This window comes from Choloepus didactylus, chromosome 15, assembly GCF_015220235.1.
Source record: "Choloepus didactylus isolate mChoDid1 chromosome 15, mChoDid1.pri, whole genome shotgun sequence".
Lineage (NCBI taxonomy): Eukaryota > Metazoa > Chordata > Mammalia > Pilosa > Megalonychidae > Choloepus > Choloepus didactylus.
Genome location: NC_051321.1, coordinates 73,111,921 through 73,184,009, shown reverse-complemented (window position 1 = coordinate 73,184,009; position 72,089 = coordinate 73,111,921).

The window sequence follows — 72,089 nt, the reverse complement described above, 5'->3', positions numbered from 1 at the left end:
GTCTCTTTGTTATTGTATTATAAAGGTTCATTATATATTCTGAATATTAAACCCTTATCTGATATAAAGTTTGTAACTCTTTTCTCCCCTCTGTAAGTTATCTCTTCCTTTGCTGATAAAACATCTCTGCACAAAAGTTTAATTTTGATGAAATCCAATTTATCTGTTTTTTTTTGTTGTTGCTTATACTTTTGGTGTCATATCTAAGCATCCATTATCAAATCCCAGATCATGAAGATTTGACCCTAGCTTATCTTCTAAGAGTCCTATAATTTTATCTCTTATATTTAGGTCCTTGATTGAGTGTGAGTTAATTTTGTCTATGGTATGAGACAGTGGTCTAACCTAATTTTTTTGCGTACCGATACCCAGTTTTCCCAGTATCATTTGTTGAAGAGAAATTCTCCATTGCCTGTACTTAGCACCACTGCTGAAAGTCAATTGGCATTGGATGTGTGGACTTTCAAGTCTGTTCTATAGGTCTATATTGTCTATCTTTATTCCAGTACCTCATTATTTTGATTACTGTAGCTTTTGTAGTACAATTTGAAATTGGGAAATGTGAGTCCGTCAACTTTGTTCTTCTTAAAAATTATGTTTTGATTATTTGGGGCCCCTTGCAGTTTCATGTGAATTTCAGGCATGGCTTTTCCAATTCTGCACAAAAATGCTGCTGAAATTTTGACAAGGATTGCACTGAGTTTATAGATACCTTTGGGTAATATTGACATCTTGACACTACTGAGTTTTCCAATCCATGAACATAGTATGTCTTGCCATTTATATAGGTTGTCTCTAATTTCTTTCAGCAATTTTTTTGTAGGATGTCATGTACAAGTCTCTTATATTCTTGGTTAAGTTTATTCCTAGATATTTTATTCTTTCAGATGCTATTGTAAATGGTAATGAACACGATTGATTTTTGTGCATTGATTTTGTACTCTGCCACATTGCTGAAGTCATTTGTTAGCTCTAGTAATTTTCTTGCCTATTCCTTTGGATTTTCTATATATAGGATCATGTCATCTGCAAATAGTGATAATTTTACTTCTTCCATTCCAATTCAGAAACCTTGTGTTTTTGTTGCTGTTCTAGTTTGCTAATGCTGCCAGAATGCAAAACACCAGAGATAGATTGGCTTTTATAAAAGGGGGTTTATTTGGTTACACAGTTACAGTATTAAGGCCATAAGGTGTCCAAGGTAACACATCAGCAATTGGGTACCTTCACTGGAGGATGGCCAGTGGTGTCCAGAAAAATTCTGTTAGCTGGGAAGGTATGTGGCTGGTGTCTGCTCCAAAGTTCTGGTTTCAAAATGGCTTTCTCCCAGGACGTTCCTCTCTAGGCTGCAGTTCCTCAAAATGTCACTCTTAGTTGCACTTGGGATATTTGTCCTCTCTCAGCTTCTCTGGAGCAAAAGTCTGCTTTCAATGGCCATCTTGAAACTGTCTCTCAGCTGCAGCTACTCTCTCAGCTCCTGTGCTTCCTTCAAAGTGTCCCTCTTGGCTGTAGCAGCTTGTTCTTCTGTCTGATCTTATATGGTGCTCCAGTAATTTAATTCAGACCCACCCAATGGGTGGGCCAACACCTCCATGGAAATTATCCAATCAGAGTCATCACCCACAGCTGGGTGGGGCACATCTCCACAGAAACACTCAAAGAATTACAATCTAATCAGCACTGATAGGTCTGCCCATACAAGATTACATCAAAGATAATGGCATTTGGGGGACATAATACATTCAAACTAGCACAGTTGCCTAATTACTCTGGCTGTAACTCTTAATACAGTATTGAATAGCAGTGGTAGAAGCAGGCATACTTGTCTTGTTCCTGATCTTAAGGGGATGATTTTCAGTTTTTCATCATTAAGTGTAGGTTAACAGTGGGTTTTTCATAAATGGCCTTTATCATTTTGAGAAAGTTCCCTTCTTTTCCTAATTGGCTGAGTGTATTTATCAAGACAAACAATGCTGGAATTTGTCAAATGCCTTTTCATCATCAATTGAGATAATCATGGTATTTATGCATTTTTCTATTTATGTGATGTATTACATTGATTAATTTTTTAATGATGAGCCACACTTGCATTCCTGGAAGAAATCCCACTTGGCTGTAGAGAACAATCTTTTTAATATGACATTATATTCAATTTTCTAGTATTTTGTTACACATTTTTGCATTTGTATTAATAAAAGAAAGTGGTCTGTAATCTTCTTTTGATATCTCTATCAGGCATTAGTACTAGTGTAACGCTAGCCTCATAGAATGAATTAGGATGTGTTCACTTCTATTGAAGTCTTTAGAAGAGTTTGCGAAGGATTGGTGTTAATTCTTCTCTGAATGCTTGGTAGAGTTTGCCAGTGACCCATTTTGTCCTGGACTTTTCTTTGGAAGGTTCTGGTAGGTTTTTGTTTGTTTTGGTTTTTCCAGTATTATTGAGATATATTCACACACCATAAAATTCATCCAAAACTTACAATCAGTGGCTCACAGTATCATCATAGTTGTTCATTTATCACAACAATCAGTTTTAGAATGTTTTCATAACTCAAAAAAAAAAAAAATTCCCATACCCTTTATCCCCGCCTGTAACTGACCCCTAGCATTGATGTGGTATATCTGTTACTGGTGATAAAAAAAAAAAATAATAAAATGTTTCTGTTAACTATTGTCCATAGTTTGCAACAGGTGTATTTTCCCCATATACCACTCTATTATTAACACCTTGTAATAGTGACATACATTTGTTAATGGAAGAACATTTTTATATTTGTGCCTTTAATCACAGTCATCGTCCACCAGAGGGTTCTCTGTGTAATACAGTCTCATGTTTTAATCTCTAGCTTCCCTTCTAGTGACTAGTTGGACTAGACTTTAAGTTTCACCTTTCAACCACAGTCACACACATAATTCAGTGTTATTTACACTCACCATAATGTGCTACCATCACGTCTATCCAATTCCAAACATTTAAATTCAACCTAGTTAAATATTATGCTCATGTGAAGCATCTGCTCTGCATTCTCTACCCTCATTCTGTTTCCTGGTAACCCATATTCTGGATTTTATCTCTGAATTCACATATTATTAGTCATACTAGCAAGATCATATAACATTTGTCCTTTTGTGTGTGACTTATTTCACTCTACATAATGTCCTCAAGGTCCATCCATGTTGTGTGCTTCAGGACTTAATTCTTTCTTACTGCTGAAAAATATTCCTTCATATGTATATGCCACATTTTATTTATCCATTCATCTGTTGATGGACACCTGAGTTGCTTCCATCTTTTGGCAGTTGTGAATAATGTCACTATGCACATCAGTGTGCAAATATTCATTCACATCCCTGCTTTCAATTCTCCTGGGTATATATACCTAGTAGCAGGATTGGCAAATTGTATGACAGTTCTATACTTAGCTCCTGAGGGACTGCCATGCCATCTTCCACAGTGGTTGTACCATTTTACATTCCTACCAGCAATGAATAAGTGTTCCTATTTCTCCACATCCTCTTTAACACTGGAAATTTATTGTTTGTTCAAGAGTGGCCATTCTAGTACATGTGAAATGATAACTCATTATGGTCTTGATTTGCATTTCTCCAATAGTTATTGTAGTTGTGCATCTTTCCCTGTGCTTTTTAGTCATTTGTATTTCCTCTTTGGAAAAATGTCTACATGTCTTTTGCCCATTTTTTTAATTGGGTTGTCTTTTTATTGTTGAGTTGTAGGATTTCTTCATATATTCTAGATATTAAATCATTATCAGATACACGGTTTTCAAATATTTTCTCCCATGGAGTCAATTGTCTTTTCATGCTTTTGACAAAGTCCTTTGAAGCAAGAAGTATTTAATTTTGAGAGGGCCCATTTATCTATTTTTTTTTTTTTTTTTTTTTTTTGCCTTGCATTGCTTATGCTTTGGGTGTAAGGTCTAAGAAACCACCGCCTATCACTAGATCTTGAAGATGCTCCCATACATTTTCTTCTAGGAGTTCTATGGTCCTGGCTCTTATATTTATGTCTTTGATTCATTTTGAGTTAATTTTTGTGTAGAGATATGCACTCTCTTTCATTCTTTTGGAAATGGATATCCAGTTCTCCCAACACAATTTATTGAAAAGACTATACTGTCCCAGTTGAGTGGACTTGGGAGCCTCATAAAAAAAATCAATGAGGGTCTATTTATGAATTTTCAATTCACTTTCTTTGACCAATGTGTTTATCTTTATGCCAGTACCATGCTGTTTTGACCAATGTAGCTTTGTAATATGCTTTAAGGTCAGGAAGCATGAATCCTCCCACTTTGTTTTTCTGTTTCAAGATGTTTTTGACAATTCAAGGCCCCTTACCCTTCCAAATTTGACAACTAGCTTTACCCTTTCTGCAAAGTAGGCTGTTGGAATTTTGATTGGTGTTGCATTTTGATTGGTGTTGCATTGAATCTGTAGCTCAGTCAGGGTAGAATTGACATCTTAATGACATTTAGCCTTCCAATACATGTATATGGAATGTCTCCATTTATTTAGGCTTTATTTTATTTCTTTTAGCAGTGTTTTGCAGTTTTCTGAAAAGAGACCCTTTCTACCCTTGGTTAAGTTTATTCCTAGATATTAGATTCTTTTATTGCTATTGGGAATGAAATTTTTTTCTTGATTCCTTCCTGAGATGCTCATTACTAGTTAATGGAAACACGACCGATTTTTGTGTGTTGATCTTGTGTTCCACCAATTTGGTAACTCATTTACTAGCTCTAGTAGCTTTGTCATAGTTTTTTCAGGACTTTCTAAATATGAGAGCATGTCATCTGCAAATACTGAAAGTTTTACTTCCTTTCCAAATTGGATGCCTTTTATTTCTTTGTCTTGCCTCACTGTTGTAGCTAGAACTTCTAGCAAAATGTTGAAAAACAGTGGTGACAGGGAGTATCCCTGTTTTGTTCCTGATCTTAGAGTGTGATGTTAGCTGTGGGTTTTTCATATATACCCTTTATCATGTTGAAGAAGTTTCCTTCAGTTCCTCCTTTGGGAGTGTTTTTTTTATCAAGAAAAGATGCTGGATTTTGTAAAAATGCTTTTTCTGCATCAATTGAGATGATTATGTGGTTTTTCCCTTTTAATTTGTCAATATGGTATTCATTGATTTCCCTGTGTTGAGTCACCCGTAGATACCTGGAATAAAACCCATTTGGTCATGTTGTATAATTCTTGTGATATGTTGTTGGGTTCGATTTGCAAGTATTTCATTGAGGATTTTCCATATATATATATATATATATATATATATATATATATATTCATTAGAGAGATTGGTTGGTAGTTTTCTTTTCTTGAATCTTGACCAGGCTCTGCTATCAGGGTGATGTTGGCACCATAGAATGAGTCAGGTAGCATTCCTTCATCTTTTTTGAAAGAGTTTGAGCAGGAATGCATTAATTCTTCTTGGAATGAATGATAGAATTCTCCTGAAGCCATCTGGTCCTGTGGTTTTCTTTGTTGAGAGGTTTTGTTGACTGATTCAGTCTCCATTACTTGTGACTGGTGTTGAGGTCTTTTGTTTCTTCTTGAGTCAGTGTCGGTTGTTCATATGTTTCTAGGAAATTGTCAATTTCATCTGTGTTATCTAATTTGTTGGCATATGGTAATTGTTCATAGTATCCTCTTAAGATCTTTTTTGTTTCTATCTGGTCATTGGCAATAATGCCCCCCCCCACCTCATTTCTGATTTTCTTTTTATCTTCTCTGTTTTTGTCTATATCATTGTAGCTAAGAGTTTACCAATTTATTGATCTTTGCAAAGAACCAACTTTTGGTTTTAATTAATTCTCTCTATTGTTTTTTTTTTGTTGTTGTTCTCCATTTCATTTATTTTTGCTCTAATCTTTCTTTCCTTCTGCTTGCTTTGGGATTAGTTTGCTATTATTTCTCTAGTTTCTCTGGGTACTTAATTAGGTCTTTGATTTTAGCTGTTTCCACCTTTTTAATGTAGGTGTTGAGGGCTGTAAATTTCTCTCTCAGTACTGCCTTCGCTGAATCACATTTTAAAATATTCTGTTCTTGTTTTCATTCATCTTGAGATATTTACTATTTCTCTTGCAATTTCTTCTTTGACCCACTGATTGAGTGTGTTGTTTAACCTGCATATATTTGTGAATTTTTGACTTCTCCAGCTGTTACTCATTCATTCCATTATGATAAGAGAAAGTGCTTTGTATAAATTGTCTTCTAAAATTTATTAAAATCTGTTTTGTGCCCCAGCATGTGGTGTATCCTGGAGAATGTTCCGTGAGTACTTGAGAAGAATGTATATACTGCTGTTTTGTTGTGAAGTATTCTACATGTCTGTTAAATTTAGTTCATTTATCATATTATTAGGTTCCCTGTTTTCTTATTAATCCTCTGTTAAGATGCTCTATCTGTTGATGAGAGCGATGTGTTGAAGTCTCCCACTATTGTTGTAGAGATGTCTGTTACTCCCTTCAGTTTTGCCAGTGTTTGCCTTTTGTACTTTGGAGCAACTTGATCAAGTGCATAGATATTTATGATTGTTATTTTTTCTTGGTAAATTGCCACTTTTATTAATATATAGTGTCCTTCTTTGTCTCATAATATTTTTTCGTATAAAGTCTACTTTGTCTTGTACTAGTACTGCTATGCCAGTTTATATTTGGTTACTGCTTGCATGGAATATCTTTTCCAGCCTTGCACTTGCAACCTTTTTGTATCTTTGCATCTAAAGGGAGTCTGTTGTAAATAGCATACAGATGGATCATACTGTTTTATCCATTCTGCCAATCTGTGTGTTTTGATTGGGGAGTTTAATCCATTAATATTCAGTGTTATTACTGTTAAGGCAGTACTTATTTCAGCAATTTTATCCTTTGGCTTTTATTTGTCATATCTATTTTTTTTTCTCTCTTTTCAACCTTTTAGTTACCTTTAATGATAATCTTCATTTCTACACTGTATATCATACCTCTGCCTTGTTGTCTCCATGATTTCTGATGAGAAATCAGCACTTAGTCTTATTTGGCTTCCCTTGTATGTGGTGAATCACTTTTCTCTTGCTGCTTTCAGAATTCTCTCTTTGTAGCATTTGATTAGTATGATTAGAATTTGTCTTGGAGTGGGTCTATTCAGATTTATTCTGTTTGAAATATGTTGAGCTTCTTGGATTTGCATATTTATGTCTTTTGTAAGGACTGGGAAATTTCTGGCCATTATTTCCTCAAATATTCTTTCCAGCCCTTTTCCCTTCTTTTCTTCTCTTGGACACCCATGATACATTTTTTGTTTGCTTCCTGTTGTTAATCATTTTCCTGAGACCCTGCTTAAATGTTTTCATTCTTTTCCCCATCTGTTCTTTTGTTTGTTTGAATTTTGATGTTCATTCTTCTAGCTTGTTGATCCTTTCTTCTGCCTCTTCTAATATGCTATTGTGTGTCTCTAGTGTATTTTTAATTTCATCTATTTTGTCTTTCATTTCCATAAGATCTGTTGTTTTTCTTTGTATGCTCTCAAATTATTCTTTATGCTCACCCTGTGTCTTCTTAATATCCTTTATTTCCTTAGACATTTCCTTGAATTGATTTAGGAGATTTCTTTGAATATATTTGATTAGTCCCAAATTCTTTTTGGGACTTTTAAAAAGTCTGACTTTTTAATATGTTCCTTTGACTGGGCCATATCTTCCAGCATTTTAGTATGCCTTGTGATAGTTTTGCTGATATCTGGGCATCTGATAATCTTGTTGGGTTTATTCTAGAGGTCAGTTTCTCCCTAGGATTTTGTTGACTGGGTTTGTATTAAGGGCCCTCTTTAATAGTTTGTCAATATTTCCCAGCCTGAATGGTGTTACATACCCATGGAAGGGGTGTACATCAGATCCAAAGAGCCCTGGGAGTGGGTCAGGAATATCTCCAAAAAGCCCTTTTATGTTTTTTCCATGTCACCAGGCTGTACTTTCTGGCCTGTCCACCAGATGGCATTCTTCATCTACCTGTTCCCCTCATTCCTACTAAGACTGTCTGTTGTGGCTCTTTGCCAGTTCTGCCTCTGATGCAGTTGAAACAATGGCACCCAGCAGCATCTGTCCAGGATGGGCTGACACTGTGGGATCCTATGTTCTAACTTTGCCACCAATACCTGGCTTAGTACCTGGTTATGTTCCCCTCTGTACTTCTGGTGGAGAACTCTTGCAGCCATCTCCATCCACAGCCACACTTCAAGCAAGAATCAGGCCACCTGCTGCTGCTGCTTCCCTTGAGGGTGGGATATGGGCACCAGGACGTGCGGATGGAGTTAGTCACAGTCTCTGACCATGGTTTCTCAGTCTCTTCATTGCACACTTCCAGTGATGTTGTACTGAACACCTCTGGTCTCTGGATCTCCAAAACAGTTGATTTACACAGTTTCTGCCTGGCTACTCACTGCTTTGGGGAAGAAGTAGGTTTTGCTGGTCACTCCTTATTCCTCCATTTTGGAATCTCTCTGGTGGAAGGTTTTTGATTATCCAGTCTCTTTACTTGTTATATGTTGATACCTCCATTTTCCATTTCTTCTTGAGTCAATTTAGGTAGTCTTCATATTTCTTGGAATTTTTCCATTTTGTCTAGATTATCTAATTTGTTGGCATGCGATTGTTCACAGTATTCTCTTAATCCTTTTATTTCTGTAAGGTTAGAAGTGATATCACTATTTTCCTTTCTGATTTTAGTTATTTTCATCTTCTCTTTTTTATCCTTGTGAATTTAGGTAAAGGTTTGAAATTTGATCCCCTCCCTCCAAAGGACCAACTTTTGTTGATTCTATCACTTGTTTTTCTAATCTTTAGTTCATTTATCTTTGCTCTAATCATATATATTTACTTCATTCTGCTAGTTTTGGGTTTACTTTGCTCTTCTTTTTCTAGTTCCTCTATATGTGAATTTATATACCCTTGTATATGGTGAATCATATAGTTCTACAATAATAGTTGTTGATTTGAGGCTGGGAAAATGTCCAAATCAAGGCATCTTTGTTCTCTGACAACAATGGAATGAAGCCAAAAATCAATAACAGAAGAAAGACAGGAAAATTTACAAATATACGTGGAAATTAAACGGCATACTCTTCAATAATCCATGAATTATAGAGGTCTTTCTTTTTTTTTAATATAGGTGTTCATAGCTATGAATTTCCCTCTGAGCACTTCCTTCACTGCATCCCTTAACTTTCATTATATTGTGTCTTCATTTTCATTCATCTATAAATATTTAATTTCTCTTTTAATTTTCTATAATTCATGGATTATTGAAGAGTATGCTGTTTAATTTCCACATATATTTGTAAATTTTCCTGTCTTTCTTCTGTTATTGATTTTTGTCTTCATTCCATTGTTGTCAGAGAACTTACTTTGTATGATTTCTGTATTTTTTAATTTATTGAGGCTTCTTTTCAGCCCTAACATATGATCCAGCCTGGAGGATTATCCATGTCTGCTTCAAAAGAATGTGTATTCTGCTGTTGTTGGCTGAGATACTCTATATTTTTCCATTTGATACAGTTGGTTTATAGTGTAGTTTGGATTCTCTGTTTCCTTGTTCTGTCGAGATGTTTTATCCAGTTTTGGAAATGGTGTATTGAAATCAACAACTATTATTGTAGAACTGTCTGTTTCTCCCTTTAATTATAGCAATGTTTGCTTGACATATTTTCAACAGGGCATCATGTATTTGTGCATTCATCACCAAAATCAATTTTTGAACATTTTCATTATTCCAAAAAAAAAAGAATAAAAATAAAAGTAAAAAACAACATCTAAAACATCCCCTCCCTCCAATCCCACACTAATTTTCGTTTAATTTTTTCCCCATTTTTCTACTCATCCATCTATACACTAGATAAAGGGAGTGTGATTCACAAGTTTTTCACAACCACATGGTCACACTGTGTAAAGCTACATAGTTAGAATCAAGGCTACTGGGTTGCAGTTCTGTCAGTTTCAGGTATTTCCTTCTAGTTATTCCAATACACTAAAAACTACAAAGGGATAATCTGTATAGCACATAAGAATAGCATCCAGAATGACCTCTTGACTCCAATTGAAATCTCTCAGCCACTGAAACTTTATTTTGTTTCATTTTGCTTCACCTTTTGGTCAAGAAGACTTTCTCAATCCCGTGACATTGCATCCAGGCTCATCCCTGGGAGTCATGTCCTACATTCCCAGGGAGATTTACACTTCTGGGAGTCATGTCACATATGGGGGGAGGGCAATGAGTCTCCCTGTTTCGAGAGAGAGAAGCCACGTCTGAGCAACAAAAGGGGTTCTTTGGGGGAGACTCTTAAGCACAATTATAAATAGATTTAGCCTCTCCTTTGCAGTTACAAGCTTCATAAGGGCAAGCCCCAAGATTGAGGGCTCGGCTTACTAAATTAGTAGTCCTCAATGCTTGTGAGACTATCAGTAAATCCCCAGGTGGGGAAGTTTAATATTTCCACATTTTTCCCCAGTTCCTCAGGGAGGTCCTGCAACTACATTTTTATTCTCTGCCCAAATTACTTTAGGATATATTGGGATTTCAGCTAACCTGTACAAACCTACCAGATCTCACTTCCTATTCACAGTTCCATGTATTTATGGTGATTGAATAAACTGGCCATACAAGTTAAGTTATTTAGTGTGATACAGAAAATATAGATCCTACACCAAACAAACATTTCTTCCCTCAGTCACACACAGAAGTTGAAGTTTTAAAACACAGTCAGTATCGTCCTTTACCCTTTGGCCTGATTTGCCTTAGTCCTAACCAGTTCCACTTCATTCATATCTCGAATTGAAGTCTGAACCCTTTTTGAGCTTTTTAAACAGTTGCTGTATGAGGTAATACTGACATTCATAGCTGCATAACTCTAGCTCTGAATCTCAGGTGTCACACAGATACCCAAAGTTTCAGAGACTGACTAGGTTATGTACAAAGAGCTCTGCATTTCAGAATTTAGAGATAATTATTACAACTCAGGAATAGATGTGACTACTGTAAGAGCTTGCAGTCTAGGAACCTTTATAATAAGTGTCCGCCTGTTTACCTGTGCGCTAAGATTCAATTCTGTTTACACATTATGGTTAGTCCATATTAGTGAGGCATTAATAATATTTGTCTTTTCACTTCTGGCATATTTCATTCAAAAGCTGTCTTTACACCCTTTGGCCACCTCCATCCATTGCAAATTGTGAATACTGACATCATAAACACCAGTGTCCCTGCTCTCAGTTACTCCAAGTATATATCCAATATTGAGGTTGCAGGATCTTATGGCACCCACATACTTAGCTTCTTGTGGAATCACCACACTGTCCTCCAGATAGGCTACACCATTCTACTTACCACCAACAGTGAATAAGTACATCCCTTTCTCCACGTTTTCTCCAGCACTTGTTTATTTTTTCCCTGCAATCTTTCAGAGATATATTCACGTACCATATAATCATCAGTGGTTACAATAAATTTTTCACAGTATCATCACATGGTTGTGCATTCATCACCATAAACAGCACTTGAACATATTCATTACTCCAAAATTTTTTAAAAAGAATAATAAAAAGATAAAAATAAAAAACTTAAATTAAATGCAATAATAAGATCAGACACCACCACCACCACCACCAAGAATCCCATACTCCTCACTTATATCCCCCTCTTATAGACATTTAGCTTTGGTATATTACTTTTGTTACATTTAATGGAAGCATATTACAATGCTACTGTTAACTATAGACTCTAGTTTGCATTGATTATATTATTTCCCAATACCATCCCTTTTTCAACCTTGCAAAGTTGGCATTCATTTGTTCTCCCACATTTAAAAACATCTTTATATTTGTACATTTAGTCACCATCCTTGACCACTCTAGGTTTCAGTAAGTTATACAGTCCCAGTCTTTATCCTCTCTTTCCTCTGGTGTCATACATGCCCCTAGCCTTCCTCTTTCATCTTTACTCACAGACATCTTTGTTCAATATACTTAGAATATTATGCTACCATTATACTTTGTTTTGCTATCCACTATTGGATCTATATATTGAACCCTATTGAACACTCTATACTCCTTCAGCATCAGATGCTTGATCTCTACCCTGTTTCTATCTCCTGATAACCTGGGTTCTTAGTTTAACTCTCAAAGTTTGTTGATTAATGTTAGTTCATATTAGTGAGACCATACAGTATTTGTCCTTTGTTTCTGGATAACTTCACTCAACCTAACGTCCTTAAAGTTCATCCTTGTTGTTACCTGTTCCATGACTTTGTTCTGTCTTACAGCTGTGTAAATTCCATTGCACATATATACCACAATTTGTTTATCCACTCATCTGTTGATGGACATTTGGGCTGTTTCCATCACTTGGCAACTGTGAAAAATGCTGCTATAAACATTGGTTTACAAATGTCCATTTGTGTCTTAGCTTCCAGTTCCTCTGAGTATCTACCTAGTAATGGCATTGCTGGATCATATGGCAGTTCTATACTTAGCTTCCTGAGGAACTGCCACACTGCCTTCCAGAGTGGCTGCAGCATTCTACATTCCCACCAAAAATGAATAAGTGTGTTCTTTCTCCACATCCTCTACAGCACTTGTAATTTTGTTGTTGTTGTTGATAATGGCCATTCTAGTAGGTGTGAGATGATATCTCATTGTGGTTTTGATTTGCATTTCCCTAATACCCAGTCAAGTTGAGCATCTTTTCTTATGTTTTTGAGCATTTGTATTTCCTCTTCAGAAAAGTATCTGTCCTTGTCTTTTGCCCAGTTTTTAATTGGGTTGTTTGTCTTTCTGTTGTTGAGTTGTAGGATCTCTTTATATAGTCCGGATATTAAACCATTATATGATATGTGGTTTCCAAATATTGTCTCCCAGTTTGTAGGCTGCTTTTTTACTCTTCTGATGAAGTACTTTGATGAACAAAAGTGCTCAATTTTGAGGAGATCCCATTTACCTATTTCTTCTTTCATTGCTTATGCTTTGCGTGTAAGGTTTAGGAAACCACCTCCTATCACAAGATCTTTAAGATATTTTCCTACATTTCCTTCTAAAAGTCCTATGGTCTTAGCACTAATGTTAAGGTCTTTGATCCATTTTTAGTTAATTTTTGTATAAGGTGTGAAATAGGAGTCCTCTTTCATTCTTTTGGATATGGCTATCCAGTTCTCCAAACACCATTTATTGAAGTGGCTGCTCTGTCCCAGTTGTGTTGGTTTTACTGCCTTATCAAAGATCAAGTTTTCATAGATGAGAGGGTCTATTTCTGAACATTCAATTTGATTCTGTTGGTTAGAATATCTGTCCTTATGCCAGTACCATGCTGTTTTGACCCCTGTAGCTTTGTAGTGTGCTTTAAAGTAAGGTAGTGTGAGACCTCTGCTTCATTCTTCTTTCTTCAGATATTTTTGGCTATTCAGGGCACCCTGCCCTTCCAAATAAGTTTGGTTATTGGTTTTGTATTTCTGCAGGTAAGTTGTTGGGATTTTAATTGGTATTTCATTGACTCTATAAATCAGTTTAGGTAGGACTGACATCTTAACTATATTTAATCTTCTAATCCATGAACATGGTATATTCTTCCATTTTTAGGTCCTATTTGATGTCTTTTAGCAGTTTCTTGTTATTTTCTATGTATAGGTCTTTTGTGACCCTGGTTAAGTTTATTCCTAAATACGTGAATCTTTTGGTTGCTATTGTAAATGGATCTTCTTGATTTCCTTCTCCTCTTGAGCATTTCTTGTTTTTAGGAACATCACTGATTTTTGTGTATTGATCTTATACCGTGTCACTTTGCTGTATTCATTTATTAGCTTCAGCTATATATATATTATATATATTATATAATAATTATATATTAATTATTATAATTATTATAGATATTATCAGATATTATATATATATTATGATATAATACTATAACTAGAATAATCTATATTATATATTATATATATAGATATATCCTAATATTATATAGCCATATATTATATATTCACTTATATATTCTAATTATTATATCTCTATCACTAGAATATATCATTATTCAATATCATTATATCTATTATATCATTATCATTATATAATTATACTTCTTATATCTATCTAATATCGTATATAATTATATATTATATATTATATATTATAAATCTTCAGCAAAGTTACTAGAGCTAATAAATTTATTAGCTTCAGCTATATATATATTATATATATTATATATTATATATTATATATTATAAATCTTCAGCAAAGTTACTAGAGCTAATAAATGAATACAGCAAAGTGACACGGTATAAGATCAATACACAAAAATCAGTGATGTTCCTAAAAACAAGAAATGCTCAAGAGGAGAAGGAAATCAAGAAGATCCATTTACAATAGCAACCAAAAGATTCACGTATTTAGGAATAAACCTAACGTAACTTTGCTGAAGATTTTTCTGGATTTTCTACATATAGGATCATGTCATCTGCAAACAGTGAAAGTTTTATTTCTTCCTTTCCAATTTGCATGTCTTTTATTTCTTTTTCCGGCCTAATTGCTCTAGCTGGAACTTCCAGCACAATGTTGAATAACAGTGGTGACGGGGGGCATCCCTGTCTTGCTTCTGATCTTAGAGGGAGAGCTTTCAGTCTCCCCATTAAGTATGATTTTACTTGTGGATTTTTCATATATTGCCTTTATCATATTGAGAAAGTTCCCTTCTATTCTAGTCCTTTTGAGTGTTTCCATAAAGAAAGGATTTTAAATTTTGTCAAATTCCTTTCCTGCATCGATCAAGATGATCATGTGTGTCTTCTGCTTCGATTTATTGATGTGTTGTATTACATTAATTGATTTTCTTGTGTTGAACCAGCCTTGCATACCTGGAATAAATCCCACTTGGCCATGGTGCATAATTCTTTTAATATGCTGGTAGATTCAATTTGTATTTCATTGAAGATTTTTGCATCTATATTCATTAAACAGATTGGTCTATAATTTTCTTTTCTTGTAGTATCTTTGTCTGAGTTTGGTGTTAGTGTAATGTTGTCTTCATAGGATGAGTTAGGTAGCTTTCCCTCTTCTTCAATTTTTTTTGAAGAGTTTGAGCAGGATTGGCACTAATTCTTTCTTGAATGTTTGGTAGAATTTACATGTGAAGCCTTCTGGTCCTGCGCTTTTCTTTTCTGGGGCCTTTTTGATGACTGACTCTCTTTACTTGTGATTGGTTTGATGGGGTCATCTATTTCTTCTCGAGTCAATGTTGGTTGTTCATGCTTTTCTAAGAAGTTGTCCATTTCATCTAAGTTGTCCAGTTTATTAGCATATAGTTGTTCATATTATCCTCTCATTATCTCCTTTATTTCTCCAGCGTCAGTAGTTATGTCCCCTTTCCCATTCCTGATTGTATTTATTTGTGCCAGCTCTCCTTTTTTTTTTTTTTGTAGCCTAGCTAAGTGTCCATTGATTTTATTGATTTTCTCAAAGAACCAACTTTTGTTTTTAATTGACTCTCTCTATTGTTTTCCTGTTCTCAATTTCACTTATTTCTGCTCTAATCTTTGTTCCTTCTTTACTTCTGTTTGTTTTCAGGTTAATTTGCTCTTTTTTCTCTCGTTCCTCCAGGTGAACAGTTAATTCCTCAATTTTTGCTCTTTCTTCTATTTTAATATGGGCATTTAGGGCAATAAATTTCCTGTCAGCACTGCCTTTGTTGCATCCCATAAGTTTGGATATGTTGTGTTTTCATTTTCATTTGCCTTGAGATATTTACTAATTTCTCTTGTAGTTTCTTCCTTTATCCACTGGTTGTGTAAGAGTGTGTTGTTCAGCCTCCATATATTTGTGAATATTCTGGCCTACTGCCTGTTATTGATTTCCAACTTCATTCCATTATGATCTGAGAAAGTGTTGTGTATAATATTATTATTTTTATATGTGTTGAGACTTGCTTTGTGACCCAACATGTGGTCTATCCTAGAGAATGTTCCATGAGCACTTGAGAAAAATGCGTATCCTGCTTTTGTGGGGTGTAATGTTCTGTAAATATCTGTCAAGTCTAGTTGATGTCATACAATTCAACATCTCTGTTTCCTTATTGATCCTCTGTCTAGATGTTCTATCCATTGATGAGAGTGGTGTATTGAAGTCTCCAACTATCATTGTAGAGGTGTCTACTTCTCCCATCAGTGTCATCAGTGTGTGCCTTATGTATTTTGGGCACTCTGGCTCTGTGCATAAATATTTATGATTGTTATGTCTTCTTGGTGAATTGTTCCTTTTACTAATACATAGTGTCCTTCTTTGTCTCTTAATTATTTTACATTTGAAGTCTAATTTGTCTGATAGTAATATGGCTACCACTGCTTTTCTCTGGTTTTTATTTGCATGAAATATCTTTCTCCAACATTTTATTTTCAACCTTTTTTTTTGTCTTTGTGTCTAAAGTGAGTCTCTTGTAGAGAGCATGTAGATGGGTCCTGTTTTTTAATCCATAATCCATTGTGCCAGTCTATGTCATTTTATTGGAGAGCTTAATTCATTAAACTTTTGTGTTATTACTGTAAGGGCAATGTTTTCTTCTACCATTTTGTCTTTTAGATTTTATGTGTCATATCTTATGTTTTCTCTCTCTCCTTTTACCCTTTTACCCTGATAGTCTATATTTCTACACTGTTTTCCAAACCGCTCTCTTCTGTTTGTCTTTTCCTATCAGCCTGTATCACTACAGACTGTGTCTTATAGCATGGCTCTTATCCACAATCTCTCTGTGTCTGTTTGTCTGAAAATATTTTAATCTCGCCCTCATTTTTTTTTATTTTGAAATAAATTCAAAGTTATATGAATAGTTGCAAAAACAATACTAGCCCCATATACAGAATTCCATCATACCCTGACCCCCCCCGATAGCTCAATCCACCAACTTTAACATGCTGTCACATCGCTATTTCTTTCCCTCCCTCCCTATCATCCATCATCTATTGCTCTGTCTTCTGAACATGAGAGTTAGCTGCACACATCCTTGAACATACACTATAATTCACGTATATACTTCCCATGAACAAAAACATTCTTTTATGTAATTCTATTAAGCACAGCTAAGAAGTATAAGAGATTCAACAATGATACAATGCTTACATTCTATATTTCCTTTTCTTTATGTCTCAACTGTGTCCCTTTGAGCCACCTGTCCTCTATCCTCCAATCCCATCCAAGTTCATCCTTAGCATTCAATTGTCGTCTAGTTAGACTGTCTTTTTTTTTTTTTCTTTTTTTCAGTTGTGGAAACATATATACAGCCTAAATCTTCCCATTCCACCCTCTTCCTAGCCTTCCATTAGTGGGATTAATCACATTTAGAATGTTGTAATGCTCTTTCCCACCGTCCGTTACTAGAAATTTCCCTTCACCTCAAACAGCAACCCTACACTCATTTCTTAACTCCCCATTGCCCCTTCCCCCATTTCTCTTAACCCAAACTCTACTTTTCATCTCTATGGTTATATTCTCTGATAATTTCTTTGTGTTTACTGTGGGGCTTAAAATTAACCTCTTAAATCCCTATCAATCTTGTTTTTCTTTGATACCACCTTCACTTCAAAAGGGCACATAAACTATGTTCCTATACTCCTTCATTCCCCCACCTTTATATAGTTCTCTAGAATTGCATATTTTACATTGAGTTCAAAGCCATTGATTTGTCCTTAGAGTTTGTGTATTTTTTTATCATGTAGGAAGTAAATAGTGGAGTTATAGTTCAAAAATTATTGACTTCTATTTGTATTCCATTGTGTTTGGAGAATGTTCTTTGAGTATATTCAATTTTTTTTTTTTTAATTTCTTGAGGCTTGTTTTATGTCCCAGTTTATGGTCCCTTCTGGGGAAAGATCCATGATCACTAGAGAAAAATGAGTGTCCTGGTGATTTGGGATGTAAGGTACTATATATGTCTGTTAAAAATTCTCTATATCTCTTTCTCCTTTCTTTGTCTCTCTGGTAGGGCTCCCTTTAGAATCTGAAGTAGGGCAAGTCTTTTATTGGCAAAGTCTCTCAGCATTTGTTTGTGAAAAATTTAAGCTCTCCCTCAAATTTGAAGGAGAGTTTTGCTGGATAAAGTATTCTTGGCTGGAAATTTTTCTCTCTCAGAATTTTAAATATGTCATGCCACTGCCTTCTCACCTCCACGGTGGTCGCTGAGTAGTCACTACTTAGTCTTATGTTGTTTCCTTTGTATGTGGTGAATTGCTTTTCTCTTGCTGCTTTCAGAACTTGCTCCTTTTCTTCAGTATTTGGCAGTCTGATCAGAGTATGTCTTGGGGTGGGTTTATTTGGATTTATTCTATTTGGAGTTCGCTGGGCATTTATGCTTTGTGTGTTTATATTGTGTAGAAGATTGTGGAAGTTTTCCTCAGCAATTTCTTTGAATACTTTTTCTAGACCTTTACCCTTCTCTTCCCCTTCTGGGACAGCAATGAGTCTTAAATTTGGACGTTTTATTGTATCTGTCGTATCCCTGAGATCCATTTTGATTTTTTTGATTTTTTTCTCCATTCTTTCTTTAGTTCTTTCATTTTCTATTCTATGGGCTTCTAGGACACTGAGATGTTGTTCAGCTTCCTCTAGTCTTGTATTGTGAATATCGAGAGTCTTTTTAATTTGGCCAACAGTTTCTTTTATTTCCATAAGATCTTCTTATTTTTTTTATTTACTCTTGCAATGTCTTCTTTATGCTCTTTGAGGGTCTTCTTTATGTCACTTATATCCTGGGCCATGGTCTTCTTGATGTCCTTTAAATTTTTTATCATGTTTTCATTGTTCGATTGTAGTTCTTTGATTAATTGTGCGAGGTATAGTGTTTCTTCCGAAATCTTGATTTGTGTATTTGGAGTCGGATTCTCCATATCGTCTGGTTTTATCGTATGCATTAAGATTTTCTGTTGTTTTTGGCCTCTTGGCATTTCTTTTGCTTGATAGAGTTCTTTCAAGTTGTAACAAAAAAAGGATATCAATCTAATTTTTCAGAGACACAGTTTGGTGACGTACACTTTCTCTAACTAACCAGCAGATGGTGTCTGTGAGTCACCTATACCCCTCAAGTCAGTTCTCCACCTTGTCCTTGCGGTGTGTGGGAAAATGATTCTTGTGGGCTTCAGTTGGAGAACTCAGTTTGGGTGTGTTGCTGGAGCTGTCCGCCCTGAATGTGGGGCGTGTGTATGGGTGGCCAGGGAGGAAGGGCAGTTCTACTGTTCAAATCTCCCAGGTTCCAGGAGATTCAAGGCTGCCGCAAGAATCTAAGCCTTCATTTCATTTCAGCCCCAGACCTCTCTCTCGCTGTCCCACAAACCACCGGACTTGGCGTAGCATCCCTGTGTTCTTCGAGCAGGTCCCCCTTCCCAGCCACAATCCTTCAGGTGCTCAGCCGAGGGAATGCCGTGCTATGTCACCAGAGCGTGCCGTCCCTCAAGGGAAGCTCTGGGCTGCCAGGCTGTGCTGCGGTGCGCTCTTGGCTTGTTTCAGAATGCAGAATGTCTGAGGCTGTCTTTACTGCAATGCCTTGCGGGCTGAGAACAGCTGAGGTTTTCTCCACAGAGAGAGAGCGAGGGACAGAAAAACTCCCAGCTTCACCCGTCAGCCAGAGATAGCATCCGATTCTCTGGGCTCCCTATCCTGAGACAGATACGTCCCCTGATTCTCCCAAGGTCATTTGTCACCAAAAGCCTCTGCTTGTTGAGGATTCACTGTCTGTATTGAGCAGTTAATATTAAAACCTCACTTGGAGCTGGGCTGAGAGAGTGCACGGCGCGGCTTCCATGAGGGAGGGGGTCTCAGCTCTAGGCTCTCGGCTCTCAGCGCGGGTCCGCAGTTTTACTTACAGATTTTATGCTGTGATCTCGGGCATTCCTCCCAATTCAGGTTGGTGGATGTTGAGTGGACTGTCACGTTTGTCTCCCCACTGTTATTCCAGGTTATTTACTGGTTTTTTTGTTCATTTATGAATTGTTCTGGGGGAGACTAAGTCTTCTACTTCTCTCTGTGCCGCCATCTGCCCAGAATCTCTCCCTCATTTTTGAAGGACATTTTTGCTGGATATAGAATTCTTGGTTGGCAGTTTTTCTTTTTCAGTATCTTAGATATATCATACCAATGCTTTCTCACCTCCATGGTTTCTGTGGAGAAATCTGTACATAGTCTTATAGAGCTTCCCTTGTATCTGATGGATCGCTTTTCTCTTGCTGCTCTCAGAATTCTGTTTGTCTTTTACATTAGACAATCTGATCAGTAATTGTTTTAGAGTTAGGTCTGTTGGTAGCTATTCTCTTTGGGATACATTGCATTTCTTGAATCTATAATTTTATGTCTTTCATAAGAGTTGGAGAATTTTCAGTGATTATTTCTTCTATTAATCATTGTGCCTCCTTCCCCTTCTCTTCTCCTTTTGGGACTCCCATAACACATATATTTGTGCACTTCATGTTGTCATTCAGTTCTCTTATACTCTGCTTCTATTTTTCCATTCTTTTCCCTGTCTGTCCTTTTGTGTGTGGAATTTCAGATGTCCTGTCTTCTAGTTCAGTAATCCTTTCTTTGCCTTTTCAAATCAACTGTTATATGTCTCCATTGTGTTTTCTATCTCTTCTTTTGTGCCTTTCATTCCCATAAGTTCTGCCATTTGTTTTTCCAGGCTTACTAATTATTCTTTATGGTCATCCAGTGTCTTCTTTATATCCTTCATGTCTTTTGCCATGTTTTCCTTCAGCTGTTGATTCAATTTAGAAGATTTATTTGAACATCTTTAGTTGATTCAATTCCTGTATCTCAGTTGAAGTTTATTTCTTTGGCTGGTCCATATTTTCATGTTTCCTAGTATGCTCATTATTTTTATCTGTCTAGTCATCTGATTTTCTTGATTAGTTTATTCTGGAGCTCATTTTCACTCTTTTATCTAGTGTTTTCTTGTTGGTTGACTTTGTTTTCTATCTCTTCTTTGCTATTCAGTTCAACTTATTCTAGACCTCTAACATAGCTTCTGTTTAGTTGGTCAGAATTTCTCAGTTCTTATTTTTCTGTTTCTTTCCCTTCCTCTATGTAATCTTTTTGCGATAGGGTCTCCCCAGTTATGATTGACCCCAATCAGATTTCCTAGCTAGACAGGCAGAGGTTTCAGAAGGAGTGTGTACTCTTTATAAAGTTTCCCTGAAAATGAGACCCCATAGGTTGTCAGACCCTTCCATGAAGCCTCTATACTCTGTGGTTTTCCCAGCCTGTCCAGCAGGTCATGATCATCATCCCACAGCTCCCCAGTGGTGTAAAGAGGTGTGGTGCCTTTATTTCTCAGCAGCCTCTGTTCCTGCCAGGGTTGTGGCTGAATCAAGCTGTTTCTGCTATCCAGCCCCTGGGGTCTGCATTCTCTGAATAAGAGCCACCACTTGAGCTGTGCCCTTCCCCCTGTGTCTTGAGGAAGTTATGCCCTTTAGGAAATTATGTTCCCCATTAGACTTATTGCTTTGCCTGTAAAACCTATCTTAGCTCTGCCCTGGGTCCTATTGCCAGTTGCAAATATCTGAGGCTTTCTGTAATGAGGTACTTAGAATAGTTTTTTAAAAAAAGGAAGAAAAAAAAAAAGAAATCCCTTTTCGAGATAATTCTCCCTCTCCCAATTTTGTCAGTCCCAGTATAGACTATTTTAAAATATACCCTTCATGGAATTATCTCTTTCACCTGACTAGTTACTCTCAGACAACTTTAATTCCACCCTTCCTTGGGGCAGTGCTGAAGCCTAAGAGTTCTGGCAGCTCTGATGGGCTACTGAAAAGTAAAACAATAAAGAGTCAGAGAGAAAGAATATTAAAAAACAAAACAAAAACATCTTTGCAGAGACTGACCCCAGCTCCCTGGGTTTGCAAAAGAAAGCTGGAGTTGGTACCCATTTCTGTTTGCCCCTTTTTCTCAGAGCCCCGCCCTTTTCCAGTATTCAGAACACCTCCAAGTCCAAAAGTCTGTTTGTTGTTGTTGTTGTTGTTGTTGTTGTTGTTGTTAGCCCTGCCTCTTCTCTGAAGGGCTGAATCCTCCTGGTTCCTTTTGTGCCTGCTCTTGGTTTATCTGTGCTTGGAGCTTTTATTCAGCAGTATGAATCTGTTAATGAATTCTGCAATTGGGGCCAGTTTGAGCACCCCACCTTGCTCCCAGCGCAGATTGTTGCTTTTTCCCTCAGGGAACCAGTTCCAAGACAGTCTTCCATGCCTGTGGGGAGGGGCTCCAGCCCCCTGGCCTGGGGAACTTACATGTCTTCACTGCAGTCTCAGCCATTCCACCCATTCCAGACTGGGATATGATGTGTGTCTGGTCACAGATGTCCCTGAAACAGTGTATGTTGTAAGGGAGTTCTAGCAGTAATAAACTCCCTTAGGTATTATTTATCCAGAAATATCTTAATTTTTTCCCTCATATTTGAAGGCAAGCTTTGCTAGGTATATTTTTCTTGGGTAACATTTTTTTCTTTCAGCACTTTATGTCCTTCCACTGCCTTCTGGTCTCCATGGCTTACAATGAGATCAGATGTTAGTCTTATGAAGGAACTCTCATATATGATGCAATGCTTCTCTCTTGCTGTCTTCATGGTCCCATCTTTGTCCTTGGCATTTGATAGTTTGACTATAATGTGCCTCGGTGTAGATCTCTTTTGGGGGTTCATCATTCCTGGCATTTTTTCAGCTTAGATTTGTATATTAATATTTTTCATCAGAATTGGAGGGTTTTGGCCATTATTTCTTGAAATATTTTTTCTACGCCCTTTTCTCTTTCTGGAACTCCTATGATTGTGTATTGGTGTGCTTGAAGATGTCCCACAGTTTCCTCTGGTTTTGTTCTTTTTTTTTTTTTCCTTTTCCCTTCTGCTTCTCAGACTGGGCAATTTCAGTTGTTTTATCTTAAGTACACTGATACTTTCTTCTGCTTCCTCCAAACTCTTGTTGAACCCCTGTATTGAATTTTTTGTTTCAGTGGTTTCAATTCATTGGTTGTTTGAGTATTCATAAGCTCCAAAATTTCCACTTGGTTCTTTTTTATCATTTCTATCATTATTGCAGTTTTCTTTTTTTTTTTAATACATGGCTTTTCTGATTTTTTTAATTTATTTGTCCTCATTTTCCTTTAGTTGGTTGATCTTTTTAAGACAGTTGATCTAAAATCTTTGAGTAGTAGTAGTTTCAGAGATGAGCCTTCTCTGTGATAGTTTCCTTCCATTTTTTTTCCTATGTCTGGGCCATACTTTCCTGTCTCCTTGTATGTTTTATAATTTGTTGAGAATTGGACAGTCTGAGTAATATATTGTGGTAACTGTGGAAATCTAGTTTTCCCACTCAAAAGCTGCATTCTCAGCCATGTCTCCCTTTGTCCAGCACTCATTTAGCTAGTATTCCAAATGCCCAATCTGGTTTCAGGACACCATCCCTGAAACAGTTACGATCCCTTTTTCCAGATCATTCATTTTCTGGTAGATGGAATGGTCTCTAAAACTTCCTACTGTGCAGTTTTTGCATTTGTACTCTGAGTTCTGTTTTTAAATGTCCATTATGATTTTGACTTCACCCGTTGCATTACTTAGATGTGTGCTTTTAATTTCCAGACAGATGAGAATTTAAAAATCTATTATTGACTTCTATAATTGCATTATCCAAAAACATTAAATGTATATTTATATCTCTCAGAAATTTGTGTATACATGCTTTAAGTCCCAGTATGTGACTAGTTTTTGTAGTTGTTCTCTCTGAGCTCAAGATGCAAGGATATTCTCTGATTCTTGGGTGTAGGAGTTGTGACTGTGATGTTAAAACAGCTTGTCAATAATGTTCAAATCTTCTTATTTTTACCATTTTGTTTTTGCATTTCTTGTACAATAATTGAGAGACATATTGAAGCTTCCTAGTGTGATGGTGGGTATGTGATTCCCTGTCCTCCTGTTGATGATTTCTTGACATATATTTGATGCTCCATGTTTACAGTTGTTTTATCTTTTTGGTGAATGAAATTTGTAAAAGTTATGAAGTAACCCTCTTTATTCATAGACTGTGTTTTTGTCCTAAAACAATTCTGCATGATATTAATTATCACAGATTTTTGATTAATGTCTGTCTGGTACAGAATTTTCTTAAAGCTCTTTGTTGTGGAGAACTTTAAGCATATATCAAAATAGATTAAATATTATAATCAACTGTCATGAATCCATTATCTAGCTTCAACAATTATCAGTATTTTGCTAAATTTGAATATTTTTCCAACTCTAACTTCAATTTTTATAAAACTTTGTTTATGTGTATTTCATGTGTATTTGTTGTAAATAACCTATAGCAATACTTTATTTTAAAATTTCAGTCTGACCTTTTCTGTCTTTTCAGTACTAAGTTTAATTTATTAGCATTTATTGGGATTATTGATATAATTGGAATGATTTCAACCTTTTAGTTTGTATTTTCTAGTTTTCTTGCTTTTTATATGCTTATTTGGTCATTTTTCTTGTCCTTAAATTTTTTTTTTGCTTGATTTCACTTTCCTCCAATCCTAATATAAGTATAATGGCAACACTGTTTGATTTAAACTTTAAAATTAAGTATCTTAATACTTGACATTTAGAGCACTTTACACTGATCATCCCTCTTTTAACTTGTGCTATCATTTTCCACCATTTTATTTCTGTCCTACTCTTTATGATCCCATAAATTTGCCATTATTATTATTATTATTTTATATAGATCATATTTGCTTAGATTTACAGATGTATACATTTTCTCATTCTGGAAATAGGATTTTGCTTTGTACATAATTCAGTATTTTAAATGTGTTACTCTGTTGTCTTTTGGCTTCCTTTATTATTACTTTCATCTTATTATCTTTAAGTATCTGACTTTTCTCTATGCTTTGAAGATATTTTTGACTTTGCAATGTAGTTTCATCATGATCCTTACCTTATTATTATTATTTGTTGTTATTGTATAAGTGAATTTTTTTTGCTATTTTAACATTATTTTTCTATAACTATGAATTTATCATTTTGATCAGGTTTGGAAAATTCTCAGCCTATATATCTCTAATGCTTTCTTTCCCTTTATTCATTCTGGTATCTTCTTCTGGGACTTTTATAGTTTGAATTCTATTCCTTATTTTTTCTTCATCTCACAATCTTTCTTATACTTTTTTTGTCTTTGTTTTTCTGTTCTGTATTATGTGCAATTTCCTCAAATTTAATTCCAAGTTCACTAATTATTTATGTGCTTTAACCCCCTCTTTATCACATTCACTGAGTTTTTCATTTCAGTAGTTATATTTTTCATTTCTAAGTTACTTTTAGTAATGTTTTTTGCCTGGTCCTTTTTGATAGGGTCTTGTTCCTCCTTCATTTAAAAACATTCTGTCTTTTAGTTCTCTGAACATCTTATATTACAGTTTTGTATTCTGTATCTGAGTTCCAGTATCACTAGTCCTTGGGGGCTCTCGATCACTTGTTTTTAATTCTAGTGGCTTATTTCTTAATCCCTTCTGTGTTTGGTAGGTTTAATGCGAGTTGGCATTTTGTTGGCCTTTATCTCAGGGTACCTGAGGAGCTATACGTAGTATATTATTTGTTCTAGGGAGGATTTGTGATTGTTTCTGCTAGAGGCTGGGGAGCTAGCAGTTTCATCCCTGTCTTAAGGAGGGTGCCTCCTATTTAGTTTTCCCTCCTAACTGTGAGCCTAATCACACCCCTCTCAGTCAGCTCTAATCAAGGCATTTGGGGGGTTGCCTCCTACTCATTCTTCCATATGCTGATGTCAAATTATTTTTTCCCTGAAGATTTACCTTTCAAGTGAGCCCACATATGCATACATTAAAATTTTCTTCATGGTAATTTTCCCAGCTCAAGTTATGTTTTCACAGAAAGACTTGTTAGTGTACCTGTCTCTAGTATACTGGAATTGGAAGTCCATTTTTGCTATATTAATGACAGGATTCCTCAAATTCTTTAATGTGGAAATGTACATTGCCACCTTCCAAGTAGGAGATAGAATATTTGCAAATTTGAGAGTTTCTCCTCCCTGGAAATATTGGGAAATGTGACTTTGAAGTGAGTGTGGGGTGTAGTGATAGTAACAGCAGCAGAATTAGCCTCAGCAGTCACAGTGGTAGTAGTAATAGTAAAGTAGAAACAAGTGTGATAGTCATTGCTGTAGTAATGTCTAACATTGACTGTTTTACTCCAGACACTATCCTTGGTACTTTACAGCACTTACTCCTATAATCCTTGTAACAGCTTTATGAGGTAGATATTATTATTATCACCACTTAAAAATCAGGAAACTGAGTCCCAGCTATTTAAATGTGGATATGGGTCCACTCTAACCCTTGACTAGGACCACCAACAAATACTCATACTTCAAAGCTCCCTCCAGTTGATGTTCACAGCTGGTCAGAAGTTCTGCGTGGGAATAAGAACTAGAGAGAGGAGATCTGATCAATGAGTACCTGAGAAACCACTGGAGCACTCCCATGCCAGCTTTATTGGACAGTTAGGAATATGGATGGTAGATTTCTAGTTTCTGCAGTCTTTGTGAACACTCGCTTGTCTCCGGCCAATGAAGTCCTTGTTCCAGAGCCCACATAAATTTTTTTGCTCCTTGGTGTCACAATTCAGCCAAGTTGATTCCTCCTACCTCTTAATTATGGAAATATATAAAACCTCTAATGTGCTTATGATCTGTACATTCCCGTCTCCTCTCCTTTGTCATATCTTTTCCTGGTTGGCCCCTAGCTTACATGCCTTTGGGTGATAATCTATGCTTCTGTGTTTCTTTCAGTTAGCAGGACACATGCCACAGTGCTAACTCTGCATGGGCAATGCTACCAGGGGAAGGAGGGAGACTTGGGGATGACGGATTTTTCTTCCTGTGCCTACCCGGACTTGCTCCGCAGCCTCCCTCTCCATGGGCTCCCATCACCCTCAGTACCATCCATCACAGCTGCAGCTCAGCCCAGTGATGTATTACACTAACATATCATTAGTGCAACAGCAGAGCAAGGAGCTTTGATGATGTATTGGAGCCATACATCATAAGAATGAGTCACTCTGATGATGTATAACTCAAAAGATGGTACTATCCAGGGAAATGTGGGCATACTATAAATCAGGGACAATGTTAAAGAAGAAAACCCAGGACAGCTTCAGAAGGAAAACGGAGGTTCAGGGGTCTACCACAGTAGGGGTTGAGAGACAAAACTAGTAAATTCTTAATGGCTTAGATTGAAGCTTTCTGTTAGCTGTGGCTGGCATTCTTAATGACTAAACCAGATCACCAGTATCCCAGGGTGACATTTGGATTTCCTTTCCATCTGGAAATTAGTTTGGCTTCTGTTTTTTTTTTTTTTTTTTTTTTTTTTTTTTTTTTTTTGCACAGCCCCCTTGTTCTGAAAGATATGCACAGAGTTCATCAGATCAAACAGAAAGTACTCCAAGCTCATATTCCTCTTGGGTCCTCTTGGGTTCTGTTTGCAGAGAGTAGATTGTGGGGGATTTTCAGTCTGTGATGGTTCAAGCTTCCATTCTCTCAGAAGTTCTTGGCCTTTCACATTTCATCACTGAAATTCCTTAACCCCGTGAAGGAGTGTGAGTTTGAAATTAGGTTGTCGAAATAGACAGGGGACCCTCACTTGCCCCTAGGAGTTACGAACTTCTAGAACACAGTTCAGGATTTCTATTTGGCAGCAGGATAGTTTTGGATGAGACATTCTTTGCTTTTCATACTAAAAAAAAAGAAAATAGCAACAGAAAGGGGAGAAGCCTATATAACATTTTAAGACATAGAAAATTCCAAAATTAGTCTCATGCAGCTGACTACTCAATCGGACTGGCAATGTTGGCACTTGGGTGTGGGGCCTCTGTTGAATTTCCTGCCATTCCATTCCCCTACCTTTTCCCACTTTACTCCATTCCCAGAGAGATAAACTATGGAAAATGTCCACCTCCCTTCAGTATTCTCGGATTAGGCAAAGGGTGGGGTGATGACATTTTCTTAGCTAAATGTGTAAACCTTTTTGCAACATTTAAAATCAGTAGATAAAGAAAGTCTTCAGGAAAGGGAGTTGAGAGCCACAGGGCAGAACAGGATGTATAAGACCACACATGCAGGCACAATGAAGAAAAATCAACATTTGTATTTAATCCTTTATTTAAAGCTGAATGGTCAGCTTGAGATCTGAGGCCCAAGCATGTGGATTCTATCCCTCCACTCATGCAAAATAAAATAAAAATAAAAGCTTAGGTGCTTTGGGACTGGAGAATATCAGAAGTCAGCCCTTGGCATATGGGATCCATTATAGGCTAGAAGTCTTCCTCTGGGGGTTCCTCCCCCGGGCCCCACCCACGCTCCAGCAAGGAAGAGGGCAGCAAGGAAAGGCTCTCGCAGTCAACCCTAGTGTGTTGCTAGGACTCATTGCCTTTGTTTATTGCCAGCTCTTTGGCAGACCTTGTGTCCTGGAGGGCAGTACAATTAGGGGAGCTGCAGGAGAAGGGCCTGAGCCAACCATAAAACAAAACTGCCCCTTCCTCCCCTCCCTGTGGAAAGGATAAAGGGGGCTTTGCCACCTGAGCAGCAGTTAAGAGAACCATTTTTTTTTTATTATTCTTAAATAGCTGTGCCTTCAAAGCTTTTTAAAGTTGAAACAAAGCAGATCTTGCCTCTGCTCTTTATTTATTTTTGGTTGAGAATGAGAAAGTTGATAAACCAGCACATTCCATTGGAGTAGTTGGTAAAGGAGCAGGCACTGAAAGGGGTCCTAACCCATAATGCTTTTGGATACATTCTCTGTCCAGTGGGGTTGGCAATCACCTGTGTCACCGTCTGAGAGTTACACCTCTGCTGCTATTGGGAAGAGCTGTGAGGTAGGGGGATTTGAGCATCCAGGGAGACACTCAGACAGGAAAACCAGGGGATGGCTATGGGGAATGCCAAGGGACAGGCTGTGGGGACTGTTGGAACCTACAGGACAAGACAACTCAATGGTCAGCATTAGTACAAGAGAGAACATAGGAAATTTGCCGGTAACAAGAGTATTAGCTTCTAGTGTCAGTCTCCCTCCCTCAGGAGAGAATCAGGTCAACCCATGGGGTCAGCAGACCTTGCAGATTGGACCTCTGGAGGCTCAGGTCACGTGGGTCACTATGATCACACATGTTGTATTTCACACAATAGTGAGTACTTGACCTACATGATATATCACCTTCACAACAGCCTGGTGGAGCTGTTTTATGCACCCCATTTTTAGATGAAGAAACAGAGGCCAGCATCTTTTATATATATATGTATATATATTTATTTATTTTCTGAAGCCACATGGCTAGTAAGTGGCAGAGCAAGATATTAAACCAATTTCCTTTGACTTAGCACATGCTTGAATTTCCATCATCAAACTCCAGGACTGCTTGAGACCTGTACCCAAGCCCACTGATAACATGTCTACACTGTCTTTGCCTTCTAGAAGAGAGTGTCCTGATAGATTAGAGGTTAGCAAAACCACATGGAGAAAAAAAAATTCAGTTTTTCCTCAACTATCAGTATCTCCAGATTAACAAATAATAATAAAACAGTCACTATGTTATTTTATGCCCCCCTCCCCACTTCAACATCATAATGCATGGTTTTACAAGATGGAGGTGCAAAAACTAATAAAATATATGGTTTAATTAACTAAACTTATGCTGTAGTCCACATTAGAAGGCTATGATTTAGCACACACTCTCATCCTCAGGGCAGAATAATGCAAACAGCATAATTAAAAGTTGATGAGAAGTATATTTATTGGGCACACAGAAAGAAGAGACACCTAGATTTATGATACATAAAGTAAACCTTTAGTTTACAATATAATTAATATTTTAAAAACCACAGCGTGCATATAATGCAGGCGAAGAGTCCGCTTCCACGGAAGGATAATTTCTTTGGTGCTGATCTTGGCCCCGTTTTTAGTAAATTATGTTCCTGAGCATATACAAATGTAACATGATCTATTATGATCTAGAGATGATGCTCATTGAGATGTCTGCAGCTGTGATAGATCATGTTTGCGTATCTCGGAAGACATGGAGGATAGCTGAAGGGCCAATTATTTATCTGTGGCACAAATTTCATGGCCATTAGTCACACACACGGTGATGCAAAATGAGGGTATGCCACTACATTTTAATCAATCTCTGCTCAAGAAAACCCCTTGTTAGCACAGAGCTGAGTACAGCAGGAGTCTGCTGGGGAAGGGTAGAGCTTTAGGAAAATAGAGGATTAGGTGGGAAGGGAAGGCACAGGGTCACAGAACCCACCGAAATGACCACGGTGGCTCTGAGAACTCACCAGTGTTCATGGTCTTGTGTTAAAGGAATAACCTTGTTTAATCCCTGTAACAATTGTGTTGCAGGTGAGGAAACTGAGTGCCTGGCAAGCTACCAGGACAGTAAGCCAGAGCCTGTACTCACTCTGCATCACCCAGGGTTTTGTTGGGGGATCTTGGAGAGATCTGATAAACATTCTCTAAAATGCTGTCTACAGTTTGTCAAGAGCTCAGAGGTCCTCTTCCTGTAGAGATTCTCTATATAATTTTTTTCTCTCGCACCAGCCCCCAATTTGCCTCTCTGGGAGGCAAATATCTGAACCATTCATTCCCTTTCCTTTCTTACTTATTCCTGAAGTACCTAATGGCATGGGCGCTAAAGTCTCCGGGAACTTCACTCTTGACCCCAACTTCAAGGTTATTCCAAATAGGGTCATGTTTTCTGCCATTTCATACATGCATTTCTCCTTGAAAAAATGGTCTTGATGTATAACTAAGCTAATTACCTCTCCTCCCTTCCTTCCTCTTTTCTTCCTTCCTTCCCTCCCTCCCTCCCCTTATATATATATAATTTTTTAACTTGAAATTGGGTGGTAGAAAATATACTTGTATTATTTTTGTACTGAGGTAAGAGATTCTACATCCTTGGGGAAATAAAAAGACAGCTTCTGCACTGGTTCTCTCGTATCCATCCTGTCTAAATTCCCAAGGCTGATTCTTCTGCCTCTTTCCATGGCCTGTTAAGAATGAGGCCGCCATATTTATTGGATCTGTAATTCCATGGCTAGAGCAGCGCTCTATCAGTTATCTGTCGGCTCTGCTTGGTCTATCGCCTGGGCCTTGGCTATGGGGAGCCACTGAAGGATTGTAAGAAGTAATACCAGGCTAAATCTACCCACCAAGACTATCCACTGAGTAGCTCATGAAATGGTTATGAGCACCTTACAGAGAATGGACAACTAGTGCTCAGCCATGTGGTAGAAGTCTTCGGAGCCAAGAGTGCCTGGACTTTGGGCTGTACATCCTGTTGCTTCAACCACATCTTTAGTCTGGGCCCTCTTGCTCAAGTACCATAACCACAGATATGCTCCACACTTCCTATTCAGACTCGACCCCCAGATGGGGAGGAGAAACCAGAATGGCTTCCTTAGCCCCAGAAGGGACCCATATGGCCTGAGGCTTGAGAGGGAATACACTGGTGCCTGTAGGACACTGAGCCCTCAGAATGGGGCACCATATCCAGCCATGAGCTTTGATATCCCATCACAAGTGATCTGGACACGACCCATTCAGCTGTTCAAATCAGCATTTTTGCCAGGTTTCAAGGGAACTTAATGGGAACATTTATCTAAAATCTTAGTGTTGTTGGAAACACTCTCAGGAAGAGGCATGCAAAGGAAACACACAAAATAAATGAAGTGCAAAGGAAATAAAGAAAATAAGAGTTCTTCATTATCTGGTTCATTACACTTTTTAGTGCTTATTAAAATCATTGTTAAATGATTTAATTTTGTTTGGGTAAAAATAAAAAAAGTGGATGAGAAAGGGAATAAGAGATTAAGGGGATAAACTGCTGAGGTTTCCATTTTGGAACTAGTTGCAGAGCAAGAGTAGTATGAGAGAATCTGTTTGTCGGTCTCTCTGGGGGAGCAGTCAACACCAGGCACCACAACACATGCAGTTTGCCTTATTTTTGCTAAAGTGGCATGGACTTCTCAGGGGAGAGCTCAGGCTAAGCTAAGTCAGAGGATAAATCACCTTTGCTGTGGCCCCTCTTTGGTCACAGATTATTTCTGACAGCTATAGCCATGTCAAATCAGGATGCTGATGTATCAGCCAACTCCTCTGTATTCCAGCATTGAGAGTGTAACTTCCTTCCTGTTAGCACATATACACACATACAAACACGCTCCCCAGAGTGGTTTAGTGAAGACCCCCGGGTTGAATTTGGTGAAGAATAGCTCTGAGAGAACCTAGGATTGAGTAGGCAGGACAGATGGCAGTTGTTTCTAGAACCACATCCGTACCCACTGCAGGAGGCCTTTTTCATCCTTTTCAGGGACTTTGTATCTTTTAGTTGTCCTGGATGCCTGGGTGTGGTCTGGTAGGTTTATGGTGGCAGTGGATGTCCAAAGTGGTCTACCAAGTAAAATATTTGGAGGTTAACATGTGCTTTTAGGATACCATATCTTAACCCAGGTGGTAGAAACATGGTTTTAAGATAATACCATAGAAAGTTATTTCAGAAAAGGGCAGCCTTTGATTGCTCTTAAAAGCATACCACACACATCATGGTAGAACCAAATAACTTTACTCACCGCAGTTTGGGAGGATTCCCCTCCACGATGCCCTAGGGATGGCTCCCGGTGCCAGGAGGCCCAAGTTTGGCCTCATGAAGACTATCCAGAAGTGGGTCCTCTCAGGCCTTATAATCCAGTTCTGTCACATGCTAATGTGCAATTCTAGGAAAGGACCCAATAATACCCTTGGCATTCTGGCCTCAGTCTACTCTTCAGTCTCACCTCGTCCTAAGCGACAGTCACACCAGACTCTTTGACACTCCCTGAACATCCTATGTGCTTTCATTCTCCAATGTGAAGCCTTCTACCCTTCAGCTCCTTGAGGCAGAGAGAATTACCTCCTTCCATTTGTGGATGCTTGTTTCACATGGCACTCATCCCATTGCATGACCACTGCTTACCCATGTCATAGCCCTTCTCACCAGGCTGTGAGATCCTGGAGGGCCAAGACTGCTGTTTTATGCTGTGTTAAATAGATACCATAGGGCCCAGCACAGAGGAGATCCTCACTGAATGCTGAGTGAATTGAGTAGCACATGATGGAATTTGCCCTCAGAAGAGTAGAGGAGACAAGAGATTATGCTGATATTTTCAAGGCAAGGCAGTAAGTGCCAAGTTCCTCAACAGAGGTAGATGGCAGTTTAGTGGAGGAGAGAAGTAAGATGAGTTACCACTAGGGCTCCTCTTGCCACCAAGCAGTTGTGATTCTGAGAGATACAGACATGTTCTCACCACAGGGGGTGGGGGGGGCAGATAAGGGTCAGAATGTTGCTGGGTGCAGGTTATAAGTCTTGGGTTATAGGATAGGTTCTCCGAAATTTAGAAGTTGGTTTTTACCTTTCTGCTCCAAATGTGCTCTTTCACAAACATTTGTCTTCCTGACAATATCAAGCTCTTTCCCATACCCAATCTCTGCTCAGTGGCAAGACCTGTAGGAATCCAGGCAATGGACAAGGGGCCTCCCGTCGGACAGCTCCGAGTGCTGAAGCTGACCGTGAAGACCTCTAAGAAAAATGGAGCCCTTTATGCCTCTGACAGTGGAGGCCACCTGGTCAGACAGGCCAGGATCCTGGGAAGTCCTCAGCAGTGAGGACAGGACATTATCTCCCAGTGCAGTATTTGTGATGGTTCACTGACCATCCACATCCATTACAGGGAATTTGCCAGGTCGTCTAACTGTTCAGGCACTCACACCTCTTTTACCCACAGACTTCCCCCACTGCTCAGTGTGAACAACATCACATCGGAGAAAACGAGGATGGAGCTGGGACTGACCATCTGACAGGGACAGAGGAAAGCTGTGCTGATAACCCTGGGCAGGGGCCAGGGAAGAACCAAGTGAAATCTTCCCTTTATTCTGATGTTACCCCTCCCAGGAGCCTTCTTTCTCCTTCACTAAACCCTCTGCAAACTGCAGTGAGAGCAAAAAGTAAGCCTCTGCCTTCCGTAACGGATTTGGGCATAAATGAGGATTGTTCCTAGGTAACTCACCTGCCCTACTTTCTCCCACCTGCTTTCTAACAAAGTCAACCAGAAAGCAAATAGAATTGGGCTTTCAGAGCCCGAGATTTAAAACAGAAGAATCCTCCCTTTCATGGTGCCTGTACTTACAAATATGTATTCTGTATTTATACAGCGTATTAAAACCCAAAACCTACAGTAATGCAACATTAAAGTCAAGAAATGCAAAAGTGAAAGGTTTATGGCGTTGTTAGCTTGCCCACATTGTGCATTCTGCATAATGAACCTCACCTTGGAATTCAAGCCATATACAATGCGGCTGAGTTCACTCCACCAGGCAAACCTTAAACCTTTTGCATTTTGTGAATTTCATTACCTCAAATTGCAGTATTAATAACTGAAATGCACAGCTGAGAAAATGCTAATTTTCTGCTTCTTCATTCATTTTTTCCCCCTTTTCCTCTTTTTTTCCCTTTAATTAAAAAAGTAGAATAATGTGAGGAAATAAGTGTGGGGTGGGGGGGGCGGGGAGCTGCAAAAAGCTGATGACGGGGAAACTTATCCAAATTCAGTGTTAGGGGACTTTATGGGAGGGGAAACTGAGGCCTGCAAGGGGCTACAATTTGCCCAAGGTTAGTCAGCCTTAGTTGTTGGAAACCCTAGCAGTAAATTTCCCACTGTAAACTCAATGCTCTTTGGCTGTGCTCCATTTCCAATTCTTTTATGCCCCAAATCCAAATGGGGAAATGGCCCCAATAGCAAATAAAGGAAAGGAAAGGAGAAAGCCCGAATTCCTGGAAGCAGCTAGAACCACTTTTCTTCCATTTACACTATTTGGTTTACCAACGTTTAGCATAATTCTGATCTTAAGAGGTGCAGAATGACTTTAAATTACATTCAAAGAATATCCATGTTGCAAAAGCAAATGTGTTTTCTCTTTGGTTATGTAACTCCCAAGGAGAGGAAGACATTTAACTCACAAAGTAGCCAGCATGGACAGAGTTCCTGGGGTCGCATGATCTTAGCAATACTTTCAACCCCAGTGAACTGGCACCCTTGCACGGCAGGCTGTGCCCCGTTTTTCCTGGAGAAACAGATTCAGAAGTCTGAAGTAGGCCTGCTGACAGCCCTGGCTCCCTCTCCAGCAGCCTGTCAGAGAGGTGGGGTCATCTGGAAGAGAGAAAGGGTCAGTGTGACCTAGGCTCAGACTTTCCATAAATCTGGGGCCAGAGCTGCCTTGGCCCTTGAGGTGCTCACAGGATCAGCAAAACAAATAGTATGGATGGATTTTCATTCTGTGAAATTTGGACATAGAACAAACTTTGGCCTTTTTCTTGGCTGGAATATATTTGAGGACATTGCAATGGGCAAATGTTAGCCGCACTGAAGAGAATGGAGAAGCTAGAGAAGCAAATGCATGCTCTCAAGCCCAGGAAGAGATACTTCTGGATGCTGAGCATCAACTTCTAGAATTTCCCCACCCAGGTGCATTTGGGGTTTTCCTCCAAAGGGGAAGCTTCAACGGAGGCTTGGAGATCTGGGACCTGGGTTTCCTTTAGGTGTGATTGTTTGGAATCTCAGTGCATTATCCTGTGCTGGCATGCTGGAGCCCCTGGGACCCGCCCCACCCCCACCACCCCCCCACTGCATAGATGTATATCAGCAGGGTAGCAGCATCGGGTCAGTGGTCCCAGTGCCTACCCCTGCCCACTGGGCAAAGAGACACAGAGTTCCAAGAAGTGTGTGCGGGGGGAGGAATGCCCCCAATAAGGCTTGGCTTGTTAGAAGACTCCTTTCCAGAGACCCAAATACCCAGTGGGTAGAGTGAATGCAGGTTGAACGGGTAGGAAATGGGAAAAGAAGAAGCACCCAAAGTGGCAGAGTGAATGTCCGAAACTGGTGCCCATCAAATGAGAGACAGGAGGTACAGGGGCTTTCCTTGCTCCATCAGTCCTGTTCAGAAGTGGCTTACCCTTTTATGAATCCAAAATGTGCTTACCCCAGCCAATGGCAGCAGCCTGCCTTCCCTTCTCTCTCCTCTCCCCTCAAGTTCTTCCTGCTCTCCTTCTAACAGATGGTAGCACACACGAGGATTTTTTTTCTTCCTGATGCTAAGCATGATTTACAGGCTTGAGTTATTATTTATCATTATTCATTTTCTGTCAGCAGTGCATTGAAGGTTAATAGAAATGCCAACATGCTCACTGATTTACTTAGTAAAATATTTGTTCCAAGGTTTAGGTCATATGATTGGTGTCTGAGTGAGTTTCAGGTTTATGCATTATGAAAAGCAAGATGACTTGACCTTCAGCCACCAACACTAGCATCATATATTACTTCAGTGAATGACCTTCAGAGACCTAAGACACAGTCGATGTATTCAACACATGTTAGCCCCCTCCAGATTGCTGGCATTGTATACATACCAGCTGAGTTTATGCAACGTAAGCTGAGTCACAAGGCCCGGCTAATGAATGGGAGGCAGTTGAGATATAAACTCAGACTAAACCAGATCCTCTTCTTAAGATAATAAACCAACTTTGCAGCCTCAGCACAGCTGGGCTGCACATATACTATGGGGACTAATGGCTTCACGTTCCCTCCTGGGCTTCTTGCATCTCAGCAGCAAAAGGGATACAGACAAAAGGCATTTCTGAAGGAAATTGATCTTGGATGAGCAACTAATCAGGGCTCCAAGGGGAGAGAGGGCTTGGTGGGGGGGGCACCATACTGACATCAATGTGCTTTGGCTGCTGTTTGGGGGTGGTAGAAGAGGGAGATGGCATGAAGCATGGTCTCCAGGAGCTTAGAGTCAATTGGCAAAAGAGATCTAAATGGTGTACTAGTAATACAGAAATAAAAACTACATTAAAAGCATGCAGTGGATAATTAATTTCTAAAGGCCCAGTTCTAACTGTTACTGTAGGGGTAACACAACATAGTGGAATGGGTTCAAGTCATGTGCTCCAGATTGAGGATACATGAGTTTAAATCGCAGCTCCATTACTTCCCAACTGCCTAATCTTTAGCTTTCTTTAAGCTTCAGTTTTCCCATGTTTTAAAAACAAGGATAGAGAGAATACCTACCCCCTTGAGGCTTTTTGAGGGTCAGTTGACATAGTGCATGTGTATATGGCTAGCACAGGTCATGATTCACTCACCAAATGTTAGCCATTATTGTGAGTGCTCTGAATAGATGAAGAGATTGCTGCAAGCAGCTGGCAAGGCTTTGTGCTTGAGGAGGGACTTACTTTGGAAATTTGAAAGAAGAAAGAAACTATGTAGACTGGTGGGGAATTGGGGTCAAGGACGAATAGAAGTTCTACCGAGTGCCAGTACCGTGTCACAACCCTGGAGATGGTAACAAAGCTCTCAGTGTCTGAGTCTAACTTCTTGTGTTCTATTTCCAAACTCCTCTCCTTACCTCAGGTTCTTCTGAGAGGCCATCAGTGTCCCTTTATCAATCGCATCTTGTTCACTAAGTTTTATTTATTTCAAATCCAGACAAATCTCTTTAGGGCTTTGGAATTGCCCCAGATACAGTTTTCTGTTTCAGCGATCCACTGATGATCTCCAAAGAGCCCTCCCGGTCATTCCTCTAGTCCTACCTTTCTGTTCCTCCTTGCTGGCACAGTCCAAATACCAGATGGACTCCCCACCTAATACATGTAACCTCTCTGTTTCTCATTCATTCACCTGGATGTAAGCAACTGGGCCTGTTTCCAACTGTTCATGCCAATGGGTGGGAGTAGGTGTTTTGTTTCTTAAATCATTGCTTCAGTGTCAGCACATGCAGTTATAATTCCCATGAGCCCCATCCTCTTCTCTTGAAAGTGACAGGAACTTTCTTTCCCACATGTTGGAATACTAAGAGATTAGCCTGTGTTGGGCAGGGATCCTAGAAAGTGGCTTAACAGCCAACAAAAACTCCCTAGCCTAGAACTAAATGCAAAGCAGTTTTCCTCAGAGAAAGTGAACACTGAAAATGGATCCAGAGATTCCCTGTACATGAGCACAAAGAGAAGGCAATGTTGTATTTGAAAGAAGAATAATTATTTTTGTTGAGAACACTGCAAAGAATTAGACAGAATCCACAAAGAATGGAGGACTCTTTATGTCATTCATTTATCCATTAATTTTAGATAAAAAATTTATTGTGGGGGGCATTCCTTCATTCAAGGCATTTACTGGTTTCCTAAGCCAAACCCTCAGGGTCGAGGCTGTCATACTGAGACTCTGTTCCTCATACTAATCATTTATAGTAAAGTCACAATCTCTTAGCGTGAGATAGGATCTGAGAGGTTGAGTTCAACCTTCTCCCTTTGCAAATGAGAATTCAGAACCTAGATTTGTTCATCTATAACTGAGAGTGACAGAGGTGGGCATACAACAGAAGTCTTTTGGCTCCCTTGGAGCTGTGCTTTGCCCCTCTCCACTTTGCCTCTGTAACAGGAAACTCTTTTCCAAAACTGGCCTTCACATTGAGCTGATGGGGCTCTAGCTGCCCAGACTATAAGGTCCATTTTCAGGAGAACCAGCATCCCTCTCCTTGAACAAGGGTGGAAAAGCCAAGAAACCCATAGCGTGTCAGGAATGTTGATGGTAAAATACTGCAATGCAATAACAAAGGAAAAATTCAAAGGAATGAGGAAACGAAGCAATTTAAATATCATTTAAATAATTTTCCTTTCTTTCCCTCATCTTCACCCAAGACCGTTCAGTGAGCCCATTTGAATTCTGTGGGCATTTCATCCTCCCACAGTAGGGGCTGAGTGCCGGAAATTTCCTTTCATTTAATTTCCAGTACTAGCTAAATTATCTATTGCCGCGTTCTGTGATTGATTTAGTTTTTATTGTTCTTGGCTGTGACAATCTATAAGGACCCAGCTGATTTTCTCCTTTTGGGTTTTAGGCTTTATTGCTTTCATTTTAATGACAGATATTAAACACAGGGAATTCTCATCTGTATTTTCTCCAACAGGCTAAGCTGTGTGCTGTGTATAAACATGAACTGATCCCAAGAACTAGTCCTTCCAAAGTCTCCTTCTCCTGCTACTTCTGTGTAACCATGACAAGGACCTGTGACAATTGTGAAGAACAACACATGAACCTTCAGATGAACTTCACCATCACAGTACCATGTATGTAGTAGATATCTAATAACTATTTGGATCAACTAATGAATGACGAGTCCATAACCCTTTGGCATCTGAACTTTTCCATGAATTTGCCAGTAATCCTCATTTACAAAGGCTAATTGGGCACCTACTGTGTGCAATGAAATTATGCAAAGTCTAAGAAAATTCAAAGAAGTGCATGATCTTCCTTTCTGTGAACTTTCAATTTATCGATAAAAAGGGTGTACATAAAATATCAATATGAAATATGAAATGAGTTATAGTAAATAATAAGTGAAATTGCAAACTTCCTCAGAGTGTAAAAGAGTGATATATTCCCTTTAGTTTGGGAAGGCAAAAGAAAAAGAGCAGGAAGGATGATGTAAGTTAAATGGAAACAGAAACTATTTGATGTCCTAGTAGTCAGGTCTTTTTCTCAGCTGTAAGAGACAAAACTCCAGTTCAAGTGAAATCATTGGCTCATGTGACTGGAAAGTCCAGGGGACCTAGTGGCTTCAGACACTGCTGGGTCCAGGGGACTCAAATGGTGGAGAGAAGAATTGAAACATCTGCCCACTACAAGATGAGAGGCATGAGCATTCCATGCTGCTCTAAGTGTGCAGTGCGCACGTGCACACACATGCCCTGAAATAAAAGGCAAAGGCTCTTCTTTGCTTTTCATTTTCTTAATCTCACTCTTATTCTAGTTCTCCATTCTTCCTTTGCACTCACATGCATATAATTGTCATCACAATCATTTTCTTACAATTTTATCTTCTGTAATTATGAAATAGCCCCTTAATTCTCCCCTAGTCAGAGTAGATACGTTTGTATTTTCGCCAAAATTCAGCCCAAAACAATTTTTTTGAAAGTAAACCTTGAGTCTTTTAATAAAAAGTCAAACTCCTTTCAAATATTCTTCCATTCCATTTTATAGAATTTCCAACTAGATGTTTCTTCTGTACTGTTCAAAGCCGTATCCAATTCATCCAGTATAACAAATGTAACATTTCTAAATTTGGTCTTTGAGATGTCATCTTAAGTCTCTGAAATATACCATCAACTCAGACTGAAATTCAATAGCAGCAGCATAGTCAATTCAATACGAGGTTGGCGGATAAATTGTTTGAAAACCCAGAATTCAACTCTGCGTTTTGTTTCACTGTGATGGCCCCAAAAGGGGGTTGTCTTCTCTCTTTACCATACCTGCATTCATGAGCTAAATTGTGTTATATCCTAGTTCCCATTCTGGTGTACCGCTATGGATGTTGTTTTCATTTGTTAACAAACTCGAGTTACCCCAGAGGTTTCCATTCAGAGAGCTGGCTCTCTCAGGAGAGGAAGAAGTTTGTTTTTGCTTGACTCTTATTAGGGTATTTATTTATGGATGGTGATGATAAAGGGAAGGTTATGACCTAAAATAAAACAATCCCATGAAACTGGAATTTTGCCTAGATAAGCACAGAAAAGATGTGTATGTAGTAATCAGTATTCATATTTAATGTAATTATATACATAAATAATTCTTATATGATGCAAGAAACATTTTCAAAATGTTTTTGATGTTATTTTTTTATATAAAAATTTGAATGGTGATAATGAGGCATACTTATCATCTCTGTAGATGACAGAGCTATGATGAAGGAATCCACATTCAAAGACATACCCTACTGGTTAGAATGAAACCATTAAGGTAAAACTCAACAGTGGTGAATGTGAAGGAATTCATTGTCATTTAAAACTGAAGTGGAAGGAACATAGGGTGAGAGAGGTCTGAATTGAGGCAGCTTATGGGAATAGGGCTTGGGACTTTGGAGGATCACAAGCTAATGTGCGGCAGATAAAATGAAAAAAATTGAAGAAATCTTGAGCAACCTAAAATCAATGGGAATGTGAACATCACATGGGAAATCTAGAGACAACATATTACTTTCTGGTCTCCTTGTATCTATACAGATGAATTTAGTTTTAGTGGCCAAGTTTTGGTGGGGGAGGTTGGGTAATGGACAAATTAGTCCATTGGAATTTGCGTGTATCCAAAGGAGGATGGCCAGTAGGTAGGGGTTCTGCTAATGATTTGTGTGTATGTGAACTAGTAAATGACTTAAGATATTTTAATCTGAAGGAAAAGAAAAAGACTAAGGAACTGTGGTGGTTTCTGCAGATAAAAGGCTCTTCTGAAGAAGAAACAATACAGACTTTTCCATTTTGCCTCAGAAAAACAGATTAATATGAAAAGTTGGCAATTACTAAGCTAGAAATTTAGGCTCATCGTCTCCTAAGAAAAGGCCCTCTTTATAGGAAATATGCTTTTTCTTGAATACATGAGAACCCATCGTTGGAAGAATTTTGTAACACTGAATGGCCACATGTAGAATGCTGCAGAAATAGCCTGGTACTGAATTGGAGATTCTCATAATTAACACTGCTGCACAAATGGGGAAATGAAGGCCTAGAACAGTCGCATGACTTGTTAAGTCAGTTCACACACCTGGTTGGAAATAGAGCTGGAATCAAAATCTGTGGCCCTTACTCCTTGAACAATGCTTTTTTTCATTAGTCCTCAGAATAAAATTCAGAATATATATGACATACAGTGTAGGGAAATGGATTTCAAATAAACAGGAAATAGAATTTAACCTTTTGCTTTTTCGTACCTTTTCTTTCTTTCCCTCCAAAAAGGTGGTTTTAAGTCAGCCACTAAAATCCTGAGCTTGTAGTAGTTCCAAAAGGTAGAGGTATGTGAATTATTCTGGTAAGGATGGAGTTTGGTGGTCTGAGAGAATGAAACTAGACATATATTGTGGAAATTGGGATTTGTTCTCTCTGGGAAAAACTTGATTGTCTTCATTCTCAAAGAAAAAAGAAACATTAAACATCTGAGGTTTCAGAGAGGCCCAGTTAAATCAAATTCACTCATCAATTCACCAATGTTTACCGAGTTTCCATGTTCTGTTGGCTGTTTTAGAAGGTAGGGGAGATAGATTAGCTAACAAAGTTGGCTGAAGTTCCTACCTTTATGTGGCTTATGTTTAACTGTATGGAAGTCACTTTGGAACATACCAAGAGGTACCACCAGCAAGGGCCTATGAGGGGAGGCCTGGAAGGTTAGGAGAATGGGAGAGAAGCTGGCTTGGATGAGTGCATCTGACACAAACATCTCTCAAGGTCTTAAGTTCAGAAAATACCCAGAGTTTCTTGTTGAACCACTGTCATCTCCCCCAGGCATAGAAAAACTTGGGCTTGAGCCTTCTTTCCTCTTTGAGGAAATCAACCTCAAACCCAGTTCCCAGTTTGGAGCAAATGAACCTTGAAACTGTAAAGAAATAGCTACCATTTTATCACATTCTTCCTGGGTGCTCAATGCTTTAAATGCATGTATTTATTTTATCCTCATAGCAAATCTATGGAGTAAGTACTTTTCCTTTCTCATTTTATAGAGGGATGAACTGAGGATTTGAATGACCCAGGACCCTTTAATAGGAAAGTGTAAGACTGGGATTCAGACCCAGGTCTTTCTGGCTCTCCAGCTTTGCACTTGAAGCAAGCCTGGCATCCTTCAGAAGGGGCTCCCTTCCTGAGGCTTCATCTGCAGCTCTGGGTATTATTGAATCTTTGTCTAGGCACTTGTTCCATTACTATTTGGAATCAGGGGTGAGGGGATATCTTCAAGGGTTTAGCCCTTGGAAGGAGGGGTGGCTTGGATTTATGGGAATACAGTTTGATGTCACCTATCTTCCTTCTGTTTGATTGTCACTTGTTGAAGAATCAAGAAATATACCTGGTGTTAATGTTGTAGAATCACCCAGCACCCAGGGAAGGTAGCTTGGAGAGAGTTGCTGCTTTTCAACCTGAGGTGAAGGGGAGAGGTTCTCTCTGGTTATGCCCCACCAACCCCCTTGTAGCATTTGTAGCTAAGATACAGCATTCCCCACTCAGGGCCCAAGGGAAGGGGCCTGAGTGCAGCACACGAGCCTATAAACCTGTACTAAGTCAGCCCAGTCCTTTCCCAAGTGGTCAGCAGAGCCTGTTCCTGGCCACCTGCCAAGCACTAGGCACCCAAACTCCCCCCACACGCAAGGAACCTTTGTTCTCTTAAAAGCTTGCCTTTGTCGATAAGGTTGCTATTGTTGTGGTCTTGGGAGGGAGGAAAAATGCCGACATCTCCAGTTTTTAATATGGTAAATGTCAGTGTTTATGCCTGCATGGGTTGGTCTAATTATCCCGTGTCCTCTAAAATCTTCTGCTGTAATTACCACTCACTGCAGTGACACCTACTGCTAAAGGGAGAGCCATCAGCTGCAGGAGCTCAAAGGCAAAGCATACTCAGCAAACTGCAAGCGACACCAGCAGCTGTTTCTGGTTTTGAAACGGTGGGAGCTTCATGAGCCATTTTCCCGGGTCCCTCTGGAGTAAATGCCACCGTGCTTGAAAAGTTGGAAATATTTGTCAGCCCCGGAACAAAGCTGGGAATGAATACAATGGTAATTTGCTTTCCCATAATCCCTTCCTTTTCTTGAAACCAGCCACGGAGGCAACTGATGGGCTAGAGAATTAAAAAAAAAAATAAAAATAAAAAAAGGAGTATTAGCACCAGTGGTATCTGGTATGTCATTGCTATTATGGGTATAGTAGCCTTTGTGTTATCTACACATGGACTGTAATGCACAGAGAACTAACTGAAGAGTCGAGACAGCTTAAGAGAGTAGCTTTTAAGCAAAATGCTATGCTAAATAGACTGATAGTCTTTCTAAAAAAAAAAAAAAAATTGCCCATTAGCACACATGGGCAGTATTGAATTGGATTTGCAGTGACAGGGAATAGTTTGCCCTGGCTTCTGTGCCTGCAACTGTACAGAAGGAGGAGGGGAAGAAGATGAAGAAGAAGGGGGGAAAAATCAATAAATCCAGTGTAAGCAAAGTCACAGCAACCTTTAAAATAATAAGACAAATCCATTTATCCCACAAATGTCTTCATTTCCAAATGCCATTGTTTGGGGCATTTTGCTGTCATTGTCGATGACATTTTAGAAAACTTGGCTCTTAATCGTTTAGGTGTAGCCGGATTTCTCCTGAAACAGCCAAGTTAAAAGATTATACATTCACCCTCTAACAGCCTTGTCCTGTGGGGTGAAGGAGGGAGGCTGGCAGTGGGGGAAGAGGCTTGGAAAGACAAGGCTTAAATATGGACAGGAAAGCTCGGCTGTATTGCTATATACAATGAAAAGTAATTACAGAGAAAAATGAAAGCTGTTTCTTGCTGTTAGCAGGAAGAATAAGAGAATTCTGTACCTTTTTAAAGCTCTGAGTCCATTTTGATGTAATTGGTTCTGGAATTATTTATGACATTAATTGCTGCGCTATCGACTGCCTGTCAGTGGCTCTGGCAGTTAGTCCATCTTTCTTAGCAGAGACAGCCTGCTCAGCCCAAACTAGACTGACAAGCTAATTATACCCATCTTCCCCTTCAATGACAAATGCTGCTCATCGGAAACCTTTCTAGAAATAAGCTCTCATTCTTTTCCCTTTTTCCTGAGCCAGACATAACGGATATCTCAAGGTGCAGATCGCAGCTAAAACTCAGCTCACAGGGCTATTAGCTCTGAACATCTCACTTGAGCCAAAAAACCTAAGCATCTTATGTTATCAAACTATATGTCACTCCCTGATGCTAGTTTTCAGGGATGAGCCGGGGGCCTGGCCTGTCAGTCATAGCAGGGCAGCGAGAGCCAGGCCGACTGGATTAGCCAAACTCTCCCCAGCTGTCAGCTGTGTCTGACTCAGGTGATGATATGGAGGCTGGGGGAAATGCCTCCTGTGCATTGTACAGCTGGGGTTGGGGTCCTTTTTGGGGTACCAGCTGCAGGAACCCATTTTGGGGAGGAAAAGAGGGTAGTTACTGTGGCTACCTTATAGCTTTATCCAAAAGCCCCTTCATGAAAGGGTTCTTGCATTTAAGGCTTATTCATGAAGTCTTAGAAGGCTTGTTTTGCATGAAATGTAAAAGACTATTTTGGGGACACCATAACGACACCATCAGGTATGCTTCAAAAAGTGGGCACCCCTGCCTGTGGCATGCTCAGAAGGGGCAGAAAAGTAGAAACAAAGTGATTCTCTTTTTTAGGAGGATGCAGGCTCGTTTGGAAGACAAGGTGTGCATGTCAACAGGCATAGAGAATCTTTTTTCAAAGCACTAGGTAAATACATGAGTATCAGGTGTACAAGCATGATGGAAAGCATAACAGAATGAAACAGCTCTTTAGCAAAACCACCTGGTTTATTTTCTGCCGCAAAGTTTTTCATGCTGTCCAAAATAAGTTGGAAAAATTAGTTATCTTTTTAAATAATAAAGTCACCCCTGAAAAGAAGGGCTCACCTGTGCTTCTGCTCAGTTGGAAGGAAAGTCAGGAGGCTCAAATTCAAGTCTTAACACTTGGGTCTTTGGGAAGACGTGAACTTTCAAAATCCCAAATCTGGACATGAATTTAATAATCCTGTTTTGCCTCCCAGACAAGGTATGGTAAGAATAAATCTAGATAAAAATATGGATACATGAAATAAAGGAGAAATACAACATCTAGGGACAAAGTATAGTATAAAAACAAAGGTTAAAACATGGGCATTGGGTCCAGAAAGGCATTGGATACAGCTTGTTTTGAGAGAGCTCTTAGAAAGCCCTTGAGATTTGGGATCCCAAGGGCAGTATTATATGCAACAGGATCCCTCACATGATTTTGCTGTTATCTTTATTTGGCAGATACAGTTGAAAGGAATGTATACGAATGACAAGTTTTCAAGGGGTGGACTGTGGTGGTTTTGTTTTATGTTAGCATACCTAAGCTTGGAAGTACATTGCCCAGAATTCCCTTCCCTGCCTAGTTCCAAGTGAGTGTAGACCCCAGGAACATTTTTGTATGAGATTTAGAAGGTGAGAGTGGAAGTGTCGCCATATTTCTTTATGCTCAGGACATCAGTGGAGCCAGCTTACACACACTGACTTTTACTGACTGGTGTGTCTATCTGATTGGCTTGACACATCAGTTTGGCTAACGGCTCCTCCAGCTCCTGCTGGATTTTCTTCTTCAGCCTTTCTACTGCCTGGACCAGGTGCCAGCATAACAAATGGTGCCAGCTTGTCCTGCAGCCTACCCCCTCACTGGAGTTGGAGGCTTGCAGGAGGTGAGAGACCAGCATGGATTCCAGGCTGTCCTCCTGAAGCCCAGCTCAGCCTTATAGATCAAGTTTGTCTTTTTCCTTGCTTCCCCCACTTTGTATCTGTTTGTCCTTCCTGTCTGTGAACTTCAAGCTCTAGCATCAGTTAACTGGAGACTATCTATCTATCTATCTATCTATCTATCTATCTATCTATCCACACAAACATAATCTCCTAATGGTTCCTAGTGGTTCTGCTTCTTTGATTGAACAGACTGAATCCAATGCCTAGAGCAGTATTAGTTGCATCAGATTATTCATTGTCCAGCTGATGCAAGAACCCCAGAGGACAAAGATTCCAATTAAAGGTTTAAGACCAAGTGGGAGAGGAAGTCAGCTGTTGTGCTCATGAACATGTTCATCTGTGTGCCTCAGGGGATCTGGTCTGCATATGAGTGTAAGGCAAAGAAGAGAAGAAAAATTGGGTTGACACTTGAGTTGACTCTTCATAACCCATAATACCTAGACACCGTCTCATATTTTTACTCCATAACACCGAACATTTGGTAGCTGCTTGGGACTGCACTTCCCTGCAGATGGTTGATGCTGTATAAATCTGAGTTACTGACCCAGTGCGTAGCACAGGGAAACTTGGTTTGCAAGGAGAATAAGTAGAGTGACCAACTGTCCTGGTTTCCCAGGACTCAGGGATTTCATGGGGCATGGAATCTACAGCACTAAAGTCAAGACAGTTCTGGGCAAAGTGAGATTATTACTTACTCAAAATATAAGGAAATTCCCTTCCATAAAAAGGTAAGCAAGCCCAGCATTACATACAGACTCCTCTGTAAGCCCTTTGTCTCTCTAAGTCTGTTTCCTCATTAGAAATAGTTTTTCTGAGGGTAAATTGATTTAATAGATGCAAGACACCACAGTTCTTTTTTTCAAATTTTTATTGGAGTAGCATAGGTATAACACAAAATTTCCCATCTTAACCATACTTGAGTGTACATTTCTCTGAAATAAATTACAATCACAGTGTCATACTCTCATCACCACCATCCATTACCAAATTTTTTTGACTTCGAACAGAAACTCTATACCCATTAAGCGATCATTCTCCATTCCTCCTTCCCCTGGATCTTTGTAACTTTTTGTCTACTTTCTGTCTCTATGAATTTGCTTACTCTAGATAGTTCATGAAAGTAGAATTATACACATTTTGTCCTTTCATATTTGCCTTCTTTCACTTAGAATAATATAGTTTCATCCATGTTGTAGCATGTATGAGAACTCCATTCCTTTTCATAGTTGAATAATAGTCTATCATATGTATATACCGCATTTTGTTTATCCATTCCTCAGTTGATGGACACTTGAGTTGTTTCCTCCTTTGAGCTATTGTGGATAATGCTGCTATGAACATTGGTTTACAAATATCTGCTTTAGTTCCTGTTTTTAGTTCTGATCTTACCACACTTCTCCATAAATAAGCATAAAATGTGAAGTTACTAATAATATCAGAAAATGTAAGACTTGGATATATAAAAATATAACAAAATTCATATATGACGTAGTCATACAGAAAGCATGTCCTTCCTGAGTCCATAGGGAGAGACAAAGGATGGGCAGGAAGTTCTTGTATTCATTCATTAAACAGATTGCCTACTCTGACAGGTACTGGGCTAAGCACCAGGTTTAATTTGGTGAACAAAATAGACATTGGTTCCTACCTTCATGGAGCATTCAGTCTACCAGGAGAGTCAAAAATTAAACAAAATGCAAATAAAAATATGAGAAGTCTTATGGGAGAAATAAATGTTCATCATGGGCCTCCTTAATGACTTTGAGCAAATTTCATTCCATCTATAGATCTTGGTTTCCTCATCAGTAAAATAGTTAGGTGCAAATGAATGAGCTACTTGGTGGGATGATCTTGATAAGACTAACTATGCCCCAGAAGATGAGCACATAAGAATCAAAAGCCACTTGCCATTAGCCACAGCCAAACTCACATACACGTGTCCCACAAGAACTGGAGAGGGACAGCCCAGGGTTGCCCCAGTTGCCATAGTCATAGTTTATTGAATGGGCTGTATAAGATGTAGTGAAGACTTAAAGGAGGGAGTGCCAATTAGAATCACCCAGGAGCCTCTCTGATGCATGTGTCAGCCTCTTTAGGAGGAATTTCAGTGAATGATTTCAGTGGGCCTGAGAAAAGGAAGTGTTTCTTCATGAAGTCCTTACCCTACCCCTCTGATAGGAAGACGGTAATTGAATAGCTAAAGTGTGGACATTTTACACTACATGTATTTTTTCTCCTGGTAAACTTCTTGGCAAACCTATAGAAATTTAACATGAAGCTTTAAAAATTGGCTCCTTTAAACCATGCTCTGCCTGTAAATTGTATGGTGCTGATGGCAGCTTTCTTAGGTCATTCTTCTCATTAAGTCTGCAGATCCTGCTGAAATAGGTGGATCAAGAAGAAAATTACTATGCAAAGCCCTCCCCTCCCCTGTCCCCAGGCAGCTAAGGGTTCATTTCTATACTTCTTCCTCCAAATTGCCAGAAAGAGATGAAATTAGGACTCCTCTGTAAACCTTGAGCTAGATCATGAGCTCCACGTGGGTGGAGGAGCCCTCCATCTTCCCCAAAATGTAGCCTGGAGCCTAACCACACAGGGAACTCAGGAAGTGGTCATTGAGTGGATAATTGAACTTCAAAGTCTGATCTGATTTGATCCTGCTAATATGGAAATAGAGAAATGGTAAGGAAATGTGGGAGAATTTAGCGAAAGGGTAGCATAATGACAGGTGGCAAGAAAAATAGGCTCCCAGTCAAGCTGTTGACAGGGATTACCTCCTGGGGTCCTCAAGGTGACCTTGACCCAGGTAACTGTTCTCTAATCTGTGCTCTGCAGGTAAAATCTTCTCCCCTATCTGGGAAAATACCCATTTAAAAAAGTGAACTTGGCAAGTGTCCTTTCAAATCTGTAGCTTAGCCTTAATTAAAATTTTACAACCTGACATAGGATGGCTTACACTTAGCCCTGATGAAGACAGAAATAATCTAGTATTTGCAATAAAAATATCAATAGTAGCTTACAGTTACCAAGTATATCATAGGCTCCAAAGCTCTTTTGTATATACATTATCCCATTTAGAAAAGGATGTCCAGACCTTGAACTCCAATATGGGCAGGGACCAGGTATCTTTTGCCTATCCCTGTATTCTCCACCCTTGATAGATATTTGTTAACAAGTATTTGTACATAAATTAGTGACAACAACCAGGATTCTAGGGCTTAAGAGACACCCTATAATTTTTCCAATGTCAAGTGACTCATGAATGGCAGAGCAGTTACTTTTCAGCACAAATAGCTTGGAATGTGTCCTTACGTTGCAGCCGCTTGCCATCCCCACGATGGTGGGTAGATTCACCTGCAGCTGAATCTGATACCTGATGCAGGTAGTGTTCAAGTTGAAGAACTGGAGCAAGTTTTAGTTCATAAAGAAAAAACAGAGGAAAAGCAAAACCCAATGTAGATTGTTTTATACAAGTTAACTGACAAAATTCAAAAGAAAATCAGACCTCAACATTGCTTTTGGTTATATTATTGCTTATGTTTCATGGAATGTTATTTTAAAAGTCAATGAATAATTATTACAAGTTCTTTAAAATGCCTAAATAATGCTTCTTTTTCCTAAATTCCTTCAAAGTTTCTGTACAAGTATCCTTTGACCAAAATTAAGCAATCATGCAGATGATATGCATGTCTTTTATCTTTTGAGAATAATATATATCATTTAGCACTTTACCTGTGGCTTCTGGATGCTTCTGTATCTTCTGGATGGCGGGGTAAGGGAACCACCTACACCAAGCCAAGAACAGAAAAGCTGTGTGCAGTACTTACCTCCAGGCAAAGCTCTGTATTCAGCGGTGCTTTCTCTTTTTAATTTCTGAATTTATGGTTGCAGTTGTGAGGTAGAAAAAGATGGGAGCCCTTTTTCTGTCAATAAACTGATCATCTTGAGAAGGCCCAGTACTTGTGGACATTATCTTCACTCAGGACAGGGATTGGAAGGGGTGGTTTGCTCCCTTCTCACCCTGTGCTTTTCCGTTTCCTATGTTTGTGAGACACATGTGGAATTATTTTTTCAGGTGAATGCCACAAGAGATCTAATAGAAGATGCATTTGTTTTTGACTTCCAATTAATCAAGATAACATCTCTCTCAACCATTAGACAGTAAAATCAATACCTCAAGTGGCTGGACCGCTAGTTAGACTTATCCACCAATACCTATTATTGGCAAATCAGTGATGTATGTAACCATTTTGTACTTTATCATTTTATAATATGTGAACAATATGACCATGTTGGGATGTGAAGAAGGGGCGATTTCTGCCCCTAGAACAATAATGCCATTTCTGCTACATCCCCAGCCCTGACCGACTTCCTTCCACACTCAGAGCTGGGGTGATGATTCATTCCCCAAGTCTGGTTGGCATGAAACCAGTCACTCATCATCAGGGATACCAAAACTGCAGGATGAGAGAAGCATAGCTAGGATCCTTGAGAAAGGTCTGAGACAACAACCATAAGAAATATGAGTGTTTTGAGACTTCCTGTCAGCAGGCAGCAGTGGCCTGGAGGAGGAGGGACCTTGCCTGTTCAGAAGCCCTTCTCTCCAACTGAGGCATGGGAGGGGGAAGGGAAAGACGGAGGGTAGAAAAGAAACTCTCAGAGGATCTCTGAGACCTAGCTAAAACGAGGACGAGTTTCCAGGGGTTCACTGCAGGATTTACATGGGTGACACCTGCCCTAGTCTCTGGGAATATTGTATGAGGCAGCAAGTGCCATGCCAAGGGCTCCATGATAGGGGAGGACTTTCCCCTTGAGAAAACCCTATTGCTTCCTCCTAGTGTAGGGCTAGAACCACTGAGTGCATGGAATGTTCCAGAAATTGGCTGAGCACTGCTTAGTAGACCAAGAAAGCTTCCGAGGCAAATGATGTCATGGTCCCAGCCGCTAGTCTTGTCTAGTCACTCACAGGCTGTATCGCAATTGTTCTTCACTAGGCTGCCCTAAATCTCCATCATCCCTGAGTTCTCATCCAATGAGTAAGTATCCTGTGGACAAAGGCTCTTAAAAATATCAGTTCTAAGCAACATGGGGTCTGGAGAAGACTCCCTTGCCAAGGCATGGAAGGGGCTGGTATAAAGGGAACTGCTGGGTCACCCAGGCAGGTTTAGCCTTGATGTCACATCTCACTCTTAATGTATTCCCAAGTGTAGGCATTGTAGAGTGGGGAAACAGTCACCCGTTTAATTTTACCCCTTGTTACCATGATAGGAGAGACCAACCATCTTTTGAGGGGAAGTACTCAGACTTCCCCTAGAGATCTGTTAGGGATGATCTGACCTCCGTTGGGCCTCTCCTGAGTTCTTCGCCCATGCTTCAAATCCTGTTGGCTTAAGTCCCTCAGTATTAGGAAAACCAAAGGCGGTGCTGGTCTTCCCCCAGACTCAGGCTCCTCGGGTGTGTCTCTGATGTACCCTCTCTTCCGGTGCCCTGGCCGCACTGTCTCTGCCTCTGAAGCTCCCAGGGTTTCTGATCACCTATAGCACTGGCTCCTCCCTCCCAGGTCCTGGCTGCACCCAGACTCGCTGCTCCAATCCAACCACAATGTCTGCCATGTCTCCCTTTTGACAGTATCTTCATTTTTGTATTAACGAATTCATTCATTAGTTAAACATCTATTCAGTATCTACTCTGTTCCAGACACCCTGCTAGATGCTATGGATAAAGTGATGATTTTGATTGACATGGTCCCTATATTCATGAGTTTTAGAGTTTATTGGGGAAGATAGATAACCAAGTAAACAAAAAGTAAACATGTAATTATAAATCATAGTAAATGCTTGGAAGGAAAACAATAGCTTGCTATCAAAAAAGAAGAACCTGGGGGACCTATTTGAGATGGATTGGTTGGAGCCAGCCTGCAGATTTCCCACTGTGTGTATGAGGCACTCATCGTCCGGTCCTCTTCTCTCTGGGAAGTAGCTGAGGACCGCTGCCCCACCCGAGGAAACATACCCTTCCTGGGGCATCTTGTCCATGTGGGACTATGAAGGTCTGGTCCCCTTGTCCAGAGCAAGCAACTCTGAATCACCGGTCTAGTTAGTTTAAGGAGGAAAGAAATTGATTAGAGGATGTTCTGTAGTTCACAGAATATGTGGGAAAGCCAGAGAACCAGGTTTGGCAGTTCTTCTTTATCTTGGCCTAACCAGTGGGGACACCACTGCCGTTGTTACTGGGCATGAACTTTGCAGCTCAAGCACAGCCATGAGGCTGAGGTGAGACATGTCACTAGAGTCATAGTCACTGCTGTCCCTGGGAGCTGGACTTGTGTCCCACTGTCCTTGCCAGAGTAGATTCCACTTGGCCTCTGCTTCATTAAGTCTCTGGTTCCTGAATCAGAGTCTCATACAGGGGCATCTAATTGGTAGATTGTGGTCACACACCTGTGCCTTTCTGGCTTCTGTTAGAAGGTAATACGGATTTGTAAGGTGGGAAAATTGTAAATTTAAGAGAGATGCTCAAAGGTGTTGAACAGCCAAAAAAGAATGATTAATGTCCAGTATATATGAGAAAGGAAGTGGAGAGGAATTTCTAAGGGCTTCTAGTACCAGCTTAGGAAGTTAACTGATAACTAGGGGTTATTACTGACCCCCTCCCTCCTCATATCTAATCCCTGAGAAAGACTTTCTGATTCACTTAAAGATCTCCCAAAACCTTCCATCGCCCCTACTATCATCATAATCCAGAGGTCAGCAAACTATGGTCTGTGGGCCAAATGCAGCCTGTCTCCTGTTTTTTTAAAAAATGTTTTATTGGAATATAGTCATGCCCATTCATTAATAGATTGTTCTGTGGCTGTTTTCATGCTACAAAGCAAAGTTGAGTAGTTGTGATAGAGACCATGTGGTCCACCACACCTAAAAAATTTACTACCTTTTCCTTTACAGAAAAGATTTGCTGACCCCTGTCCTAGTCTAAGGCACTACTGTCTCTTACAGTTCTATTGCAAACACTTCCTAAAGGGCATGTTTCTTATCAGCTCCTACCATCTAATGTCACACTGTAGTAAGAGCACTAATGGCAAAGCATAAATATGATTGTGTCACCCCAAGACAAAACAATTCAATGGACTCTCATTATTCCTAAGGTAAAGAGTAACATACTCAATGTGTCAGTAAGACCCTGCAAAGTTGAACCAATGTTTGTATGCACGGATGCCCAATGAGATGAAGATATTAATGAAAAAACACCAAGAGACATGGTTAGAGGATGTGACCTTTCTTTGAAGGTCAAATATAGGAGGTGATGTTTAGACAAAGGACGTGATAACAGCTTGCTCCCAGATACAAGGAGGGGATTTCCTGCTCCCAGAGTTCCCTCACAGGGCAACCTGCTGCTGCTGCTATTACCATGGAATTGGGATTCAGCCCAGCTGCCAGAAAGGAGCCTGCCTTTGCCATTCTCATGTATTGAAAATACTCTCCTGCCTCTCCCCAGCTCTTCTGACTGATGTGAAATCTCTGGATTCATTCCTGCCTCCTTGTCAGCCACAAGTGACAAATGCTTTACATCCCGGCACATTCCTCTGACTGCAAGACTATATAAATTAATAGTCTTTTTTCCAGGTATGGTGTACCCCAGCAGGCCCCTGCTTGAGGCATGAATAAAGTCCATTCTTGAAATGTATCCTCTGACCTAAGATTAAATATTCTCACAGTATCATTTCAGCAGATTTAGTTTTTTTTTGTGGTTTGTTTGGTTGGTGTGTTTGCTTTGGGTTTTAGGTTTTGTTTTGTTTCATCTTTCTAAAACATCTCTTTTTTTATTATAGGCAGTCAGTTATTATTTGAACTTGACAATTTGGGTAAAGCAGAGAATCAAGCAAATAAGTTAGTTCTTTTATCAGTTCATCCATTTTTGTGAAAAGTTGGGCGTCTGTCAATTTTCTTACATCAGTAGGAGTAATTTTTCCCTTGTATACTTTATTTGTCCCTGTTAAGCATCAATAATGGACTTGTGTTTCACAGACTCAACACATCCTAACGATTATAATTAACAATTTATTTTTAACTCCTCCAGTTGTTACTAAGGGACAAGTAGTATCCTTCTCCTCAGGTTGACTGCTCTATAAGTTTTAACACTATTCCCAGGAATTGCTGAAGATTTCCTTGCTTTGTGACAACATAGAGGAATTCTTTCCTGCTTTAAATGTGTAACGAGCTACTCTCCAAGGAACCCTGGCTATCTATTTATCTAATCTCTACCTATCTATCTCTACCAGTCTACTAATCTACCTATTTAGGGACTGACCTATCTGGGATACAGTATTGAAAAGCAAAGTCATTATTAGGAGTACACATTAAATTATACCACAGGTCTCTATGAAGTAGGCATGGGGACAGCAGTCATCTTGTTGCTTTATTTTTTAATTAAAAAAAATATTTTTCTACTTCATTGTTTTTCAAACTTTTATTTTCCTTTTGCTTTAAGTTGCCTCGTGCAGACAACAATGGTTGAATGTATATATTTTTTCCTAATTCTTCTCATTTTTTTATTAGAGAAGTTGTAGGTGTACAGAAAAATCATGCATAAAATAGGAAGTTTGCAGATACCAACCTATATTAACACCTTGCATTAGTGTGGCACATTTGTTGCAATTCAGGAAAGAACATTTTTATAATGGTACTATTAACTATATTCCATTATTTACAATAGGGTTCACTATGTTATACAGTCCTATGTTTTTTCTTTTTAATTTTTATTCTAGTTACGTATATACGACTTTAAATTTCCCCTTTTAGCCACATTCAAGTATATAATTCAGTGCTACTAATTACATTCACTATGTTGTGCTATCATCACTACTATCTATCCATTACCAAAACTTTATGATCAATCCAAATAGAAACTTTTTATACAATTTAAGCATTAACTCCCCATTCCCTTCTCTCTCTCTGTCCCCTGGCAATGGGTAACCTATACTCCAGAGTCTGACTTGATGAGTTTGCTTATTCTTATTTTGTATCAGTGCGATCATACAATATTTATCCTTTTGTGCTTGGCTTATTTCACTCAACATGATGTCTTCAAGGTTCATCCATGTTGTCATGTATATCAGAACTTCATTTCTTTTTATGACTGAATGATACTGCATTCCATGTATATACCATGTTTTGTTTACCCAATCATCTGTCAACAGACATTCCAGTTGCTTCCACCTTTTGGATATTGTGAATAATGCTGCTGTGAAGATTGGTGTGTAAGTATTTGTACATGTTCCTACTTTCAAATCTTTTGGGTAAATACTTAGAAGTGGGATTGCTGGGTCATATGGTAATTCTTAGGAACCACCAAACTGTCTTCCACAGTGGCTGCATCATTTTACATTCCACCAGCAATGAGTGAGTATTCCTATTTTCCACATCCTCTTCAACATCTGTAATTTTCTGTTTTTCTAACAGTAGCCGTTCTGGTAGGTATGAAATGGTATCTCATTTTGGTTTTGATTTTCATTTCCCTAATGGCTAATGATGTTGAACATGTTTTCATGTGCTTTATGTCCATTTGTATGTCTTTGGAAAATGTCTATTTGAGTCTTTTGCCCATTTTTAAAATGAGGTGTTGTCTTTTTGTTGTTGCATTAGGATTTTCTATATATTATGGATATTAAGCCCTTATGGGATATGTTGTTTCTAAACATTTTCTCCCATTGAGTAGGCTGTCTTTTTACTTTTATGATAAAGTCCTTTGCACAAAAGTTTTAGATTTTGATGATGTCCCACTTTTTTTCCTTTTGTTGCTTGTGCTTGGGGTGTAAAGTCTAAGAAACCACTGCTTCACATAGGTCTTTAAGATACTTCCCTAAGTTTTCTTCTAGGAGTTTTGGAGTTCTGGCTCTTAGTTTTAGGTCTATGATTCATTTTGAGTTGATTTTTATATATGGTGTGAGGTAGAGGTCCACCTTCATTTTTTAACAATTGGAGATCCAGTTTCCTCAGCACCATTTGTTGAAGAGACTATTTTTCCCAGCTGAGTAGACTTAGCATTCTTGTCAAAATTCAGCTGGGCATAAATGTGGGGGTTGATTTTTGAACTCTTAATTTGATCCCATTGGTCTATATTTCTGTTTTTGTGCCAGCACTATACCTTGTGACTTTGTAATGTTTTAAGATCTGGAATTATGAGGCCCCCAACTTCCTTCTTCTTTTTCAAGATGGCTTTGGCTATTCAGAACCCCTTAACTTCACATATCAATTTGATGATTGGCTTTTCCTTTCCTGCAAAGAAGGCTGTTGGAATTTTGATTGAGCTTGCATTGAATCTGTAAATTGCTTTGGGTAGAATTGACATCTTAACAATAATTAGTCTTCCAATCTATGAACATGGAACATCTTTCCATTTATTTAGGTCTTTTTTATTTCTTTTAGCAATGTCTTGGGGTTCTGTATACATGTCCTTTCATCTTTGGTTAGATTTATTCCTAGATATTTCATTCTTTTAGTTGCTATTGTAAATGGAAATTTTTTCTTGAATTCTTGTTCAGATTGTGCATTATCAGTATATATAAACACTACTGATTTTTGCATGTTGATCTTGTATCCTACCACTTTGCTGAACCCATTTATTAGTTCCAGTGCTTTGTTGTGGATTTTTTTTTTTTTTTAATTATCTGTACGTAGGATCATTCATCTGCAAATAGGGAAAGTTTTACTTCTTCCCTTCCAACCTGGGTGTTTTTTATTTCTTTTTCTTGCCTAATTGCTCTAGTTAGAACTTCCAGTATAATTCTGGACAACAGCTGTGACAGTGGGCATCCTTGTTTTGTTGCTGATGTTGGAGGGAAAGCTTTCAGCCTTCCACCATTGAGTATGATGTTAGCTGTTGGTTTTTCATATGTATCTTTCATCATGTTGAGGAAGCTTGCTTCTATTCCTAGATTTCTATGTGTTTTTATAAAGAAAGGGAGCTGAATTTTGTCAAATGCCTTCTCTGCATCAATTGAGATTACCATGTGTTTTTTCCCTTTGTTCTGTTAATGTGATATATTTACATTATTTGATTTTTTTTATGTTGAGCCACGTTTGCATAACTGGGATGAATCCCACTTTGATGTGATGTATAATTCATTTGATTTGCTATTGCATTCAGTTTGCTAGTATTTTGTGAAGGATTCGTGCATTTATATTCTAAAGACATTTTGGTCAGTTGTCTTTTCTTGTGGAATCTTTATGCAGGTGATGTTAGCCTCACAGAATGAATTAGGGAGTGTTACTCCACTTTTATATTCTGGAATGTATTGTGTAGGATTGGTATTATTCCTTCCCTAAATGTTTGGAGGAATTTACAAGTGAAATAATCTGGACATACAGTTTCCTTTCTTCTTCTTTGAAGTTTTTAAGTGTGCATTAAATCACTTTAAGAGATATAGGCCCATTCAGATTACTATATTTTCCTGAGAGTTAGAGTTTTGGTAGCTTATATTTTTGAGGGATTGACTCATTTCATATGTGTTACAGAATTTATAGGCATTGAGCTCTTCATCATATTTTCTTATTTTAATGTCTGTAGAGTCCTTAGAGATGCTTTCTGTTTCCTTGCAGAAATTGGTAATTTAGGTCTTCTCTTTTTTTCATTTTCTATTCTATATTTTTTCCTTTTCAGTAAATCAGGCTAGAGGTTGAGCAATTTTATTGATCTTTCCAAATAATCAACTTTTTGTTTATTTGTATTTTATTGTTTTTCTATTTTCAGTTTCATTGTTTACATCTCTTATTGTCAGCATTTCCTTCCTCTGCTTACTTTGTGTTTAATTTGCTCCTTTTTCTGGTTTTAGGTTGGAAGCATAGATATTAACTTGATCTCTTTCTTTGTTTGGTATGAAAATTTAATGCTATATAAATTTCCCTGTTAATGTTACCTTTTAGCTACATTCTTCAGATTTTGATATGTTGTAGTTTTACATTCATTCATTGCCATGTGTTTTTCAATTTTCCTTGAGACGTCTTTTTTTTTTTGTTAATTTCTTTTTTTTTTATTAAATTCAGTTTTATTGAAATACATTCACACACCATACAATCATCCATGATATATAATCCACTGTCCACAGTATGATAACATAGTTATGTGTTCATCACCACAATCTGTCTCTGAACATTTTCCTTACATCAGAAAGAACCAGAACAAGAATAAAAAATAAAAGTAAAAAAAAAAACACCCAAATCATCCCCCCATCCCACCCCATTTGTCCTTTAGTTTTTATCCCCATTCCTCCACTCATCCATACACTAGATAAAGGGGGTGTGATCCACAAGGTCTTCACAATCACACTGTCACCCCTTGTAATCTACATTATTATATAATTGTCTTCAGGAGTCCAGACTGCTGGGTTGGAGTCTGGTAGTTTCAGGTATTTACTTCTAGCTATTCCAATACATTAAAGCCTAAGAGGTGTTATCTATATAGTGCATAAGAATGTCCACCAGAATGACCTCTCGACTCCATTTGGAATCTCTCAGCCACTGAAACTATTTCGTCTCATTTTGCATCCCCCTTTTGGTCAAGAAGATACTCTCAGTCCCACGATGCCGGGTCCACATTCATCCCCGGGAGTCATACTCTGCGTTGCCAGGGAGATTTACACCCCTGGGAGTCAGGTCCCACATAGGCGGGAGAGCAGCGAGTTCACCTGTCGAGATGGCTCAGTTAGAGAGAGGGCCACATCTGAGCAACAAAGAGGTACTCAGGGGGAGACTCTTAGGCACCATTGCATACAAGTTTAGACCTTGAGACATCTTTTGACCCATGGAGTATTTAGGGATGTATTGCTTAATTTCCAAGTGATTGGAAATTTCTTGTTACCTTTCTGTCATTCATTTCTAGTTTGATTCCATTGTGGTCCAAGAATATATTTGTATGATTACTATCATTTTAGGTTTGTTAAAGTTTGTTTTATGGCCCAAAATATAGTCTAATTTGGTAAAAGATTCATGTACACTGGAACATAATGTGTGTTCTGCTGTTGGGTGGAACGTTCTATGTGTGTCAATTGGGGCAAATTGGTTGATAGTGTTATTTAGGTAGTCAGTGTCTTTACTGATTTTCTGCCTGCTTGTCATATTGATTACTTACAGAAGAGTGCTGGGTTTAAAAAAAAATGTATATTTGAGTATTTCTTCTTTCATTTCTGTCATTTTTAATGCTCTGTAGTTGCACAACTATTTAGGATTATGCTTTCTTGGTAAATTGACCTTTTTTATTTTTATGCATGGTCCGTCTTTATCCTTTGTAATTTTTTTGGCTTTAACGAATACTTTGTCTGATAGTAATACAATTATTCTAGCTTTCTTTTGATTAGTGTTTACAAGGTATACCATTTTCCGTCCTTTTTATCTTTAGCCTACATATGTCTTTGTATTTCAGGTGAGTTTCTTATGGATAGCATATAGTTATATCAAATTTTCTATCAATATTTATGATCTCTGTTTTTTAATTTGTGTGTTAGACCATTAATAAGTAATGAAATGATTTATATGTTTGACTTAAATGATTTATATGTTTATTTGATTGTTCTATAGGGTTTTTGTTCCTCTGTTTCTCCTTTCTGGCCTTCTTTTGGATTATTTTAATATTTTTCAGTATTTCACTTTAATTTATCTTGTGTTTTTGAATATATTTCTTTTTGTAGATTTTCTTGTATACAGCTTTTTTTTTTTATTGTGACCTTTGATGTATATACATACGGTGATAACTTTCAAAGTACGATTTCACAAGTTGTTAGAGAACAAATTTCAAAGAATGGATCACAGTTCCACAATTTCAACCATTTCCATTATTTTAAAATGTAACATACTCTTGTATACAGTTTGTATATAGCTTTTTTGTTTATAATCTAGGGATTATAATATACAATCTTAACTTTTAGCAATCTACCTAGAATCAATATTTTACTACTGCTTATGTAATAAAAGAAGTATACTACCATATAGTTCCCTTACTTTCTCCTCTTTATCTTACTATTGTCTTATACACTGATATACATTGAAAATCCTTGAGACAATATATTTTTCTTTTTTAACTTTTAAGTGTTAGGTAATTTCAAAATTAGAGGACAGTTACAAAAATAATAAAAACCCCATGCAAAGTACTCCAACACACCCCCCCACACACACAGATACCCAGATCTACCAATTTTGACACTTTGCCACCTTTGTCATATCATTCTTTTTGTCATCTATCATTTTCTGAACATTTGAGAACAGGTAACACATATCATACTTTGTGAACACATAATACTTACATGTACATTTCCCACAAACAAGGATATTCACTTATGTAATTGTCTTATGTGCAGTTATCAAGTTCAAGAAATTAGAATTTGCATTCTCTGTTACACTTTTCCCTTGTTCCAATAATGTACTTGGAGCCTTTTCTCCTATATATTATGCATTTGCTTTTATAGATCCTGTAGGAATTAAAAAGTAGAGTTACAAATCAAAACCACAGTAGTAATGACATTTCTATTTACTTAGTCGTTATCTCTACCAAGATCTTTATTTCCTCTTCAGTCAGTTGTCTAGTGTCCCTTCCTTTCAACCTGCAGAACACCCTTTATCATCTCTGGTAGAGCCAGTTAAGTGGCGAAGAATTCCCTCAGCTGTTGTTTATCTGGGAATGTTTTAAGCCCTCCCTCATTTTTTTTTTTAATTTTAATTTTTAATTTTTTTCTCTTTTTGTTTTTTTTCCCCTCATCTTTTAAAGACAGCTTTGCCAGATATAGAATTCTTGGTTGGCACTTTTTTTTTTTTTCCAGCACTTTAAATATGTCTTCTCACTGCCTTCTTGCCTCCATGGTTTCCAATGAGAAATCAGCACCTAATCTTAATGAGGCTTCCTTGTGTGTGACACTGCTTCTCTCTTATGACCTTCCAAATTCTCTATCTTTGGCAGTGAGTGGTTTGATTTTAACATGGTATGGTTTGGACTATTTGGGTTTATCATGTTTGGAGTTCATTGGATGTGTAGATTCGTGTCTTTCACTAAATTTGTGAAGTTTTCAGCCACGATTTATATGAATATTCTGTCTGCCCCATTCTCTCTCCTTCTGGGACTCCCACAATGTGTATATGGGTATGTTTGATGGTGTCCCACAGGTTTCTCAGGCTCTGTTCCCTTTTCTCCATTCTTTTGTTCCTCTGGATGACTTCAATTGTCTTATCATCAAGTTCATGGATTCTTTCTTCTGCCAGATCCATTCTGCCAGAGTTCTTTAGCTCTTTGAGTATATTTACAACCATTTTTTAATGTCTTTATCTAGAATTTCACAGGTCCTTTCCTCCTCATTGATGGCTTCTAATACGTTAATTTCTCCTTTGTCTAGGCCATCATTTCCTGTTTCTTTGTATGTTTTGTAATCTTTTGTTGAAACCTAGATATTTTGATATTTTAGTCTGTTATTGCTGTAATGTAGCCTCTGAAGTGTCTGTTCCTTAAGCTTATGTCTAGCTAGTTTTCTAAGAGAGCTGTCCTTGCATGCCAAGAGCTAACTAAAGAAAATGGAAAAGAGGAAACACCTTTCCCAGGCTTTGCAGATTGACCAGTATTAGTGTTCTTGTTCAGGGCTTATCTGTACTATGAATTTGGAGGATAGCTCCAGGCCAAAGCATAGGGGCCTCCAAGATCCCTTCTGTACATTCCTTTTGTCTTGGGCATGCATATGTGGCTCTATTAATTCCCCTATTTACATGAATGTGAACATCCCCTCTTCCTATGAAATAGTTCGCTTACCATCCTGGGCACTGCACTGCATGTCAAACAGTCAGCAGTCCCTTGCCCCAGGCAACAAAACTTGATGGCTCTCCCACAGCATTCTGTAGGAGAGCTCTGTGAGACACCTTCTACATGCAGGGCTAGTTCTCACCGAGCCCTCATCAAGCTACCAGTGTGTGCATGAGTGTTACTCTTCTCCCTCTGAAACCAGGATCAGGGATCTGCACTGGGAGCATGACTGGCTCTGGGCTGTGCTGGTCAGATGAAGGTGGAGGGGCCAGACCGGGTACCATGAGATCCTACCACTTTTAATTGGCTTTTTTCTTGATTTGGTGCCTTCCCTGTTACTGCAAAACTTTGCCTGTTTCCTAGATTTTTTAGACAGATAATTCTTGCTGGTTGTTGAAAGGCTTGTGTGGGCTGACAGAGCCCTGAAGTGTCTCACTCTGCCATCTTGATTGGAGTGGGGCTGAAACTATGTTTTGTTTTTACTTTCGACAAACATTCTAAAGAACTCAACAGAAGAAGAATTCATTATATTTACCCAAATATTTTATCTCTTTCTTCCTTCATTCCTGTCATTTTAAATTTTCTTAATCCAAAGAACTTCCTTTAGCAATTCTTTTATATCAGGTCCATTGTTATTAATGAAATCTCTTAGTTTTCCTTCATCTCATAATGTTTTTATTTCACCATTATTCCTAAGGTGGATGACAAGATATAAAATTCTTTTACAAGATATAAAATTGTGGGTTGACAGTTCTTTTCTTTCTGCAGTTTAAAATGTGTCATTTCTTTCTGGCCTCCGTGGTTTCTGCTGAGAAATCCACAGTCATTCTAATCATTACTCCTCTAAATAATGCTTCATTTTTAACTTCCTTGCTGTCAAGAATTTTTATTTGCCTTTAGTTTTCTTCAGTTTGAGTATGAGGTATTTGTGCATGGATTTTTGAGCAGGTGCTTTTCCTGTTTGGAGATTCATTGAGCTTTTTGAATCTCTAGATTCAAATCTATTGCCAAATTTGCCCTCAAATCTCAACAGGAAACGTTTATATTTCAATATTAGACCTTCTCTAGTTTCTACCCGTTCTTTCACAAGGCTCTTTGGTGTTTCTTGCACACATGGATTGTTTTACACTCAGCCATGGATTTGGGCAAGATTTTGGATCTTGGCCCTTATGTTGTTCTCTCACTTACCTCTTTCCAATTTACTCCTTTGCTGCTATGAAGTCTGTTACCTGCCATCTCAAGCCAAACAGACCAGGGATTTCTACCACCTGACCAGAGGTGGAGGAGGGAACACCCCAAGGCAAGAAAGCCCAAATGTTCATGTAATAGAGTTGTGGTCTATCAAGTGTAAACTACTCTCAGTTTTCAACATGGCGTTTATCAGTTTCCTATTCCTTCAAATAGTTGTTTTTAGTAATTTTGTTCAGCTTTTCTAATTGTTATCTCTTGGTATAATCACCCAATCTCTGCATGCTGCCATTACCACATCAGCCTACTTGTTATCCTTGTACAAGTATGACACTGCTTTAATCACTGAAGTTTTATAATAAACTTTACTGTAAAGCCTTGTTTTTCCTGTTCAAGTGTATCTTGGCTACTTTTGCCTTTCGCAATTCCAAAAAAATTTGGAACAAGGTTTTCAATTTCAATAATTTAAAAAACCTGAAATTTTATTTGGGAATGTGTTAAATCTATAGGTTAATTTAGAGAGAATTGACATTTTTACAGTACTACATTTTCCAATATGTGAATGTGATATATCCCTCTCTTTATTTACATCTATTTAAATTTCTCTTGATATTTCTTTGTACTTTTTAGAGAACTTATACATCGTTTATTAGATTTATTCCTCAGAATTTCGTGTTTTCTGAGGCTATTTTAGTGGTATTTTTTGTTGCTTACAATGTTAAATAGAAGTAGTGATAGCTGACATCTGTGTCTTACTCCTGATGTCTGGGGAAAGTTTTCAATATGTGACTCTAAAAAAAGTTATGTTAGCTGTAGAGTTTTGATAGATAGTCTTAACATATTAAGGAATTTCCATTCCATTTACAAGATTGATTTTTGAATTTTGAACCAAACTTGTATTCCTTGCCTAAAATTCAACTTGGTTGTGATATAGTATGCTTTTAATGTATCTTTAGATTTCACTGGCTTTCATTTTAGGGTTTTTCATCTTTCTTAGGAGGGAGAGTCATTAGATCTTAGAGTAAGATCTTAGAGATCTTAGAGTGAGATTGACCTGTGATTTTCCTTTCTCATAACGTCCTTTTATGTTTTGGTGTCAAGGTTATGCTTGCCACATAATGGGAGTTGGGAACCATCCTTACTTTTTCTCTTCTTCCGAAGAGTTTGTATAAGATTGTTGTCTATTTTATATTACGTGTGTAGAAAAACACCAACAAAGCCATCTGGGTTGGAAGATTTCTAGTGAAGAAGATTTTAATTACAGATTCCATTTCTTTATCAGATATATACAGATAATCACACTTTCTATTTCTTCTTCTGTAGGTTTTAGTAAGTAGCTTTTTTCAAAAAAATTGAATGTTTCTTCTACTTTTGCAAGTTTATTGGCATAAGTTGTTCACGATATCCTCCTTTTAGGGTCTGTTGTTTCCATATCCTTCATCATTCCTGATATTTGTAATTTGTATTTTTTCTCTTGTTTGATCTTTCTAGGGGTTTATCAATTTTATTAGTCTGTCTAAGCAATCAACTTTTGAATCATTGATTTTCTGTAACATCATTTTGTTTTCTATTTCATTGATTTCTATTATTGTTTCCTTCCTTATGTTTGTTTGGGTGAAAGCTAGTGTTCTTTTTCTAACTCTGTGTAATGTCTAGGTAGATCATAGACAGTTTTTAAATTGGTTTATTGAAGTATATTTTATGTATCATAAAATGGACTCATTGTAAGTGATGTTAGTAAATTTTTAGAGTTGTATACCCATCACCACAATCCAGTTACACATTTCTATAACCCCCAAATTATCTTGTGCCCATTTACAATTAATCCTTGCTCCAACACTTAGCCCTAAGCAACTACTATTCTGCTTTCTGTCTGTATAAATTTGCATTTTAAAGACATTTCATACAAATGGAATACATGGCTTTGTTCACATAGTATGTTTTTGAGGATTATCCATGTTGTCACATGTATCACTAGTCTGTTCTTTTTAATTCCTAAATAATACCTTTGTGTTGGTATGCCAGTTTATTCTCCAGCTGATGGATGTTTGGACTGCTTCCAAGTTTTGCTATTATGACTAATGCGGAAATGAACACTGATGTCTATGTCTTCATATGGACATATATTTTCATTTCTCTTGGGTAGATTCCTAGCAATGAAAACAATGAATCTAGTAAATTTATCTTTTTTAAAAAACTGCTAAACTGTTTTCTAGTGTTTCTGAACTATTTTACATTGCCACCAGCAATGCACAAGGATTTCAGATTCTCTGCAATCTCACCAATAATTGTCTTTGTATTATAGTGGGTGTGTAGGGCTATCTTGAGATTTTAATTTGTATTTCTGTAAGAACTAATGGTGTTGGGCATCTTTTGGTGTACTTATTAGACATTTCTATATCTTCTTAGCAAACTGTCTATTCATATATTTTGCCTATATTTTACTTGCATTTATATCTTTATATTGACTTGTAGGGGAAATATGTATATACACACACACAAACACACACACACACACACACACACACACACGTTCTGGATATAGTTATTAAAAATTTCAGATATTTTCAACCTGCCCTGGAATTTTCTGTCTTCTGATCCCTTTTGAGTTTCCTATGTTTGCGGCCTCAGGGGAAGCCAGGTGTGAGAGAACAGCTTGGGGGCTCTGTCTCCACTGAGCACATGTGCAGAACAGCCAGGGCTATGTTTGTCCCAATCAGGTCTACAAATTCAGGCTAATAGAACTTGGGCCCTTCTGCTTGTTTTTTCTCAGAAAAGTCACTTCCACCAACAATGCTACTGGATTAGGGCTGTTCCAGTTTGCTAATGCTGCCAGAATGCAAAATAATGGAATTGGATTGGCTTTTAGAAAGGAGGTTTATTTGGTTACAAATTTATAGTTCTAAGGCCATAAAAGTGTCCAAACTATAGCATCAACAAGAGGATACCTTCACTGAAGAACGGCCGATGTCTTCTGGAACACCTCTGTCAGCTGGAAAGGCATGTGGCTGGCATCTGCTGTTCCTGTGCTCCTGGGTTGTGTTTCAAAATGGCACTCTCCAAAATATTGGTTTCTCTTAGCTCTTCTTTCTCAGCTCCTGTGTGTCCTTGCTGCTTTCTCCCAGGGCATTTCTCTGTAAGCATTTGGGGGTCTTCTCTTAGCTTCTCCGGGGCAAACTCTGGGTTTCATCTCTTAGCTTAGCATCTCCGAACTCCCTCTGTCTGCATCTCCAAGTGTCTCCAGGCATCGCTGTAGACTCCTAAGCATCTGGATGTCCAGGGCTTAATATATCTCCAGGCATTTTCATTTCTCTGCGCTCTGTGTGAGCTCCCTTTAAAGGACTCCAGTAAACTGATCTAGACTACCCAGAATGGGTGGGGTCCAGTCACCATAGAAACATTAAATCAAGAGGTCACACCCTAATTGAAAAGATTAAGTCTGCCCCCACAAGACTGCACCAAAGAACATGATTTTTCTGGGGGACACAATATATCCAAACTGGCACATGGGCATTCCTCTCTGCTCCAAAAGAGGGGGTCCCATTCAACTGCAGCAGAGAAGCTGTAGATCTGCAGGATATGCTCCATCCTGGCAGAACCTCCGTTTCACCTGTGGTGGGGACAGGGGCAGGGGTTGTAGGAATGGGAGTTAGGGAGCAGCCACAGACCTACCCTGAATGCCATAAACTACCAATGTTCTTACACTAAATTCAGCAGTTTATCAATCAGAAACACTTTTCAGATTTTTATAGGATTGGTTGAATTCCTGAGAGTTACTTGATATTTTTCCTGGAATTTTATTGAGATATAGTCATATACCATACAGTCATCCAAAGTATAAATCAGTTGTTCATAGTATCATTATATAGCTGTGCATTCATCACCACAATCAATTTATGAACATTTTCATTACTCCAAAAAGAAGTAAAAATAAAAATAAGAGTAAGAATAAAAGTAAAAAAGAACACCCCAAAAGTCCCATACCCACCTTCTACCCCTATTATTCTTTTACTTTTTTGTCCCCGTTTTTCTACTCACCTGTCCATACACTGGATAAAGGGACTGTGAGCCATAAGGTTTTCACAATCACGTGATCACACTGTTTAGCTACATAGTTATACAATCGTTTTCAAGGATGAAGGCTACTGGATTGCAGTTCAACAGTTTCAGGTGTTTCCTTCCAGCTGTTCTAATACACTAAAAAACTAAAAAGGGATATCTATATAATACATAAGAATAACCTCCAGAATGAACTCTCAATTCCATTTGAAATCTCTCAGCCACTGAAGGTTTGTTTTGTTTCATTTCTCTTCCCCCTTTTGATCCAAGAAGGCTTTCTCAATCCCATGATGTGGGTTCATACTCATTCCTAGGAGTCATGTCCCATGTTGCCAGGGAGATTCACACCCCTGGCAGTCATGTACCATGTAGGGGGGAAGGCAGTGAGTTTACCTGCCAAGTGTGCTTAGAGAGAGAGGGCCACATCTGGGCAACAAAAGAGGTTCTAGGGGGGTGACTCGTAGGCACAAGTATAAGTAGGCTTAACCTCTCCTTTGCTGTTACATGCTTCATAAGTGCAAGCCCCAAGATTGAGGGCTCAGCCTACCAAATTGTGAGAATATAAGGAATTCCCCAGGTGGGTAAGTTTATTGCGTCTACATTTTCTCCAAGTCCCTAAAGGGGGCTTTTCAAATACTTTTATATTCTCTGCCCAAATTACTCTGGGATATGTTGGGGTTGCACACTAACCTATACAAACAAACGAGATCTCACTGCCTATTCAAGGTTCCATGTAATTATCATATTTGAATAAAATGACCATACAGGTTAAATTATATAGCATGCTATAGAAAATATAGATTTTTACATCAAATAAACATCTGTGTGAGACCAAAGGAAGAGAAGTTGAACTTTTAAAACATGGTCAATACCATCCTTTACCTTTTAGTCTGATTTAACTTAGTCCTAACCAAGTATACTTCATTCATATCTCTAATTAAAGTCTGATCTCTTTTTCAGCTTCTTTAACATTTGCTGTATGGGTAATGCTGGCATTCATAGCTGCCAAACTCTGGTTCTGAGTCTCAGGTGCCACACGGATACCTGAAGTTTCGGAAACCGACAAGGTTATACACAAAGAGCTCAGCATCTCAGAATTTAGAAATAACCATTATAACTCAGGAAAAGAGGTCATTGCTGTGAGAGCTTACACTCTAGGAACCATTACAATAAGCCTTCCCTTGATAACCTACACTCTCAGATTCAATACTCAGAGTTTGCACATTATATTTAGTCCATATTAGTTGAGCATTATAATGTCTGTCTTTTCATTTCTGGCTTATTTCACACAACATGCTGTCTTCAAGTTGCATTAACCTAGTTGCATACCTCACAACTTCATTCCTTCTCATAGTCACTCAATATTCCATTGTACGTATACACCACAGTTATTCCATTCATCAGTCATTGTACCCATAGTCCACCTCTGTCCATTGTAAACTGTGAATACTGCCACCATAAACACTAGTGTGCAAATGTCCATTTCCTTGTCCCTGCTCTCAGTTCTTCCAAGTATATACCAAGTAATGGGGTTGCAAGACCATATTGCAACCCCATACATAGCTTCCTGTGGAACCACCACACTGCCCTCCTGATGGGCTGCACCTTTCTACTTCCCCACCAACAGTGATTTGTTGCATCCCTCTCTCCACATTTCTCCAGCACTTGTATCCCTCTGTTTATTTTTTAAACATTGCATCCTTAGTAAACAGTCAGTTCTTCCAGGTATAAAAACATAGTTATGCATTCACCACCACAATCTATATTAGGCCATTTCCATATCTTCTGCAAAGAAAGAGGAAGAGGAGAAAAACAAGAAAAAAATGAATAAAAAATCAAAAGAAGAAATAAAAATACAATAAAAAGTTCAGACAAGAACACCACGGCCAAGAATCCCATACCCCTCCCTTGTATTCCCCTCTTACAGACATTTAGCTTTGGTGTATTGCTTTTGTTATAATTAGTGGAGACATATTACAATGTTAATGCTAACTATAGACTGTAGTTTACATTGATTGTATTTTTCCCCAATACCATCCCATTCTCAACACCTTGCAGAGTTGATATTCATTTGTTCTCTCTCATGTAAAAACATTCATATATTTGTATATTTAATACCGTCATTAACCACTCTAGGTTTCAGTAAGTTGTACAGTCTCAGGGTTTATCTTCTATCTTTCCTTTTGGTGCCATACATGCCCCCTAGCCTTCCTCCATAAACTGTATTCACGCTCATCTTTGTTCAGTGTACTGACAATATTTTGCTAACATCACATAGTATTCTGCTCTCCATTTCTGGATCTATACAGTTGATCTTGTTGAACATTCTACACTCCTTCAGCAGCAAATCCCTGATCTCTAGCTTCTTTTTATCTCCTGATAACCTGTGTTCTCAATGTTAACTCTCAAAGTTTGTTCATCAATGTTAGTTCATATTAATGAGACCATACAGTATTTGTCCTTTTGTTTCTGGCTAATTTCGTTCAACATAACATCCTCAAGGTTCATCCACATTTTTATATGCTTCATGACTTTATTCTGTCTTACAGCTCTGTAATATTCCATCATATTTATATACCACAGTTTGTTTATCCACTCGTCCTTTGATGGACATTTGGGCTGCTCCCATCTTGTGGCAGTCATGAATAATGCCACTATAAACATTGGTGGGCAAATGTCTATTCATGTCCCTGCCTTCAGTTCCTCCAAATATATAATGGGATTGTTGGATCATAAGGAAATTCTATACTTAGCTTCCTGAGGAACTGCTACACTGCCTTCCAGAGTGGTTGCACCATCCGACATTCCCATCAACAGTGAATAAGTTTGTCTCTTTCTCCACATCCTCTCAAGCGCTCGTAATATTCTGTTTTTTGTTTGTTTGTTGTTTTTTTAATTATGGCCATTCTAGTAGGTGTGGGATATCTCATGGTGGTATTAATTTGCATTTCCCTAATAGCCAGTGAAGTTGAACAGCTTTTCATATGTTTCTGAGCCATTTGTATTTCCTCTTTCGAAAAATGTCTGTCCATGTCTTTTGCCCATTTTTGATTGGGTTCTTTGTCTTTGTTTTGTTGTGTTGTAGGATATATTTGTATATTCTGGATATTAAACCCTTATCTGATATGCGGTTTCCAAATATTGTCTCCCATTGTGTAGGCTGCCTTTTTACTTTTCTGACAAAGTCCTTTGATGCACAAAAGTGTTCAGTTTTGAGGAGATCCCATTTATCCATTTCTTCTTTCACCACTCATGCTTTGGGTGTAAGGTCTAGGAAGCTACCTCCTATCACAGGGTCTTTAAGATGTTCCCCTACATTTTATTCTGGAAGTTTTATGGTCTTAGCTCTAATGTTTAAGCCTGTGATCCATTTGAGTTAATTTTTGTATAAGGTGTGAGATAGGAGTCCTCTTTCATTCTTTTGGATGTGGCTATCTAGTTCTCCAAACACCATTTATTGAAGAGGCTGCTCTCTCCCAGTTGTGTTGGCTTGAGCACCTTAAAAAGATCGATTGTCCATAGATGAGAGGGACTATTTCTAAACATTCAACTCAATTCCGTTGGTCAGCATGTCTGTCCTTATGACAGTATCATGCTGTTTTGACCACTGTAACTTTGTAATATGCTTTAAAGTCAGGTAGTGTGAGACCTCCCACTTGATTCCTCCTTCTCAAGTTATTTTTGACTATTTGGGGCACCCTCTCCTTCCAGATAAATATAATAATTGTTTTTTCTATTTCTGCAAAGTAAGTTGTTGGGATTTTAATTGGCATTGCATTGAATCTATAAATCAAGTTGGGTAGAACTGACATTTTAACTATATTTAGTCTTTCTTCCAATCCATGAACATGGTGTGTCCTTACATTTATTTAGGTCCTCTGTGATTTCTTTTACCAATTTATTTTAGTTTTCTGTGTATAGGTCTTTTATGGCCTTGGTTAAATTTATTCCTAAATATTTGATTATTTTGGTTGCTATTGTAAATGGATTTTTTTCTTGATTTCCTCCTCCTATTGCTCATTACTAGTGTATAGAAACACTACATATTTTTGCATGTTGATCTTGAACTCTGCCACTTTGCCGTATTCATTTATTTGCTCTAGCAGCTTTGCTGTAGATTTTTCAGGATTTTCTACATGTGGGATCATGCCATCTGCAAACAGTGAAAGTTTTACTTCTTCCTCTCCAATTTGGATGCCTTTTATTTCTTTTTCTTGTCTTGTTCCTGATCTTAGAGGGAAAGCATTCAGTCTTTCCCTGTTGAGGATGATGTTGGCTGTGGGTTTTTCATAGATTGCGTTATCATATTGAGGTTCCTTCTATTCCTATCCTTCACAGTGTTTTCATCAAGAAAGGATGTTGAATTTTATCAAATGCCTTTTCTGCATTGATCAAGATCATGTGGTTTTTCTGCTTTCATTTATTGATGTGGTGTATTACATTAATTGATTTTTTTGTGTTGAATCAGCCTTGCATATCTGGAATAAATCCCACTTGGTCATAGTGTATAATTCTTTTAATGTGCTACTGGATTCAATTTGCAAGTATTTTGTTGAGAATTTTTGCATCTGTATTCATTAAAGAGATTGGTCTATAATTTTCTTTTCT